The 72,089-nt window shown below is 38.8% G+C and overlaps 1 protein-coding gene, 1 long non-coding RNA gene and 1 pseudogene across 3 annotated transcripts; 1 reads left to right on the top strand and 2 right to left on the bottom strand.

Moving 5' to 3' along the window:
• Positions 1-2,200: 2,200 nt before the first annotated feature.
• On the bottom strand, positions 2,201-18,767 carry LOC311596057. Its single transcript, XR_014778687.1, has 3 exons — positions 18,473-18,767; positions 3,112-3,311; positions 2,201-2,375 (listed from the first exon to the last, which is right to left on the bottom strand). It is a non-coding gene; the product is annotated as an uncharacterized lncRNA (long non-coding RNA).
• A 7,709-nt stretch (positions 18,768-26,476) lies between these two features.
• SRFBP1 (serum response factor binding protein 1) lies at positions 26,477-51,470 on the bottom strand. The gene is made up of 8 exons (XM_084780169.1): positions 51,316-51,470; positions 43,185-43,273; positions 42,187-42,259; positions 34,168-34,239; positions 30,382-30,463; positions 29,014-29,713; positions 27,875-27,912; positions 26,477-27,275 (listed from the first exon to the last, which is right to left on the bottom strand). The coding sequence occupies exons 1-8, from the start codon at positions 51,379-51,381 to the stop codon at positions 27,091-27,093; spliced, it is 1,305 nt and encodes a 434-aa protein (XP_084636295.1). The 5' UTR covers positions 51,382-51,470; the 3' UTR covers positions 26,477-27,090.
• LOC311595748 (glyceraldehyde-3-phosphate dehydrogenase-like) lies at positions 44,471-51,040 on the top strand (annotated as a pseudogene). Its single transcript has 3 exons — positions 44,471-45,986; positions 46,024-46,061; positions 46,132-51,040. The product of its transcript is annotated as a glyceraldehyde-3-phosphate dehydrogenase-like (transcript).
• Positions 51,471-72,089: the final 20,619 nt, after the last annotated feature.

Consider the following 72,089-nt stretch of genomic DNA (forward strand, 5'->3'; position numbering starts at 1 on the left):
GGGAATGCAAAGCATGCAAATATGGAAATTCCAGTTTTACAAGATGCCAACTAAAAGAACTTAACCAAGTCTGGCAAATGCTACCTCTCCAGTGGAGGTTTTACTATATGGAAAATTCTGCAAAGCCCTGGAGTAAAGACACCACTTCATTCTTAGCATCATTTCTCAAATTCAGTTTTTTTTTTTATGTTTTGTATTTTATAACACATACCCTACTATACTGGTTTTGTTTAGAAGACTGTTGGAGTCTCCATGTTAAATAATTTTAATTTCATGTATAAAACCATTTGTAAATTACTTACAAAAATATAGTGATGTCATCATTTGAGCTGTGGGTATGGGTTTCTGCAGCTTGTCAATTTGTAACTCTATCCTACAGTTGTATAGATAGGTAGAATATCTCCAATAGGAACTGCATTGTGTAAACTACCTTCCTTCTTAAGAACTAGAAATTGTTTCTGTTTATTAGATGGCTTGACTGCTTTGGTACCTCCTATTAAAATTTCTTTCTCTTCAAATTGTAGCTGTGTGTAGCATACATAGTGAACCAATTATTTTCTTCACGGTTCCTTCATTTTGTGCATTCATTACTTTACCTTGTACTCAATTGTACAATTTAATTGAATTTCAAGTAAAATTTAGTAGTCAATGACAGGAGGCAAGGAAAAGAAAAAGATTGGAGTGAGTGACTTAGAAGGAAGGGTGTGTGCATTTATACCCACAGTTTTACTTTTTACAGTTTCAGCTACTTGTGGTCACTCATGGTCCAAAAACATTAAAAGGGAAATTCCGTAGATAGACAATTCATGTGTTTTAAATTATACACCATTTTAAGAAGCACAGTAAAATGCCATGCATTCCTCCAGCACACTCACACTATATATGCTTGTTGCTCCCTAGTCGCTTGAAAAGAGTGTTGATCACCAGCATTGGTTGCAGTATTTATGTTCAAGTAACCCTTGTTTTAATACTGGAAGGTGCTATGCAAGCTTCCCACGGAGAGAAGCAAATAGTCCTACCCAGCTGTGAGCCTATGATCCAGAGCAATGACTAGCATGGCAAGATAACCCTAAAGGTACAATATGGCACACATATCTTGGTGGTACCCCAACAGATATCTCATGGGACTTAAGACCCACGCAACAGGAAGGAAATCATACGTGGTATGAGAAACAGCTGACTACCCAGGGCTAGTGAGGTCATGGATCTCAGAGGAGCACCTACAACTGTCACTGTGCCAAACCAGCATACTTCCTAACCACATCCTAAATGCCCACCCTTATACTCAGGGATGAGTGTAGCTCTCAGCTCTCATCAAAGAAACCTCTCTTTGCAACTGAAGGAGACCATTACAGAAACCTGCAGCTGATCAAAATGGAGAGAATAATTGATCATGTGGTATCCAGCCCCAATTGGAAGGTTCATCCGTGATACCTCGATAATATGACTTGGAGAAATACAACACCATGGTAACATGGAAAAGGAGAAATCTTATGGGATTCCAACCCTCGTCAAAGAACTATAGGCAACCAAGGTGTACTGAGAATGGGAGGAATAGTCTTCCTCAGGAGTGAACCAATTGGTTATCCAATACCAGTCAGCCCTGAGATCATATACATACAAGTAACACTAAACAGACTAAACAAATTGTATTTGCATTTTATGTATATATGTATATATAAATATATACTTAACAATGAAAAAAAAAAAAAAGAAACAAACTGAGCCAAATAAATTTGGTGCCTGAAGGTCTTGGTATTGATCACCCAGCTTGTTAACCAGAAAGAAAATGCCATTAATCTGTGGCTTCAGTTCGAAAGGTCCAGGGAAGGCATTTAGTAGGTTTGGTCTGTTTCATGAAAATACCTGACATTCTGTGTACGGATTCTATGACTGTCCATATGGAGTCGTGTGCTCTAGCTTTTGTAACCACCAAAGCCAAGGGGCTGAGGTGTAGTAAGAGACTGATAGTTTCTACTCAAGTCACATGGCTGTAAAGGAAAAGGGACAAGAGGACAATTGTCATACAGAAGGGGGCAAATAAGATGCCAGCAAGCCCCTTTGACTCTGTTTAGTGAAAAGATGAACAAAACCCACATTTTATCACACAGATCAAAACCTTTTCCTATACTCTGCTCAATCAGATGGATTTGCTTAAGAGAAACCCATGTTCTCAGGTCTAAAATGTTGTATCCTCCATCTAGGTCCTTCTCGTACTGGCAGGTCTGCATTGTCTGCTTACTGCCGTCTCGTTCTCCATGTTCCACTGAGGCTTAGAGCATTGCAGGAAGTAAGTCCCTCCTTACACAAGAGAGAGGAGCCCAGCTCCTTCGCATTCAGCCATTCACACTGGAGTTCCAAAAACGAGCATCAATCTAAAGAGACGAGAAGGAAGATGAAGGAAGAAGAGCTTCTTTAGGCTTTTGCTCTTCTAACTGCTCACTGTCCCCCCTGGCCGCACTCTATCACCTCTTTCCTATTGTTTATCTGAAGGAATGCATCATCTATGCCTTATCTTTCCTTCTACGGATGACAACGTACCAACCTATTCACAGGTCATGTGGATTGGCTGTAATCCAGTTGTACAATAAGGAAGGAAAGAAATACGTGGAGACAACCAAAGCAAGATGACTGTGTTTTGATGAAACTGAAGGCTAACGGTAAGCTGGAGTGAGAGTAGGCGGTAGTCAGCTATATCTGTGTCTCCCCCATTGCACTGTGTGATGTTTTTACCATCCCTTTCAATTCTGGGTGCCAGGAATCTTACTCACAGCTGGTTCTGAGGTAGGGCAAGCAGTACACAGGTTTAACCATGCACACTGAATGTTTCTGAAACTGAGCCCAAGAGAATTTATGTCTGCATTAAACATGCCTTATAGTCCACAGCCCAGTGGAGAAAGATAAAGTGCAAAGAACACATGGTGTGGCTTCTTAACTAACTTAGGCAGCTTGCTCTCCACAGGAGGACTAACAAGCTAAGGTATGTCGAAGGCCCAAGCTGGCCCAAGAAGCTCTTTAGTCCACAGGGAGTTACTCTGCTGTTATTCTGAGTTTTGAGAAGGCTTGCCAGCAGCTAGACCCACATACCCTTACTCCCTCCAATGCCCTCACCGTTTTCTCAGAGGAATACTTCTAACAGAAGCATGGAAAAAGGACACATTCTCCGGTTCTCTCTCCTCACGTACAGAATTGCACAATGTAGCCACAGGAAATCCCATGGGACTTTCTCTTCTTTCTCCATGTTCTGGCAGCTACCATCCAGTGGCCAGTGGGAGTGCTTTAACCTCAAACACTCTTGTCATTTGAATTTTCTACAAAAAAAAAAAAAAAACAACCCAAGACTTAGATTGGTCCCATGAGAATATTCTCAATCCTCACCCAACATTGGTCTTTCATCTTGGCTCTGCCGAAATCACATTAGATGGTTGTGGTCAACAAGGTCATGTTGCTTCAGTGGAGTAGCCATGATGCCTCTGTACCTTACAGCTTCTTCTTTGAATTACATACTGCTGATTTGGAGTAACTTCAAAAGCACTAAGTCAAGCTCTCTCACAGTATAAGAAGCCTCTTGGTCAAAAGAAGTCTCACCTGGGTAGCAAAGGCCAATATTCTGAGGTGCTGGCTAAGAGGAATATGCTACCTTTGTGACAGAGATCAGGGGCACAGTGAATATTAAATATCTAAGTGTCTTTGTCACTATCTATTCATAGGATTATTGTCTTCTTACAACCATGAAGAAGAAGTTATTGTTTTTCTTGACTCTCCTGATTACTGAGAGGTTCCAAGATGCTAAGTCACTGCTGAGGTTCAAATGACAACTCAAAATAATGGGCTAACTAGACACAAGATTCAAAATTCTTTACTATGCTCATAAACTGAAGTTAGGAACCATAGCTAGTCTTTGCAGAGGATCACACTTATAATATACCTGGGAGTAATCTTAGAACAGGGCTCATATGAAGAACGCTTATCTGTTGAATGAAGAAACATACTAGTGAATCCAGGCATGGTGGTACATGCCTGTAATCCCAGCACTCAGGGAGGCAGAGGGTGTTGGATCGCTGTGAGTTCAAGGTCAGCCTGGCCTACAAATCGAGTCCAGAACAACCAAGTCTACAAAGAGAAACCCTGTCTCAAAACAAAAACAAAAACAAAACAAAACAAAAGAAATACGAATTGTATTAAATTATATGAAGATGTGCTGCACATAGTTATTTTAATAACATTACCTTTCAATGTAACTAATAAAGTAAAAATAACATGATACATTTCAAGAAATGCAAAAGCTCTTGTGCATTATTTACACTTGAGTGAGGGGGTCTCTGCGACCACCAAGCCCAATGGAATGTTGGTCCAGGAGAGCTAAGAAGACAAGTCTGTTCAACAGCACTCACTAGCCAGTGCTGGTTCAGACTTCAGGAGTCTGACAGCAATTGGTTTGTTTTAGGCATATTTCAGCATAGCACAATTTGGAAAATATTTCTGATGATAATTAATTTAATCACATGTGAACAACAAAGTTTAAGATATAACTACACCAAAACTCTTATTAAGTGCAAGTGATGTCCCTCCCAATCGGTTCTGTGAATTAACTTTGGAAACAGGCTCATGCTAAACGGGCTCACGGTAAGGGTCTGGGAGAATTAGTGTGGCCTCACTACACAGATGGTGCACAGGGCTATTAGCCACATCTGTTGCCAACTTTCTGGGTGAAAAACACTTTACACATAGCTCTCTTTGAAAAGACAATCTTATGTGCTTAACCTTCCTGGTTTCCCAGGTGCTTAGCAGCAAGCACAAGGACCTATATGTGTCCTACACTTGAGGATTGCATATAATAATCAAATTAAAAGTTAATACTCATGAAGCATTAACAGAGAGATGTAACCGTTAGACAGAATTCATGTAAATAATTGTTACTTTCTAATGTTATTATAACAAGAATTATGGTGAGTGCTCTAAAGATTCTATTTTAAATTTGGTCAGAAAATGACCTTTGATGATCTAAATATAGCAACACCATCAAGGCTCATACCATGAAAACGCTGAATGCATTTGCCTTGAATGAGACTCAGATATAATACAAAAGGTCTCCTAGTGCTTTACTATGACCTCTTGAAAAAATAAAAGTTAGATATTTCCCTTTAGAGCTTCCCCCCCCCACACACACACCAAGGTTTAGATTGCTCCTAGTGATAGCTTGCACTACTTTCTGTCAGATTATTTCAAACATAAAAGAAACCAGAAGGAACAATGAAGTCTCCATTATCAGTAGAGTCACCATTAGCAATCATCAGAAAAGGGTCAGAGGGGCTCCTGTTATTCCTTCCTTCTCAAATCGCTTGTTCATTCTATAACTTTACAATAATCTATAATACTGAATCGTTTTATCTAATTTCATCAGTGCATGGCTTTTCATGGTTAGGACGGTTAAAAACAGTATTTTATCTTTTCATCTAAAAAGGTTAACACTCTCCCTCCCCAAAAAATTAACCCTTCCTTAAGACTATCAAGTGCATAGTTACTATATAGTTTTCTCCCATTACCTCTTAAAACTATTACTTTAATTTGTCAAGTAATCCTGATGAATCATAATTAAATTATGTCTACATGTCAAAATTGTTTATTACATGTTTTATGCATATTCTCCATTATCATTATTTTTTATTGATAGTATCTCAGAAAATGTGCAATTTTGTCTTACAGAATTCTGTGTTATCAGCAATAGGCTGGTTGATCAATGGATTCGAATCGAAGACCCAGAAATGAATCCACACACATATAGTCACTTGATTTTTGACAAAGAAGCCAAATCTATTCAATGGAAAAAGGATAGCATATTCAATAAATGGTGCTGGTCTAACTGGATGTCTATATGTAGAAGAATGCAATTGGACCCATATTTGGCTCCATGAACAAAACTCAAGTCCAAGTGGATCAAAGACCTCAACATAAAACCAGAGACACTAAATTAGTTAGAAGAAAAAGTGGGGAAGAGTCTGGAACACATTGGCACAGGAGACAACTTCCTGAACAGAGCACTAACAGTCCAGGCCTTAAGGTCAACAATTAATAAATGGGACCTCATGAGGGTGAGAAGCTTCTGTAAGGCAGGGGACACTGTCAACAGAACAAAGCGACAGCCTACAGATTGAGAAAAGATCTTCACCAGCCCTACATCTGACAAAGGTCTAATATCCAAATTATATAAAGAACTCAAGAAATCAAACACCACCAAACCAAATAACCCAATTGAGAAATGGGGCTTGGAACTAAACAGAGAATTCTCAACAGAGGAATATCAAATGGCTGAGAAACACTTAAAGAAATGCTCAACATCTTAAATCAGGGAAATGCAAACCAAAACAACTCTGAGATTCCATCTTACACCCATCAGAATGGCTAAGATCAAAAATTGAAGTGATACCACATGCTGGTGAGGATGTGGAGAAAGAGGAACACTCCTTCATTGCTGGTTGGAATGCAAACTAGTACAGCCACTTTGGACATCTATCTGGCACTATCTCAGAAAACTTGGAATAAGGCTTCCTCAAGACCCAGCTATTCCACTCCTTGGAATATCCCCAGAAGATGTTCCAACACACAACAAAAACATTTGCTCAACCATGTTCATAGCAGCCTTATTCATAATAGCCGGAACATGGAAACAGCCTAAGTGTCCCTCAGTAAAAGAAACTGTGGTACATATATACTATGGATACTACTCAGCTATTAAAAACAAGGAATTTCCAAAATTGGTGGACAAATGGATTGAACTAGAAATGATCATAATGAGTGAGTTAACCCAGAAGCAGAAAGAGTCAAATGGTATATACTCACTTATGTCTTGACACTAGCCCAAGGGGCATGGCCCATGAAAGTCTTCACTTATCAGGAAAGTGGGACAGAGGGGAAGACTTCCTATTGGGATTTTAGGTGAGAGAAGCAAGGGAGAATTGGGAAATAGAAGGATCCAGAGGGGCCCTAGAAATCTACAAGTAGAACATTATGACAGGCAGATCTGGGCCCAGGGGTCCTGCTCAAACTATGGCCCCAGCCAAGGACAATATGTGCAGTAAACTTCGAACCCCTACCCAGATCTAGCCAATGGACAGGACATTCTCCACAGTTGAGTGGAGAGTGGGGACTGACTTTCACACGAACTCTGATGCCCCATATTTGACCATGTCCCCTGGATGGGGAGGCCTGGTGGCACTCAGAGGAAGGATAGCAGGCTACCAGGAAGAGATTTGATGCCCTATGAGCATATTATACAGGGGGAGGACGACCCCCTCAGTCACAGTCATAGGGGAGGGGAGTAGGGGGAAAGCGGGAGGGAGGGAGGAATGGGAGGATAGAAGGGATGGGATAACAATTCAGATGTAATATGAATAAATTAATAAAATATATTTATAAAATAAAACTATTCAGTTAAAAAAAAGAATTCTGTGTTATGTGGTTTGCTAATCACATCCCATGGTACTTTTGAATACAGCCTTCAGTTCTATACAGTTACTAACAAAGACCATATCTAAAGGTGTAAGCAGATGAAAGGCCTAAGACTTGGCTAAGGACATCCTGTCTTTTCACAGCTGTATCATACAAAGAAGCCCTATTTGACAATATTTGAAAGTTTTTCTATGATGTTAAGAGTAGTGGGTTCATTAAGTTTGACCCATCCATTATAAAGTTTCCCTCTTTTTGCTAGGTATTAATGAGCACTATTATTTTCAGTATTGTAATTAGTCTTGTTTTTAAAGAACTAAAAGTGTTGCATAATGCAATATTTGCTTTTTAATGTCAATTGCACTATTTATCTCTTTCATTAATGTGATTTATTAAATTAAACAATATTTAAAATGTAAACCTGATAATAAACTATTTTTCCCTTTTAGTAACTTGAGAGTGTTTTGGAAGCTCATGAAAGACCTTCAAGGTGCAGTGTTCTTTCCTAAGAAAAGCAAAAACATTGTTTTTGGAGCTGTTTTTGTCCTCTGTATGTGTATTTTCCCCCATGACAGTCAAGTGTAATTTCAACCTTCCACAAATGATCTGTTGATTTGAAATATCATGGGAAAATTTTGACCTAGAACATTTTAAGAAAGGTTGGTTACTTGAAAGACAGGAAAGCTGAGTACACTTGGCAAGGTAATTGTCTGACATGCTTGACATAGCATTCTTCTTCCTCAGATCTTCTGTTTTAAGTTCAGTTTCTCAGTGTCTCGTAAACTAATTTTCAAATATCCTGAACGAGACTCCAGGGCGTCTTTCATCCAGCCACATCAACCAGCTTCTGTGGGGGTTCACCATGCTCTCCATCAGTCAAACTATATTCATTGAAGAATACAGGTCCAGAGGCTGGACAGATGCCTCAGTGGCATTCCTGCTCTTCCAGAGGATCAGAGTTCTCTTGCCACATCAGGTGGCTCAAAATTGCCAGTGACTTGAGCTTGAGGGGATCTGACCACTCTTCTGACTCCATGGACATCTGACATATATCCATATGTATAACATATATTCATACAACATGTACATTGAAATGAAAATAAAAATCAATCTTTTTAAAAACACTTTGATAAAAAAAGAAGAAAAATCTTCATTCCTAAGTGGCCAAACAAGTTCTTGTAAAGCAAACTTTGGTCTTTTTTCTTTTTCCTTTATTATCCTCAAAAGTACAAATAAAATTAGATCTTGGAGGAAGGAAAGAGAGAAGAAGAGACAAAGAGAAGGAAAGAGAGAAAAAGAGGAGAGAATGGGAAGAGGAAAGGAAAAAGAGGAAAAAGTGATGGAGGGAGGGAGGGAGGGAGGGAGGGAGAGAGAGAGAGAGAGAGAGAGAGAGAGAGAGAGAGAGAGAGAGAGAGAGAGAGATTGGTTCTCCCATTCTTTCCATTCTTTACCTGTGGGTAGCTCGTCATTCAAAAGTCCTGAGGACAGGTTAAAAAGACAAGGACAGCTTTGTGATGCCAAGGCCATAAAAGAAACCTTAACTATACCAAACTGGAATAAACCAAGGAGCATCCTCCCTACAAGAAAGAAGTGGTCCATGGCAAGGTCTGTACTAATCTTATTTTCTTCTTTCTAGCTTTCTACAGCTACAGTGTTTCTTTTGCTGTACTGGCTTGAACTTTCAGAACACTGTTAACGGGAAATGATAACAGTTATTATAGGCATATTTTCAATTTCTAATATTAAGTTCATTATTGAATGTTACTTTAAGATACCTATTTTTATTTGAGGAAATCATTATTTTCCTATACTTTTAGGTGTTTTGTTTAGAAACTGTCTTTATTGTCTCAATGTTTATTTTGACCAAAAAAGATTTGCATTAATTTCCTTTCTTTCTTTCTTTCTTTCTTTCTTTCTTTCTTTCTTTCTTTCTTTCTTTCTTTTCCTCCCTCTTCCCCTTTCTTTCTTTCTTCCCTCCTTCCTTATTCCTTCCCCCGTCTTTCTTTCCTTAAATTTTTAAACATGTATTATAATTTATTCAGGTTACATCCTGAACGTTATCTCCTCGCTTGTATCTTCCTGTACTCGCCCTCCCTCCCACTTCCACCCTATTCTCTTCCCTGAGACTTCTGACAGAAGAGGACCTCCTCCCCCACCATATGGCCAGAGCATATCAGGTCTCATTCGAATAGCCTGCTTTCCCTTCCTCTGTGTGCTGCCGGGCTACCCCACCAAAGGGAATTGATAAAATCAGGGGCACCAGAGTTCATGTCAGAGGCAGCCCTTGCTCTCCGACAAGTGTGGAGAATGAGCTGTCTGTTAGCTAGATCTAAACAGGGACTCTAGGTTTGTTGCATACATTGTCCTTGGCTAGTGCAACAATTTGTGTAGGCCTCCCTGGGTCCAGATCTGCCGACCTTGATGGTCTCCTTCTGGGGCTCCTGAACACTCTGAGTCCTTCCATTTCCCCATTCTTCCATACCACTCTTCACCTGGAGTCCAGCAGCAAGTTCTAACATCTGTCCCAATTCCATGCTGAGTGGAGTCTCTCAGAGGACATCTATGTTGGGCTAACATCCATTTATAAGTGAGTATATACAATGAGTGTCTTTCTAGGTCTGGGCTGCCTTACTCAGGATGATCCTTTCTAGTTCCATCAATTTGCCTGCAAATGTCAAGATTTTCTTGTTTTTAATAGCTGAATAGGATCCCATTGTTTAAATGCACCAGTTTCATATCCATTCTTCAAATGAGGAATAGTTAGGTTGTTTCTAGACTTTGGCTACTATGGATGAAGATGCTATGAACATAGCTGAGAATATGTCCCTGTTGCTTGGTGGAGCATCTTTTGTGTATATGCCCAGGAGTGGTGTAGCTGGGTCTTGTGGTAGCACTATTCCCAGTTTTCTGAGAAAGGACCAGATTGAGTTCGAAAGTGGTTGTACAAGTTTGCACTCCCACCAGCGATGGAAGAGTGTTCTCCTTCCTCCACATCCTCACCAGCATGTGCTTTCTTCTTTTTCTTTCTTTCTTTCCCTTTCCTTCTTTCTTTCTTTTTCTTTCCTTCCTTTCCTTTTTCAAAGGGTGATGGTTTCAAGACAGTGTTTCTCTGTGGGTAACTATGACTGTCCTGGACTCACTATATAGATGAGGCTGGCCTCAAACTTATAGAAATCTGCTTGCCTCTGCCTCCTGAGTACTGGGATGCCCAACCACCGCCAGGCTTGCATTGATTTTCAACTATTTTTTCTAAAATAAACCCATGTTAATGTTGAACAATTGTGTCTACAAAGAATGTCACTTACTGTATTTGTCTTTTTTTTTTTTTTAACTGTAAAAGACCTCAGATCTTATCTTTTAACTGTAAAAGACCTCAGGTCTCCCTCCAAACCATGGTGGAAGTACCATTTGGGCCATAAAACTCAACACACAGACAGCACTAACTGCCAAGACAAAAACAAAGACCCAATCCACCAAAGCCCATAATTCTGGGAAATTTTCTAAATGGGCTAACCTTGCTTTTTGGCTTCTACAGTTCTGCTTTTGGCTAACAGTCCTTGTCAACTGAAGTATGTCAACCAGGATATGTTTTTTGACTTTAAAAGCTCACCTTGAGAAAGTCTTGGGACTACACTGGGATCTTAAACAACCCAGTGTTGTTGCCAGCTGGCTAGTAAAGATTTTTTATTGCCTTAAATCTCTGTCTACGTGGTCTTTTCTGGTGGATGCTCCTCAACATTATGGATACTGCTAAATGATTTGACTCATCCTACAATTTTCCCAAGAAGGTATTTTGTCTAAATTATTATGGTTTTGGAAAAATAGCCCTAGTGTAATCTAAATGTATGCCCCCAGCATACTCTGCCCATTTACATGTTGGAATCCTACCTTCAAATATTGTCCAAAAGGTGAGGTTTTTGGAAGGAGATTAGATTACGAAAGCAGAACCCAACATGGGGATTAATGCCCTCTAAAGAGAAAAAGGTAGATTGTTTGTCTCTTTCACCATGTAAAAACTTTACAAGAAGGATTGATCTATGGTACATAAATCCCACAAACTTTGAATCTTATGTGCATCTTGACTTTGGACTTCTTAGGTTTCCAGTGCTGTAAGGCAAATGTGTTATTTATATGCCATGTGATTTATTTTGCCTTAGTAGCTTGGACAAACTAAGACCACAATAACGCACTACAGTTAGTTGTTAGTAGCACAAGCTAGCCAAAGTCACATCTTAGCTTCATCACTTACCAGGTATGCCTCCTTCAGTAAGTCACATGAACCTCAAAGACTGAGGTGACAAAACAGTATAAAACCTATAAGATACATAAGGTTGAAATGCCACAAGAAAGGGAGGAAACGTTGATTTTGCTGTTTCTTAATAATACATAGTTGGAGTAAAATGCATAATCCAATGTGTCTAAGTACACTGTGCTGGCTACTTTTGTGTCAACTTGACACAGGCTAGAATTATCTGAGAGGAGGGCACTTCACATGAGAAAATGCCTTTATAAGATCGGACCATAATGCATTTTCTTAATTAATGATTGATGGGGGAGGGCCCAGACTATTGTGGGTGGTACCAATTCTTAGGTATTGGTCCTGGGTTCTATAGGAAAGCGGGCTGAGCAAGCCATGGGGAGCAAGCCAGGAACATAGAACCCACCATGGCCTCTGCATCAGCTCCTGCTTCCAGTTCTTGCCCTGTTTGATTTCCTGTCCTGATTTCCTTCAATGATGAATAATAATGTGGAAGTGTAAGCCGAATAAACCCTTTCTCCCAAATTTTTCTTTTAGTCATGGTGTTTCATCACAGCAATAGTAACCCTAACTTAAGACCTCAATGTATTGATACTTAGATTAACCAGAATCAAGACAAAATTCCAAGAAGAATAATAGCAACTAACATTTCTTATGGAGGAAATGGATTGATAAGAAGGAAAAACGATATTAATTTAATCCTTATTTAGCAAAGGCACTAAGGAGATATTGTCTAGAGAAGATCTTGATAGACATGACCTAAAGACAATGCAGGCCTTCACCTGTTTTTGTTGAGTTTACAGAAACTCACTGAAGTCCCATATCTACGTATTGTCTTTAGGCACTTTTGTGATCTGATGTCAACATTGAGGAGCTGCCAAGATCTCCATCTTGAAATGCCTATAATACTTACAGTCTCATCCCTCACAGAAAGCCTGATGATCTTTATGCTAGAGTGTAGTGTAGCATATAAAATCACAACTATAAATATAATCTCTATTAAGTGGCAAGATTACTTAATATTATGAAAGAATCACTTTTAGATGCAGAAGTTCTTGGTAGAAGGAGTCACAATGTGAGAGATAGAATAGTTCTCAGTGGAAAGAAAATCAGACAAAAGGAATTCTCATAGTGATGGATAAGATTGTTGTGTTGAGCGGTGTTAAAATAGAAGCAATGCTCAGAAAGACCAAAATAAAAGGATTTAGCATGAAGAGATTGTCACAATGTTTAAAGGCAAAGCTATAAAAAGAACTCTACAGAATGAAGCCTAAGAGACAAAGAAAAATTGAGACAAATTTAGCGGTCTATATGACTACATAAAGCAACAATGATAACATCACATTTACATATAAAATTAAAAACATATTTGGCACAAATGCATACAGGAGAGATTTCTGAGGCAAGTACACTGATGGATAGTTGAATGTGTATTTTAAGATAATAGTTTAAAACTTAAAGAATGATTTCCAAAAGCACTCATGATATAGAAGCAAAGGAACGTAGAAAGGCACTTAAACATGAATTAAAAAGAGAGTATGAAGTGAAAGAATTATTAGCTTAGAAATCATAATGAATCACAACTTATGGGATATTGCTAAAGGGGCCTAGAAAAAAAAAGAATGAATACCCCACTCAAGAAAACTGTTGAAGCCGGGTACGGTGGCAAATGCCTGTCTGTAATCCGAGCACTCAGGGAGGCAGAGGCAGGTGGATCTCTGTGACTTCAAGGCCATCTTGGTCTACTAAGTGAGTCCAGGGCAGCCAAGACTACACAGAGAAACCTTGTCTCAAAAAAACCAAAAACAAAACAAAACATCAAACAAAAACCCGTTGAATAAGTAATCTAGAAAAAGGTAAAGAATGTAGATGATAAATAAGAATTGTGTGAGACAGATGGGCCCAGGCATAGAGGAAAACCTACTATTATTATTCTGTGAAATGAACGTAACAATAAAACGACTCGTAGGACATATTGCTATACCCACAGAGCACAGCGTCATCCAACTCTCGTCACAGAAGCTGTTTCTTAGAATAAAACAGAGATTTACCAGTGAACCATGCCCAAAGAGTAAGAGGCTTTGGATCACTCACCCCTAAAAGGGCTACCTTCATCACACCCCTCCCTTCAATAGCTCAGAGATCTATTCAGGAGACTGAAAAGTTGTAATAGCCACAGACGATGGATAACTCCAAAGAAACAACATCTCACAGACACAACAGTGCTGATGCTACATGAATACATAGAAACTGTTGACAGCATGAATAAGACCTACACAGGTTCAAACCAGAGGAAACCCTAGCAATGAGAAGGGGAAGTGGACACAAAGTCCCACCCCTAGCCAAGAAGATATTTGCAATTGATATTTTCTGGGAAAGAGAAATTAGTTTTCCCCAATGGGGAACCACTGGGTATTCCAACCACATTCCAGGACAGGCTTCATGCCGAAGGAGTAGTTGACCTACATAAAATGAACTCTATGTATTTTGTGTGCTTTTTTTGGTTGTTGTTGTTATTATTATTATTATTACCATTATCATTATTACTATTATTATTTGGTTTCTTGAGACAGGGTTTCTCTGTGTAGCCTTGTCTGTCCTGAACTCACTTTGCAGACCAGGCTGGCCTTGAATTCATAGAGATCTGCCTGCCTCTTCCCTCCTGAGTGCTGGGATTACAAATGTACACCACCACATCTGACTGTACCTTTTGTCTTGTTTGGGTATTTTTTGGTTTTGTTTGTTTACTTGTTTTGATTTCATTTGTTGGCTGTTTTGATTTTTTTGAGAGAGACAGAACATGAAGTTGAGTAGGCAGGGAGCTGGGATGGACCTGGGGGAGTTAGACATTGGGAAGGATTATGATCAAAATATATTGTATGAAAAAAATTTAAAGCCAACAAATACCAAAAAAAAAAAAAATATTTGGAAACAAATAAAAGAAACAAGTTAAGAAATTGCATAGATAATTAAAATTTTTTCATTGTCTGCATTTAGATAAATAAAATACACACAATGAAGTGGTTGTACTTTAAGAAAATATTGATTTTATATAATAATCTAAACATAATAAAGAAAAATATACAGTGGTCCAAATATACTAAAATTAGATTTAGTAACATTAGAAAATTAGATTTTTCTTCAGTTTTTATACAAAAATATTTAAAAATTATATATACTTATAGATAATTATATAATAAATAAAACTTGGATCAGGCAATGGAAAGCATTTTTGAAATTAGAAATAGTCTTGTAATATTATTAATATTTTAGATGCTATAATTTTTAATCTTAAATATATAACAGTAAAACTGGATAAATATTAACAACTGAGAGTTTTGTAAAGTGGGTGAGAAAACTATGCTTCTGCAGAAGTCCAAAGCTTTTATATGCACCAAGAACAAACAGTTCAGAACTAAAAAAAAAAAAAAAATCAAACTCACTTATGACATGACAAAATAAAAAAAAAAATTAAAACAACAACCCCAAGAAGCAGGAGAGTCAGCAGTGGTTCATGGTAAACAAAGGATTAATTCTTCCAACACAAAAAAATTCCTACAGATTAACAATAAAAAAAGATCAAGAACACAAAATAAATAACTAAAACCACACAGCTTACAGAAGGGAAAACAAGTGGTCACCCTGACCGCTTTCATTTTATTGACACCAAACTTCAAATGGTTTCCTGATGTTGCTCAGTCATCAAGCCACCTTTTTCTTTCTGTTATTCAACTGAGTGTTCCCTGCAGGACTAAGTAACTTTCCCCCTGTAATCCTTCATGTCATCACTTCCTCTTCTGTTTTTATTTTCTACAGTTACTTTTTAGGTCCAATCCACTTTCTCTCTCATTGGATTATTTTAATAGCTCCTAATTTAGAACTGAAGTTATTCAATCATATCTGACATTTTTTAAAAAAGCAAGTGTTTAACTGAGTACATATCATATGCCAAACACTCTTCAAAGGTGGGATATAGCAAAAAGAACAAAAAGAAAGTACTCTCAAAGTTTCTATTCAGAGAAGGTGTTGGAAATACATAAGCAGGTGCTAAGTGGAATAGGAATAGCCAATTAACAAGTGAACAGAGGCCTTCAAGACTAGGGAACTCATAGCTATCAAATACAGAATATAAGGCCAGCCCTGAAAAAAATAAATTCTAAGCATCTTGATCGGGAGATGACAATGCTTAAGGTTTTAGGTTAACAGGTGTGAGCTAGCAAAGGGACCTTAAGGGAGAAAACACCCCCACCAGACTGGCCTATGGGTAAGCCTGTGGTACATTTTCTCGGTTGACCATTAATGTGAAAGGAGCCATTGTACAGTGGTCAGTGTCACCCCTGAATGGGTGGTTCAGGAAGCTATGAGAAAGCCACAGGGTACAAGCCAGCGAGCAGCTTTTGCTTCAGTTCCTGCCTTGAGTTCCTCCCTTGACTTCTCCAGATGGTGAACTGCAAACTGTAAGATGAAATACACTGCACTCCACCCCAACTTACTTTTGGTCAGGGTGTTTTGTCAACAACAGAAAACCTCAGAAAGGAACTGAGGACCGTTCCTTTAACATGGGTGATACCTATGATGAAATGAAAACAGAAGAAAGAAACGAGCTTCACCTCACAGTGGCTCTGTAGATGACCTGAGCTGGCTGTTGGCTAGCATGTGTGAGGACTGTGAACTTCTGACCATGACAGAGGGAGCTAGACTCGCTGTGGAATATTCATACCATGTTTGGTTTAAAAATAAACACAAATAACCTGCATCCCTTCATTGACCCTCTTAAATTTTGGCTGTCTTCACTGAAAAACATCCTTTTAATTTTATTCTGAAAACAGCATGGAGAATGACTTTCTTTCAAAAACAAGTTTACTCATGAAGAGAAACACATGTTCCAAGGACAAACAACATTCCAGTGTGCAGCTTAAGGCTACTTGATTTCTGCACGATGACATCATACTTCGGCTACTTAATGTGTCTTCACACACTTATTTGTTTTTTAATTCTATACTGTTTCACAGAAGGCCCAGTTTTTAGGCAATTAATTAGAGAATGTGCTCAAAATGCAGTTATTCCCTAGGTTATTAATAATGCCTAAGGATAACTAAGAGTTAATTACCAGCATAATTTTTAAAATAAAGCATAACAAGTGGATTTTAAAATCTACTCATCAAAAGGGCATATGACTACATAAGAAAATATATATGTAACAAGATTTATGGGGATAGTAGTTTAATTTTCCTTGCAAACCTGAAAGGATTTAGTCAACATGAGGATACACTTATGAGTGTGACTAGGAGGGTATTTTCACACAGATTTAACTGAGGAGGAAAGACCCACCCTTAGTGTGGGCAGCTCTTCCCATGACTGATACTGTAAGTGAAATATGAGGGAGGTAAGGAAGAATGGGGAAATAGAAGGATCCAGAGGGTCCTAGAAACCTCCAAGAAGACAATTAAGGCTGGTGGATCTGGACCCAGCCATGTCAGCTCAAACTACTGTACCAACCAAGGTCAATGCATGCAATCAACCTAGAACCCCTATCCATATCTAGACAATTGATAGCACATTCTCCACAATTGTGTGGAGAGCAGGGACTGATTCGGACATGAACTCTGGTGCCCCATATTTGACCACTTGGGGAGACCTGGTGACACTCAGAGGAAGAGTAAAGCTGGCTACCAGGAAAAGATCTGATAGACTGTGATCTTATGGTGGGACACAAGGTCCCCTTCTGTCACAGACCTAGGGGAGGGGAATAGGATGAAAGAGGGAGGGAGGGGCGATGGGAAGATACAAGTGAGAGGATATCAAATGAGATGTAAACTGGATAAATTACTTAAATAAAAATTTTTAAAAAAAGAAGTGAACAGAGAAAAGCCAACAGAGTGCTCGTGCGCCACCCTCTTCTGGCTCCAGGCAATGTCGTCAGCCACCCCACACTTGCTTTCATGGTTTCCTCACCATGATGGATTGTATGTTCAAATCATGTGTTGGAGTAAATCCTTCCTTCTTTAAGGTGCTTCTGTCAGACATCTCATGACATAAATGAGTAACTAATATCATGGATAGGTCAGGGTGCTGGCTTTCTAACTACAATGTAAAGCTGTGATTATTTCAGTGGCATATTTCATGGGATAAAGAGATGAGCATGTGCATGTGTGCACTTGCATATGCACACACACACACACACAGGGAGAGACAGAGACACACAGAGAGAGACATGGAGAGAAAGACAGAGAAATGGACATACAGAGAGTCAAAGAAAGAGAGAGAGAGAGAGACAGTCAGAAACCAACTAGAACATTACCATGACTATATGATGGATACCTCAATCATTAGTAATGACATTCTTTACAGTTATGTGGAGAGCAGGGATTGACTCTGACATGAATTCTGGTGCCCTATATTTGACCACTTCCCCTTTGTGGGGAGGTCTGAGGGCACTCAAAGAAAGAATAAGCAGGCTACCAAGATGAGACTTGATAGCCTATGACCATATAGACAGGGAGGACATCTCCCTCAGTCATAGACCTAGCGGAGGGGAATAGGGTGAAAGCGGGAGGGAGGGAGGAATGGGAGGATACAAATGATGGGAGAACAATTGAGTTGTAATCCGAATTAAAAAAAAAAAGAATGACCCAGTTACACAACAGCAGCATTAAAACAACATTCACATGTGAAAAAGGTCCTAACTACACACTGAACATGTGTTAAAACATAACTACAGTGACAGCTACTCCCAAGGACTTAACCAACCACTTCTTTCTTACTCACGTGAATGAAGTTTGGTAGGCTGCCGGACATGGTTGGGGGGACCTTTTCCATGTCATCAGAGAGATACCCCTCCGAACAGAACTTCACCACCTTTAAACTCTGTCATGCGAGATTGCCCATGACAGCAATACCTAATGGAGACAAAGAATTCCTCTACTGTTCTGTGAGACAGGTAAAAGCTACCTAACCATTTTTACCCATATTCCATTGGTCAACATTTGCCTTCCTTCAAGGAAGTTGGGGAATGCAATTCAAACAGATGCCAAAATGGGGTGAAAAGATTCAATGAGCATTTAGCAGGTGGACGCTCATCGTCCACTATAATACGTCTTGTTATTAAATATCCTACTGAACTTAGACTATAAGGAATCCTTCTTTATCATGGGAACCAATCCAAAGTCCCATTCTGTTACTGCACCAGCGTTAAATGGGAGACCTGTGAGTCACGAGTGATCCTCACCTGCTCTGGAGATGGTCCCTTGAGGTACAGTGACACTTGCCTAAACACAGCTCACAGAAACCTCTATCCTGCCACTAGCCACAACATACCAGAGTGACCACACAGAGAATGTTTTAAAAACACGAACAGCCATGTCCCTTGAGCAGGCCTTTTGAAGTCCTCTGCTCTGAAGTGAGTGCATGATTTTTTACTTCTATTTGCTTTTAGGAAAGAATTATTCTGGAGCCCTCTTGGACTACATTCTGTTACTGCATCCATCCTCTTGGGTCTTCATTGCTCACACCATCATCACCACTACCCTTGAAGGCTATGACGGGGATTGTACCCTTTCTTGGGGACTGCACAATGTTTTGTCACATACTTCTTCCTTACACAACAACAGTGGCCCTATGTACTTTTCACAACAGGCAATTCAAAAGCTGCTAAGGTTGACTCTTACAATGATTTTGGCATTGCAAATAATTCAGCACAAAGATATGTGGTTAATTATTAATGCAAGTAGTATCCTCCCAAGGTTCTATCCAAATTGCAGCCCTCAGTCTGCTAATTGTTTTTCTCCTGTGCCTCTATATTTCAAGGCTGTCATATTCAGCAGGTAATACTATACCTTTCTATTATCTATGCTGGGGCCTTGTAGTATCAATTTTTAACTTACTGTTTGGAACTAAAACCATTGAGTTTTCTTTCCTTTTTGCCTCTGGTCTATATGCAAACTAGGAAGTTGTTAACATAGCTCATCTCTTTGTATCTTTTAAAATCCATTTATTTGATTAAAAAAAAACAATAACAACATTCACTAAACATTCTAAGTTTCTACCCTCACCCCAAGACAAGTGGTCAGTCGGTATATGGTCCAAAGCCCAAGTAATCAGAAATGATCTCTTTAATAATTATCATTATCATATAAATCTTTTCTTTTTTATATTCTTTTATTTATTATGTTTCTTTTTTGACATATAATTTATATTATTACACATAAATAAAATAAACTATATTCAGCAGGAAGAACCACGAGACAATCATAAGTTATATAAATGTTACATTCATAGTGATTTGGCTATTTGTATTTGTCAAACTTGAAGCATCTTTCCTATCTTGTTGGGACTAAATTTCTGAATGAAAATCAACATCTATAAAATCTCATCTCTATTAACTTAAATCATTTATCTTGATCTAAAAACATCTTATCCCCTAACCAACTAAGCTTGATTGTAAGACTAAACTATTTGGTCTTCAACCTCATCAGAGATGTGAGAAGGATTAAAATTTAAATACCTGAGTGATCCAGAAGTGCAGGTTAGCAGCTTCCAAAATAAAAAATGACTGAAACAGTTTACTACCTGAACGATCACCCAACGCTCTCTATAACATTGGAGCATCATCTTCAGCCATCTAGCCCAATATTTCAGCAAGACATAGTTGTGAGGCAGGAACTATTGAGGACTTGCTTACTCTGTCTTGGCAGAGTTCAGCTGCCAACTCTGCCTGCATATAAGCTTGCCCATTTTTAGGCAGAATTCTGTCTGTGGCAGAAATGAGGACATTCTGCTCAGTGGTTGGTTTGCCACATTTGAAGCCAATTCCAAATAGTTCTTTGATGTTGCATATAAATCTTTCTTCAGAGCTGCATAGTAAATATCATCCTGACTGTGCTATGCATTTTGCAGTTTTCCCATCTTCTTCACATGAACGCCTTTCTTCTAGCACCAAAATACACTACATATACTGCTTAGTCCAACTTCTCTTTAGCTTAACACAACAGTATTTAAGAAACACTAAAGTCTGGGAGACTTACGTAGATGAAAGCCTCTTACAGTTCTTTCAGCCAATAGTTGTTCCTTTATCTTAAAGATGGGGAGGCATCATCCAGCTGTGGGATTAAAGAAGATAAAGAAATTTTGCAGGTAAGACTGAAGCAACTGACATAATTTTCTTCCTCATTCTGTTTATGGCTTACATAATTCTTAAGTTACAAGACTTGAACCTAATTCAAGAGAGGTTAGTTAGCCATAGGGAACCTGAGGCAGGTGAATTGGTGTGCTTTTGAGCATAACTTGAACTACAGAGTCAGATCATGTCTCAAAAAACAGAACAAAATCAATAAAAACAAATGAGATCTCTCTCATCCCCTGTCTCTCTCTCTCTCTCTCTCTCTCTCTCTCTCTCACACACACACACACACACACACACACACACACACACACACACACAATGGGAGAGAGGGAGAGAGAGAGAGAGAGAGAGAGAGAGAGAGAGAGGGAGAGAGGGAGGGAGGGAGGGAGGGAGGGAGGGAAGGAGGGAGGGAGGAAGGGAGGGAGGGACAGAGACAGACAGAAAGACAGACAGACAGAGACAGACAGAGAGACAGAGAGAACTAAGAGATGTAGATTAGTTGACTACTATAATAATTGGTTTGATTAAGTAGCTTGCTAACCTGCCAGAATGCAGAGGGACAAATTCCAGATGGAATAAGAATACACATTTCAACATGAAGCTATTAAAGTCCTGGAGGAATAGCAGGGTTATTTGGGGATATCATAAACTTTACAGGGCATGAGAATTTTCATGGCTTGGTGGAGGAATGAACTGCTGGATCAGAACCAAGTAATTTTATTACTCACAGTAAAAACAAGACACACAGCATGAATATGATGCTTATGCCAGCTCCCCAGGAGAATTTGGTCCCGAAGACTACCCCAAATCTCAGTGTTTCACTGGAAAGACTCAAAGGATTCAGAAAAAGTTGTTATGCTTGCTGAATGTTTTATGATTTATCATCATCACATCCTCCTCCTCCTCCTCCTCCTCCTTCTCCTCCTCCTCATCACAACAGTAGGACACAGGTTAAAATTAGCACAGAGAGAAGGAGCATGGCTTGACATTCAAGAGATGACAGGTGCAGGCTTCTAGGCATCCTCTCTCAATGGAGCCATGAACATATGCTCTACATAATGACATCACAAGTACGAAGTGTCAGTCTGAGAAGTCCCTCTGAGTCTCAGTGACCAGGGCTTGCTTACTTTCTTCCTTTTTTAATGGAGAATCTGTCACATAGGTACAAGCTGCCAACCTGACTATCCTCAGGAATTCATGCTTCAGGCTCCAAGAGCAAAGAAAAGTTAAACACAACTCATATTTCTAGCAACAACTCATTGATCACATTGTCAACTTGTAGTACAAGTTAATCCACTAGGAACCAGATACAAGGCAGGTCCTACACAGAGGGTTTTCTCAGGCTGTGCCTGCCTGGCCTTGAAATGATATATTACAACCCATAGGATGTGCTTCCAACCAGGCATACTCACCTGAACCTTGGTACTTTTGCTATTTGGGTTTTTGTTTTGTTTCTCTGTTGTAGTCCTGGCTGTCCTGGACGTGCTCTGTAGACCAGGCTCTGTCTGCTTCTGCCTCCCCGAGTGCTCGGATTACAGGTGTGGGACACCAAGGCTGGCTGGTATCTTGGGTTTTTATTGAGTCATTCATTTTCATGATTGTCCTTTCTTTCTCCAGGGTCCACAGATACACATAAATCGCTTTGCAAGATACAACATCTGACCAAATTCGATGGCCCAAGCTCTTACATACACAAACAGTTCTGTTCAGGCAGGAATGTTAGTTCAGAGTGTGTTTCCATAAAGGACCAGTCCTGAAGATAGGCAAATCTTGGGAATGTGCAAAGTTGGGTTAGTCAACCCAAGCTTAATGGTTGACCTTTCTTATACGCCTATATTGTCCAAAGTCCTCAGAGGAAACACAATGGACCATTGTAGACTCTTGCACATGCAGTGAATTGTACCAAAGGATGGAAACAGTTTGTGCTGGGGGTGGGGTGGGTGGATGTTATTACCCATCTCCTGTGATTGCCCAGCATAAAAACAGCTTGAGAAGTAAACATGATGAACAGTTGGCAGGGATGCTCAAAGCTTATGACAAAATTTCTTCCCACATTGGGTGGGCCTTCTTAAGCAAGGCATAAAGCACAGGTGCTGTGGTTGTAATGACCTGATTATATAAAACATCTATAACACAAATGATACTACAACAATGGAACTGGGACACTAAACATGGGAAGCTGAGAAAATCATTAGAAAAATATGAATTGGATACATTGAAAAGTTAACTTTTCTTGACTCCATCAGAGAAGTGAGGTAGGTGGTGGGAAAAACAGATGTAGTAACGTACAGCCATCTCCTAGGACCAACGGGCCATGCTCTGGCTTAATTGTAACAGCACAGATGATGGTGATGCGGATGGGGATGGGGAGTACTCTAGAGCAGCAGTCCTCAACCTGTGGGGCACGACCCCTCTGGCAAACCTCTATCTCCAAAAACTATATTCACATTGCGATTCATTAAGGTAGCAACAAAAGACATTTTACGGTTGGGGTCGCCACAGCATGAGGAACTGCATTAAAGGGCTGCAGCATTAGGAAGGCTGAGAACCGCTGCTTTGGAGGTATTCAGCACAACTTCCTCATAATTTGCCACAGCTGAATGTGGACTAACTCAAGAGCGTGTAGTCCAAGGTCCACCAGATTAAAAAGAGCTCACTGCACAGGTGAGCCTACACTGCACATGCATGAGAAGAGACACAGAAGAGATGAGGCAGTGTCCTGGTTGAATTTCTACTGAAGGCTTTGTTCATGGATATTTATGTTACAATTAGAGCATCGTATTGGTTGACAAGTGGCTTTGATATGGGTGGTAAAATTGACTTGGTTATAGTTTTCCAAATTACACAAAACTTCATCTAGATGAAGAGCCCTACATATGTCAAACTCCTTTCATGTTCTTGCAGTTTGTCTTACAACCTGGCATTTTGGCTATGCAGGCCAAGAGGTGACATAAAACAGAAAATGGAACACTTGTGACTAACTGCAGAATGCTGAAAACCAAAGACTGAATGAACTATGCATGCACTGCAAAACTGGTACCAAATGTTGGGTAGACTGGCTGCCCATCATTTCCAAATAGCCAAGAGCTGTTTGATGGTTATTATCTACTACACTGAGGCTCAGACTGTGACAGACAATGACAAATAACTTGAACCACGAGTTTTCTTTCAGTTAGTATGTTAAGGTTTACCCATGCTGTAACTGCAATGCTCCTTTCTATGTGTAGATAACATTTTGTTTGGATATTTTGATTATGTAGCTATTATTTGTACTATGAACATGCATGTAGAAGTTTGTTTATTGAGAGAGAGTTTGTGTAATAGCCATGGCTGTCCTGGAACTTTGTAGACCAGGCTGGCCTAGAACTCAGATATGACTGCCTTTGCCTCCCGAATGCTGGGATAAAAGGTGCGTGCCACCATACCTGCCTTCATGTTGAAGTTTTAATGTGAACATGTTTTCCTAGTCTTTGGGAAATATAGCTAGTTGACTGTATCCTTTGGTTAGCTAAAAAAACCCATTATTCCTAAATTGGTACATTCAGTGGTGCTCTATAGGTCTACAAGAATGTTATTTTTCTTTTTCAAATGTGTGTATAATATATGAATGTGTACTTGACTGTATGTACACATGCAGACATCAAAAGAGGGTGTCAGACTCCCTGGAACTGGAGTTACAGGCCTTTTGCAGGATGCCCAGCTTCTCTTGAGTGTTGGGGTCTGCGCTCTGATCCTCATATTCACACAGCACGTGCTCTTAACCTGAGCCAGCTCTTAAGCCCCTCATTCTTTCGTTGTTGCTGTTACTTAAATATTGTATCATGTTAAAAATTTTTAATTTATTCAGATTACATCCCCATTGTTATCCCCTCACTTGTATCTTCCTGTTCCTCCCTCCCTATTTGCTGTTCCTCAAACTGCATGGTCTCAATTGACATGACTCAAATTTTTTAACTTGGTAATTGCACTTTCTAATGTCATTTTGATTCTTGACTTAGGTTACCCTCACTTTCAACCATAGTACTTCAGTCTTGAGGCATGTGCACCATGTATTTATCTTTTTTTTTTTTTTTTTGTCAGACAGTATGCTTTCTGTTGTCTCTTTAAATGGTACCCTACGTTTAGCTTAGTCATGTGCCCTATAGGCTGGAACATATTTAGTTTATCTTAGTCAGTGACTTTGTTGAGTTAAGCCCAAAGTTTAGCCTTCCTATTTCTATTTACTGCTGCCTCCAGGGCCCTTTGTGTACTGGGCCACACCTCGCACATACCTCATTTGAAAATCAGACACATCGGTCCCCTATGCCTGTTTAAGGCTGAAGATGGTTTCTGAATTTTTGTGAAATTGAGCTCTTTCGTTGTATAAGGCCATCACAGTCTGCTTCTTGTAGCTCAGTGCTGTGCTAACTTAATAGTCTCCCCTAAAAGCCTGGAATTAGTTACTTCTTTGTTGAGGGGACACCTATAGACATGCTTTTCTTACTTGTCCACCAGGATGTGAACTCCCCCTGGTGAGTGTTGAGGATGTTCCAGCTGGGTCCTGAGCAGGTGCCCACAGCCTGGGCTTATGTTTATTATCTGACTTCAAGAAAATGTTAGAAGTTTCCAAAGTCCCAATGAACAGCCACTAACTTCTTCAGATTTCTCTCTAAGCTTTTTGATTAATGTACTGTTTACCTCAAGTTTTCTACCACTAATGGCAGTCTTAATGGCAAACTGCCTGTGTTTTAGAAAAGCTAGAATAGGGGAAAATGTTATCAAGCTAAGCAAGCTCTCATTCACACCAAATAAAGGCAGCTTTGCAAGAGAGTGACTGTAAACAGTAAAGCAGAAGCATTTGGAACTGAGTCCCTACCCTATCCTAGCAGCTGTTCCATATGAAGCCACTGCAGCAAAGCAGAAGAAAGTCTGGTTCTAAGGCAGGTCCACTGCCACTCTACGACCACCTCCCTGTAAAAGAACAGAGCAGGAAATGTGAGTCAGCCTGTGGACACGCTGACTCCCAGCTGGAGGATCTCTCTTAGGCACACTAGCAAATCTGCTAACAGCACCTTCAACTTTAGTTTGGAGAAGTCTGAGGTACTCAAAGACATTTTTCTCTTTTTTGGGGGGTGGGGTGGGAGCAGGGCAGTTTGCTTGGAATGATGAAAAAATTCAAGAAAAAAACAATATGCGCCACAATCTGAATCCCTCCGCTCCAGTTACTGACATTTCTAAGCTCGTAAAACCTAGACTTGGTAACTCGGTGCTTACAAGCTGAGTGAAAGGCCCTTATTGTTCTAACTGCACTGGGGAGAACACAAACCCAGGCCTGCCTAAGCTTCACAGCAAGACCCTGGGCAGCAGAGTATGCACAAGACCTAATGTGCACAAAGCCCTCGGTTCAACACCCAGTGCTGTGCCCCTACAACCAGTATGGAGCCATATAACTAGACACCATGCATTTCTTTCTTTCTGTACCACGAGCAGTTTGTTATCCAGTACTTGCTCCATGGTTAACATATACAAAGAGGACAGAAAAAACCAGAGCTCTAGCTACCTCTCCATTTAATGGAAATAATTATTGCAGAAATACAGAACTTAATTTTTGGTTGTGTTGCTATGCATAAGCAAGTTGCTTAAACACTGCAAAGATCACAAGTAACTCCAGCCATGGCAAATTAATATTTATTTATATATTATATCTATATCAACAATGAAAACTACATTTTTGTTTTGCTTATAAAAATGTCATTATTTCTTTTTCCACTACTATTTTAAATATGTCTTAACATTTTTTATGATATTTATTGTGTGTGTTAGAGAGCATGTGTACACATGTATATGCCACATTGTGCATGTGTGCACATATAGGCCACACAGAGCACGTATAGTCAGAGAACATTTTTTTTGTGGGTTGGTTCTGTTCTTCTACCATGGGAATCTCAGGTCACTTGGCCTTGCAGGAAGTGAGCCATCTCATCAGCCCCGATTTGCCTTATTTTCAAGACAAAGTGTAGCTAGTGAAATATATTTTGTAATAAAGGAGAAAACCTACAATTCTGTAATATCTAATTGTTTTATATAAGAAATAATTTGGGGCAAGCACTCATGAAACAAATTTAGAGATTTGTAGAAAGATTATATAAACTTTCCCTGAACACATAAAAATATATTTTAGAATTCTTTCAAAGAGACTTATTTAAACACAAGTTTAAATAATAAAGTAGTTAAAATAAAAAACAAGAAAAATTTTGATAGAAAGCTCAGAAGGAGCTAGCATCAATCAATCATCAAATGTTATTTTTTTGCCCTGGAACACAGTGATTTTGGACTGTTGTTCTTTTCGCCTCCTGCTCGCTTCCCATGAAGGATGCAGAGGTGCGTGCAACTGCTGCTTCATTCTCTGAAATCCTCTTTGTACATTCTTTGGAAACTGATTCTTGATTGGAGGTTCATTTTCTGGAAAATCTTCGAAAAGAACAGGATAGATTTCATTTTTTTTATACAATTATTAAGGAAAAATTTCATTTTACTTAGACATAATATCTCACAATTTAAATCTGAAGCCCAGTAAGAGACAGCTTCAAGTTAAGAACTTACACGAGGAGGAGTTAATTTTCTAATCCTTGTATACAGATTCTTTTCTTTCTTTCTTTCTTTTTTCTTTTTTTTTTTTTTGAGATAGGGTTTCTCTGTGTAGCCTTGGCTATCCTGGACTCCCTCTGTAGACCAGGCTGGCCTTGAACTCACGGAGATCCACCTGTCTCTGGCTCTCAAAGTGCTGGGGTTACAGGCGTGCACTACCATGTCTTTGTACGCAGATTCTTACTGACTGACTTCTGACAGGATGTACTATGTTATCTTTCTCACAATAACATCAAGAGAGCAGGCAGCTCTGATAACATGGGGAGACAAAGGCAGAGGGAAGCAATAATGATATGACATCCCATTTCCATTTCTACGGGTATACAATTCAGTAATACTGTTAGGAAATGACCGTTTTCATCCTCTCAGTGTGACAAAGTACTGCTGGTTGGTGGCGCACAGGTGGAGCAGTGAGTACATACCTGGGGCTATAGTCTTTGGGGCCTGTTCTCTGGGATCCCTAAAAGAAAAGGGAAACAACATTAGGACCTAAAAGATGAAACAAATTCTCTGATGATGATGGAATGAATGATAACGCTCACCCACAAGATGCATCCACTAGCTCATTCTACAAGAGCCAATACAATAAGCTAGGACTCAGCTAATCAGATAGTCCTTCACTTTCAATATGAACACACACACACACACACACACACACACACACACACACACACACACACACTCTTTCCTTTCCACCCACATAGGAACTTCTGTTCAATGGAAAACATTTTGGCTCTCTTCCCCTTGCTCTCGGAGATTGTCTAGATGAAGAACTTCAGACATTTCCTTAAGGGGAGAATGATTTACACACAATGAAAATTAACATCTACATTTTTGGTGCAGAACCAAGAAAAACCTAGAAACCTTTTGGGCATGACTGTGTCAGATAGGTAAATATTTTAACTACTCTTAAGACTCCATACTCCAGATTTAGGAAAAATATTTACTGAATCTTATTTTATTAATGACTATCTTTGACCAAAAATACACAGAAATAAGGTCTTTCTAATGACCATTATTATATTATTTTTTATTAACTGTTCAGATTAGCTTTATAAACAAAGGTCATCACAGTCTCTACGTTAGAACACACCAGTATTCTCTATCAGATAAGAGAAATGAAACGAAATCTTATGGCAGAACAGTTGTGAAAGTGGCTGTCAGCATGAACAAAGAGCAACACCCCAATATGAAGCCACCTGGGGAAACGCAGCTCATGCCCTGAAAGCTGGAATGGCGGTGTCTGCACGGTAGTAGGTTATCACACACCTATCAGACAATTCCGTTCACCAAGACAGATGTGAAAAAAGTTTAAGTTTTTCATTAAAAAAGATTGCAAAATTTGAAACTCTGACAAAGGAAGAACAAAGCCTAAAACTGGCCAGGCTGTCACTGGGCTATAATGTACCTTTTCATGTGAAGGTGGGCAACGTGCCACTGCTGGATGTGTGTCTCTACATGCTACCCAATTTTAGAGACAAAGACAGAACAACAGGCCAAAACCCAGCATGGCTCATGCAAAGCAGGTCCACGAGGAGTTTCTCTCCTATTGTACCCTTACCTTCTGCAGCTTTTAGGTCCAGATAACGAGTGGAAAAACACGGATTCTAATTTCCTGGCTCCGGGAATGACCTTGTGTTTATCACTTCGGACATCCCAATGGGTTTCAAGTGTACTTGTTTTGGATGACACTTTTGGGAGGGGCTTTTGTTCCTTAGCTGAGGAGCGGAAACCACATTCCTTCTTTCGTGTCCGTTTGACTTTTCCAATGAAGAAGTCATCACCACTGTCACTGTCCTCAGACGCAGAAGACTGTTTGTAGAACCGTTCTTCAGTGCTGTCATCAAAATACTCCTTTTCTTCCTCACTTGACTCTTCATCACTGCCACTGTCACCACTCTCGTTCACTGTGGCTTCAGCTAAGGCTTTCTGTTTGGGCTCAGCAGGTGCCTTCTGGTGTCCAGAGGTGACCACAGCACCCTTTCCTAAAGGCTTCCCTGGAGAATGTGTAGTGGCCACTGTTTTGGGTCCATGTTCTGTCTTGGTCAATTTTTTCTTTGAATCACTTCCTGCTTTCTTTGCTACTGTTTTGGTGTCTTTTCCTTTCTGCTCACTGACAACAGCTCTCTCACAATGCTGTAGCTCGTCTGCATCGTCGTTTGAACACGGAGCATCCTTATCCTGGCTTGCTTCTGAAGTATTCTTAGATGACTTGGCCTCAGGAGCATTCTGCCTTGCATCTTTGAAGGCTTGGACAGCAGCTTCAAGGAAGATCGTGCAAGACTTGTTTTAGCATTGGTACATACATACAAAGTGTCACTTTGTCAGTGTCACATACAAAGTGTCAGTGTCACAGCACTGCATTGGCTATGTGGAAACATTCCACAGTACCTTTGTAACGGGAGTCTGAAGTCATAAAGAAATCTTTTCATTACTTAAACACCAAGTTTATGTATGACATACTCAGAAATATACATCTTAAATTGCAAAATAAAAAAAATGACTTCATGTTTTTGATTTATGAACAGTAAAAATAACACTAAAACAGTAAAATAGAAACATTAATTTTTGTGTTAATGAACTGAATTAGTTTTCAGATATAAAAAGTGCTAATTAATCTTTGACAAAGTACTTAATTTCATAAACTTATTTTATAAAAGATATATAAAAATTATGTGACACACTATGAGCTGTATCACTACTTTAAACATCACCTGTTCAACATGATTATGTATATCATATATGATAAACATTAAAAGTTAGAAGAAATTCAGTTAGTACCTTTTTATGATATCAAACATATTTCAGGCTTACGGGCATGTGCACAGTTCTATTTAATAAAGATGAATATTTAAAATAAATCAAATCATCTATCTAGAATCATAGGCCTAAATGCATTAAGCATATTGACTTGTCATTTGATTCATACCTTTTAGCATATCAATTTTTTTCTTCAGAAGAGGGTGAACTGCTAATCTGGCAATTGCTCTTTCAGTTGCAGTAGAATCTGGCTGCAAAGGGAAAGCAATAAACACACAGCATCAAAATTAACCTGGCACTAATGGAAAGAATTACGTTGGAATTTACCAATCTTCTGTGCGTATTAGTTAGGGCACAGAGTTCACAAATATTCTCTCTAGATGAGTTTCCCACGCAACCTACTCTAAAGACATTCTTACTGACTGACTTCAGTCACTAACAAACGTGTAAGTAGTCTTGAATAATTAAATTATATAAATAAATTAAATAATTAAAATGTCACCATTGAACAGTCTATAAAAACCTAGAATTATGCTAGACGTCACAGGCTATAAACTTGAAGAAAAAAAAAAGAATCATATCTACTTTCAAAGAGCATAAATGGTCTAAGGAAACAAAGCTAATAAGAAAGAATCAATTACTGTGTTAGTGCTAAGTTACGATGAGAAAAATATTTGAATTCTTATTTAATGGAAACCTAGAATAATATAGTTTCTCTCTTTATATTTTGAGTTTTCTATCCCTGATGCATTCTGACAACCCAACACAGAACCTAGCTCATAACCAACACATCACAAATATTTGACTGTTGTGGCTGTAGTTAAAAGGCTAAAGTATCTCCACAAATGATTAATCCAAAACCAAATGTGAGACAATGTTATAGAGATACATAGAAGGAACAGACACTGGGATACATCTTAAATTTAAATGCATCCACTGTGCAGCTACTGGGCTCTGTAGTGTCTGGAGAGTGTTGACACCTGCATGCAGAAGTTTAGACTGGTTGGAAGAGACCACAGCTTTCCTTATTTAAAACTGACACAATGTTTGCCATGGAAAACTCTCAGGAAACTGTGGTTTTTCACACACCTCCAGTTTCTTCCATTTCAAATAAATTAAACAAAAAAAAAAGTAGAAAACACCTTCATCTTTTAGTGGAAAAATTTTAGTTTGGCATTTGGGTATTTATTCTCAACACAAAGGCATTTATTATTCAATTTTGAAAATAATTCTTCAACTACACTCTGGATAAAAGTAAGTGTCAAAAAGGAAAGATTACTTACATGCAGCTCTAATTCTTTGAAATGTTACCTAAACAAACTGTAAATCCACTGGTATAACAGTAATATGAGTATTAATAACACTTGTCGTAATAAACTGGGCTTAAGTTTTATCTAGTGAAACTAATCAACAAATTACCACAGTTGGCACACATAACAGTTGGCACATCTTAAGAAAGTAAGAGAACTTATTCTGGAGCTGCTTGGACTGACCTCAAGAGCACAGATTTAGGTTACCCCAAATTCCATACTCCCAACATGGAAGCAGTTTAAGGAAGCTCACACACAGATTTTGGTTTTTGGAAATTAACTACTAAGTTAATAGGCTCCAAAGGTTTTACCTATTAGTCAAAGGATGTTAGTTCTGACTCAGGTGGGAAAGGAATCCAGGGGCTCCAGCTAGCCAGGGGTGAGGTAATCAGTGTCCAGATCGGACACTCCAACCTCGCCACAGCACTGCAATCTAAGTCTCTGCAGACAGACCTTCTTTCTTACTATCTGTAAAGCTTTTAGGAAGATGATCCAAAATAGCTCACTGGGCTGATTATTGTAATGAAACCTTGCATAATACTCTGCAGATACCAAAGCATTTTAAAGTATCAGGCATATTACATATGAACACAACTAGATTTTAATTTAAATGTTGAAAACAGACAAAAGAAGTATTTTCCACACAACTTTATACACTACAAGTCAGGTGTATATGAAGAGTTGTGCAGAAGCTGAATAAAGTTCACCACTAACTATTTAATCCATCCAGAAGGGGCTGAGGGAGATGGAGTCACCAAGCTGGGAAACAGACCCCAGAGACCAGTGCGGAGAGCAGATCTACTTTTATTGCGCAGCAGCATTTCTATACAGTCTTTGGAATAATGGGGGATTGACACAAGCTCTGGGGCAGCCAACCATCCTAGTGTTGCTATAGGGAGGTGCCAGGCCTGCCAGCACCCAAGGGAACTTCTGTGCAGACCAAGAAAGCAGCCACCACTCTGTTCCAGGCCCAAGCTGAAGCTCTACCAGTTTCCTGAGACTCTCCTTTTGTGTCACATGGCATGCCAGCAGACATGGGCACGTACACTATGGAGCAATATGGAAGCTTTCCTCACTATCGACAGGGCCCCGCCCTGGAGCCACAGCACCCAGAAATATACACATGTAAAATGCACTAAATTGATGGGCAATAATGATAAAAATAGGCATACATCTACAATAAAACCAGTCATTTAAATATTAATACATTGAATTATTCATGCTACTTAAAAAAAAAATGTAGGATAGCACTTACAGATACTGGCATTTTTTTCCTGCTTGAAAGGGAGGAGCTCATCAATACCTGGAGGATGTGCACTGAAGGTCGGTGTTAATCTTCAGTTAGCTTACACTCCATCCCAGTCACATCTTTCTCAGGTCCTACTTTCAGACCAATCTCTACATTTACTGGTCCTATGCTATACCTCGAAATAGAAATTCCTTCCCATATCTGGTACTTGCTTGGTCCCTGATAGAAGCTGTTTTGGGAGGTTAAGGATCCCTTGGGAAGTAAGGCCTACCGGTACCTTTAAGTGAGGGCTTGGAGGAATAGTTCGGGCGCATTCATCTTGTCTCTGCTTCTGGATCCATCAGAACATAAGCAAGCCTCACAGGAAGTTCCTGCCACAGACGGAGCAACCTCAGCCACCACACCTTCTATACCATGATGGTGGATAGTATAATGTAATGGTAGAGTCGGGCTGCAGCAGCCTTTTCCCTTTTGGATACTGAAGTGCTACTGAGGCAGTGTCTGTGAGTCTCAGGCTAAGAGGATCTCTTTCCTGGGAAAGTCTATATCAAAGGAGGTATTAGTGAGCAGACCTCCAGCTCCCCACGCCCACCCCTGATTCTGGCCTGGGAATCACCTGAGCTTGTGCTGTGAAACCTCAGAATCCTCAGAAAATATAAGAGACTCCCACTTCTCTTAAGAGACCCTGCTGTCTGCCTCTGCTAGGGTCTACACTCAGACCCTCATGACTCCATCATGCTGTTGTTTATCTGCCTATCTGTCTGTCCATGGTATTAATAACACTAGTAAACTGTATCCCCAACAATCCATCTCAGCTCCTTAATTTTTTGAGCTGAAATACATTCTCTTTGCTTCTATTAAGTTTTGTTTGTTTGTTTGTTTTTAATGGAAAAAAAAAAGAAACAGGTATATTCAAAACACAGAAAGTTTTTATGTCTTTGGTCAACATACAATAACATATGAGGAACAATCATTAAAAAGTAGAATAACTAAAAGAAGAAATTGATGCATATATCACATACTTGACATGAATTTTAAGTAGGTGGAGGGCAAGATGACTCTTTTCTTTATTAAGGAAACAATTTAAAAAATACTTTTAAATTATGCAATTGGGCAAGTGACAGGAAAAGATAAATCCCAGGGAAAACATCGAGTACCAAAAACCAAGTAACTAACTAAACAAACAAACAAATGACAAATAAATAAATCCAAACCTTCAGTAGTGATGTAAGTCAATTTCTTCTAATAGTTACCACCACTTTATGTATTTAGCTACTAAAATCTGGTAATGGAGATAGGAAAAGAGGAGTGGTGTGCCAGGAAATAATTATAGAGGCAAGACAGAGTGTTCCACATCTCGGGGAAGCCTCGTACCTTGTCTCTACCACAGACATACCTTTTTGCAAGTTTTTTCAAAGCTGATGTCATCACCAAGAGCTGATTTAGTTATTACATCAGGTTTCAATTCCTGTGAAATAAAACAACATTTCTAGTTAATCTATGAGCATCATGAGCTAAATTTCTTCTGTGTCTTTCTTTAGGAAACAATAAAAAACTGTAGAGTTTTAGGAAAGAATATTTACTATAGTTAGGAAATTACCACGATAACTAGAAAAGCTATAACAAATGCTTTTAAGTGTAAGTTTCCCTTACAAGAGCCCACAACACCAAGTTCAAGGACTATAATCTGTAATCCAAAGATTTATATGCTGTCAATGTTGTTTAATATCAAGCCTACAAAACAAACAAACAAATAAATAAATGCAGCTTGAACTTGAAAGAACACCGTATACATGTGCTCTGCAGAGGGTTATCCTAAAAGACGAACTTTAGTCTGGGAGAAATCACTTTACTAGCAAGATTTGAGGGAAGTATGAATTTGCAGGTAAGAACTAACTAGTGATTCAGCATAAAAGCACAAGAGATAAACCCCATTATTTTGACTATAAAGAATAACTGAAACTGGAAAAAAGCAGAGGAACAGAAGAAGGCTGTAGAGATTATTATTTTATACATTTGGTGAACAAACAGGAGCCCAAAGGATGTCATTTAAAATGGGCAGACTATAAAAAGTGCCTTTATAAAGAGGCCCCCGGTTCTGTTCCCAGATCTACAGGGCAGCTCACAACCATCTGTTACTCCAATTCCAGGGTTATAGTGCCCTCTTCTGTCCTCCATATGATATCAGGACAGAAGTACATGTGCACATGTACACACACACACACACACACACACACACACACACACACACACACACACACACACACGACAGAAGTACATACACTCAAGCATGCACGCATCCAAAATACCCATATTCAAATACCCATCAAAGATGCCTTCGTGGTTAAGGGGACCAGAGTTTGATTCCGAGCACCAATATGAGGCGGCTCCCAACTGCCTACACCTCTAAGTCCAGAGCGATCTGAAACTTCCGGCCTCTTCAAGAAGCTACACTCACACACATACCACTCCATGATTAAAATTAATAAACCATGAAGCAGGATCAGAGGCCCTCAAGAGAGACAAGGAGACACTGTTGGTCAACAGTGCAGCTCAGCTGTAGCAAATGACCCCAGCAGTTTAGGGATGCCAATTGGCAAGATCAGCAGCAGCAGCAGCAGCAGCAGCAGCAGCTGTGGAGTAGAACTGGCCTGAGCCTAGGAGACAGGATGTGTGTGCTGCAGAGGGCAGGGCTGGAGAAATGGCCCAAGGCCTTTGAAGGAGCCCAAAAGACTGTGAGTGACTCCCAAACATCGGTACCTGAGGCATTTACGCTGTTAAGAATTTGATTTTGCTTTGCTCAGAGCAAAATCTGTGTCCTGGGGTCCCCCCTCCCCTTGAAATAAGAAAGCACTTAACCTATTGTTGATTTTAAAGGAGCCCACAGTTAAAGAGACTTTTGAAAACTATGGGACTTTTAAAGATATTAAGTTTTATATTTTATTAACTTATCATCTTCCGGATAAATGAGAAAGGAAACATTCTACTTGAACAGTGATTTAAGTGTGAAGTTGACAAGGGGTCAATCGTACTGGTTAATTTTTATATTAGCATCATTTTGGAAGAACGTCAATTGGGAAAATGCCCCCACCAGATTGGCCGTGGGCTGTACCACACTTGGGCTGGTGTGGTCCTGGGTGCTGTAAGGCAGGCTGAGCAATCCCTAAGGAACACACCTGTAGGCAGTGGTCCTCCACGGCTTCTTCACCAGTCCCTATCTCCAGGTTCCTGCCCTGACTTCCGTTCAGGAGACTGACATGGAAGTGAAGATAATCCCTTTCTTCCCAAGGTGCTTCAGGTCAGTATGTTCTAGACCTTTTCATCCCCATTCATCCCATGATCCACAGAGCAGTGCACTCTGGCAGCAAACAGTGAAACTATCAATCTGCTCTACACACCAGCTAAATTTTAAACTACAATGTACAAAACCTGCAACCTGCATACATAATATGGAATTTGAGTAACTTTTAGAGACATCAACTTTCATTCATTTTCAGTTATCAATTGTATGATTAACCAGATATGAATTTTAAAGTAGGTTTTAATAATGATTATTAAAAAATGGGGCTGTGGCCGGCAGAAGGACAAGTGCTCCCCAACCTGCAACTTCTATCATAGCTTATTTCAACAGTTATAAGGATTTAAAAGAACAAGTTTTCTCTCCCGAATTCACCCCCCCCCCCAACACACACACACAAAAAGATTGAGTCTAGATTTGGCTGCCTTTAAAAAAGGAAAAGGGGGAGAATGTAAAGGAGATGCAATTTACTAGAGGTTGCCAAGAATTAATTCCCCCTTGGAATTGTTTTTATTTTATTCCTTTAAAGATACATTTATTTTTATGTGTAAGGGTGTTTGCCTATATGAAAGTTTTTTATATTAACAGTTGACAATGCTTTGGAGGCTGGGCGTGGAGGCACACACCTTTAATCCCAGCACACAGGAGGCAGAGGCAGGAGGATCTCTGTGAGTTCCAGGCCAGCCTGGTCTACAACGTAAATCCAGGACATCCAGGGCTGGTACACAGAGAAACCCTGTCTCAAAAAACCAAAAAAGAAAAAAAGAAAGTGCTTTGGAGAATTTCATAGTTATCAGGAAGCATCCTTACAGGGTGGAAAATTCTGGTTTCCAGATTTAGAAAACTTGAAATCACCAGCATCATGGAGACCAGTAGAGGGCGATGGCGCTCCTAGAACTGGAATTATAGACAGCTGTATATTACAGCTGCCATGTGTGAGCTGGGAACTGACCTCAGGTCCTTGAACAGCCAGTGTTTTTAACCACGGAGCTATCTTCTCACACATATAAATTTTCATTTTTAAGGAAAATATGTATTATTGAGATTCTCTTGCTACCACAAATATTAATTTAATGAGCAAAGCGCTAATATTTCTAACATACAGAAAAAACAAAAGTACATGATTTTCATAATAATAATTCAACATATGCTCATTGGTGAATTTAAATATTTGAAACCAATTTGTCTCAATATTGCATGCCTTTTCTCAGCTGTGAGTACTATAATATATGGATACATAAAATAACATATGTCCTGATGACTTGAGAGCAGAGCAGAATAGTCCAATTAAAAAGGGGAGCGGTGAAAAGACTGATGTTAAGAGACTCAGGGGATGATATATACAAAGTATATTGTGTGTATTATGAGAAAGGTCTTATGTTATAATATATACATTTAAAACATCAGTTTAGGAAAATGGAGAGAGGGCTCAGCAGTCAGCAACACTTACTGCTCTTGTAGAGGACCTGGGTTTGGTTCCCTGCTCTCACATGACAACTCGCAGCTCAAGTTCCTAGGGATCTGATGCCCTCTCCTAGCCTCCGTGAGTACCAGGCATGTACATACATGCATGCCAAACACTCACACAGAGAAAAATAAAAGTAAACAAATCTTTACAAATCAATTTAACATGTACAAAAACAAACAACTAAGAATCTGTTTCTATTTTAACCCCAGACTGAATTTATACCCATCTTATAAGATGACCTTGTTATTTCCTAAGAAATGCTGGTAATATTTTCATGTACCTGTTACATCTTATGATAGTTCTAATAGTACTACTGCTTGTCCACATTTTTTACTTTAATGGTTGAAAGTGCCTTGGACACTTTCATGGTTATTAGGAAACATCTGAACAGGGTGAAAAGTTCACATTTCCAGAATTACAAAACTTGAAAAATCAAATAAAAATAGCAGCCTTTCCCAGTTGCCACGTAGCATTTTCTACTCCTAAATCTTTTGAATCTCCTCAGTTGCCGTTGAAGGAGGCTTATCTGGATGGATCAATTCCAGAATTGATTCTTTCCTCAAAATCTTGGTGTGCACTGTAACCTAGCCAGTAAGAGCATTTCTTGCCAACATGTCATGCAGCCTGGCCTGCTTCCCCAGAGGTAGCAAGTTTCAGAGAAACAGATGTCACTTACATTTGGGACATCTGCTTGTGTTTAGAAGAGTAAGGTAAGGCCATCACATGCTTGACATAATGTCTCTATTACAGGACCTACAATAAAACAATATTAAGGGATCAGGAATGTGGCCTATTCAAAACTCAGACTTTTAGCTAAAGAAATTACATTCTAGGAAGCAATGTGGCTTTTCAATTTAAAGACTGTAGTTTTCAAATGGTGTTTCCTCAGTGAGCGGTGGGCAGTGTATACTGATCTATGCACATACCACCAACATCTCCTGTAGACCATTTCAAAGGTCACAAGAACTAGGATATCTCGTACCGATTTAAGAAGCTAGAGGACTTCTGCCGTTTAATAAATGAAATAGGGAGCAGGTGAGATGGTTCAGTGGGTAAAGACAGCACCAAGCCTGAAGACTACAAGTTGTGCCCCCAATCTCCAGACATCTGCCACGTACTCACACATGGAAAACCACACCAATAAACAACATTGTAAAAACGAAGTGTTATATAATATATATGTATATATAAAAATGAGCAGCCTTAGAATACCGACTAAAGTGACTTTCTATGATGAAGAGCTAGCTTTATTATCTTTATTTTTAAAATTAATTTATTTTTATTTTATGAGCATTCATTGATATTTTGCCTGCATATATGTCTGTGTGACGGTGTCCCCTGGAATATAAGTTACAGATAGTTCTGAGCTGCCATATGGGTGCTGGGAACTAAACCCGGATCCTCTGGTAGAGCAGCCAGTGTTCTTAACTGCTGAGCCATCATCTCTCTAGACCCTGCTTTATTATCTTTAGGTTTCTGAGACTTAACACTAATAAATAATAAAGCAAAACTTGATTTCATAGTCCTTTTACTAACAGTTTAGCAGCATTTTACATATGTCTAAGAATTCAGAATAATCCTAGCATTATCAATACAGCAATAAAAAAAAAGAAAGAAAAAAATCAATGTTACTCAATCATCCATGTGCCAAACACATTACTACAGATTGGGAAAATTAACTGGAAAAGCTGACTCATTATCTTAAAACACCCTCCCTATGTATTAGTAGGAACGCCATGAAAACAGATAGCTGCGAAAACATGACAGCAGAAACACAATGGGCTGTATTGAGAGAGGGTAGACAGTTCTGGAATCAGAATGGTAGTGCTGGGAAAAGTTTTTTAGAATTAATAACAAACATGTTAGGCACTGGGGAGATGGTTTAGTCGATAATACTGTTGCCATGTTTTGAATTCAACCCCCAGCATTCACATAAAAAGCAAAGTGTGTTGCCCTCACTTGCTTCAGTTTTGTCCTTTTGTCTTCAGATAAATAAGGCGGAGATCTTTAATTCATAAGCTACTTTTCAGTGAGGAAGAGCTTGTGGAGGAATTTTAATCCAGCCACATGGCTGCTCTGATGGAAAAGTATTCTACATCTGTGTGATCAGGCTGGAATGCTGGAATGCCACACACCTTTAACCCTTCTGCCTGGAATATAAGCCTTTAGCCCCTCTGACTGGAATACACACCTTTAACTGCTCTAGCTGGATTACAGACATGCCCTTAGTACAAACCTTTAATCCCAATGACCTCTAATTGAGAGAAAGACCAAGTGATCAATTAGAGAAAGATTTGGCAGAATGAGTCAGAGGTAGGATATGCCCAACTCTTAGAACAGACAAGGCAGACAGCTACTTAAGGGGACAGCAGAGTTGGATACAGAACAGAGAGAGTAGACAATACAGTAGAGTACAGTAGTACAGTACAAGCAGGTTGGTGCAGTTCAGTTTGTGGTGCTAAGAAGCAGAGCAAGCCAGTGAAAAGCTGAAAGAAGCCAGACTGAGTCAGTCAGCTTGAAGAAGAGATTGAGTCAGAATAGCTGATTGAACCAGGCAGCCAGACTTCAGAAAGAGCTAGAACAGGGCCAGTTATTCAGAAGTAAGCTTCTGAGATGACAATTACATCAGGAGAAAAGTTACTACTATAAGAACGTGTTTCAGAAGCCAATGTATACGTTAAGACTTTAAAGAGTCTGAATACTATTAGACATAGCATCGGAGGTGGGGCTTATACTCATAGTATATAACACTGGAGCCTATTATTTTATAGAATCATAAAGATTTGGTCTTCCTGCTACCCCCCCACCCCCTCCTCTGTCACGGTTAAAAAGAAACTACTCCCATTTCTAAAAATATATTGGGTTTTCCTCACGAGGATGACATCTTGCAACAAAATACCCTATAATCATACCAAGCAAGGAGAAGACTGTCATGAGCACAACTATAAAAGTCTAGTGGTGTCAGGCCAAAGAGAAGCCCTCTGGGAAGACAGAGAGCAGAGGTTCTCCTTTGAACTTAATTGTTAACTGTGAATCTGCTGTTTTGTGGCTATTTCTTTGATACTCCCAAATGTATGAGCAATACCTTTCAAAATTATGGAAGACTTTTCAATTGAAGCAATGATAAATGTATTTATTTCTTTCAGAATACTTCTATAAAAGTATGAGTCAGAAATGAAATTAAACATGTTAACAAAATAAACATGCAGGTGAACTACTATTAATATTTTGAATTCTTACATTTAAATGTAATGGCATGTTTGAGTCAATACAAAAAGAGAAACAATAACAAACCAACCAACCAAACAAACAAAACAAACCAGGAAAGAAGCAACAAGATAAAATCAGACTAGTAAAGCCAGAATACCCTAACCTCCACCAGGAATTTGAATACATATACTATACAGTGTATGAATTCAATACACAGCCAGTGAACCATGGCTTTGCAAACTTTTCTAGCACTAGGTCTGACTTCCCTGCTGATGAAGCAGAAGGCAAGCTTCACATATAGATCAGAGAACTCCCTAACAGAATGGTATTACTGAGAGTTATAAAATGGAAGTATCCTAGTGACGAAGGAGCTATTTATTATCACACTCCTTACAGACTGCATATAGGTCTCTTGTATGCACTGACCTCTTCTTAAAGAAAAACCAGCAATAACTTAGTGGTTCAAAGTCTGTGAATAACTAAAATTACAAAGATGACAATTTAGGAGAAATCACAGGAAAAGGTCTATCAAATAGATTTCATGTGTCTGATCGGCTTATAGGATGAGTGACAAATACAAATAAATATACTTCATACTGAACAATCATTTGCCATAGCTGTTTATAGATTAATTAGGATAACTGTATCCCACTCAACACTTTTCTATCCCTTAAAAAGGAAGAGTAAAAAGGACTGATGATTTTACTCAATTAAAATATTATTAAAGAATTCTCTTGCTCTTTTATCTAACTCAAACTTGGAAGTTATACCAAATTATAAAAGTCAAACATACAGAAAATTACCCTACAATTAAGATAACTGCTGGTACCAAATGTTGTCTTTTAAGTTCTGCAATAAAAAAGTCTTCCAGACATTTAATGGTATGTCATTTGGTAAATGAAAGTTTCCACAAAGAAAGTTCACTGAGAAGAACTAAAAATTATAATAGTGAAGAGTCTGGCTGAAAAGACAAAATATGGCCCCTGTTAGTCCAACACTACATTTATTTTAAGTTCTACAGAACCTAATAAAATGCTGACACCACTACATAAAAATTTATTGAGTTGGCAACAAGAGAAAGATGACGTCAGCCACCAGCATCACCATCCACAGTCCCAAATAACTCGGACACTCAACTATTGACCTTACTTTAGAATACATGCCTAAGGAATAGTAAAAATAAAGACTAAGGCACGAGGCACCATAAAACACAAGAGTTTAGTTTGGCGATTTTGACTCAAATTAGTCTAGCACTTCAAAAACTGGGAAATATGCACACTTACACATACTGCAGCTTTGCAAATGTGCCACTCATCACCAAGCTCAGCAACACACGTAAGCCTTGAACAACTCAGGAGACCTTAAAGAGGCATCACCCACACAGCACAAGGGTTGCCTGTAGACACGCAAGCACCCAATGTACACGCACATGCCCTTACCTTCATGGCCTGGATTTCTTCAAGCAACCTTTGGACTCGTCTTTGGTTTTTCAATAGTGCATCTTCCGTGCCCCTACAATATATCACCAAGGGAGGCACCTAGTTTAAAGCCGTGTCATAATAAACAGTATTTTAAGCGATTAGGAGAAACCTATGTGAAAAACACTCCACCCTGTACTGCTGTTTTCAACCCACTGCACCACACACCTGACACTGTGTTGGAAACTGGACAAGGCACACACTATCCTGGAGTCATTTCACTGATTAGCAGTTTTCTGTAGTTCTTTAATGACAAGGTCAGTTATACATTGTGATCAAAACTCTTTATTTAATGTAACATAAGCCTCCTAAGGTATAAAGGCTAGACATGCTTTTATTAATTGAAAAAACTGTTTTCTGCAATTAAAGAAAAATAAAGATATTCAACATCTGATTTGGAAGAAAGGAGGGTTATCTTCTGGAACATTTATAAAGGAACAGAAAACCAGAAACCATACATTAGAAGGTTTTCTAAATCCTTGTGTTTAAACCATAAGAGCTGGAAATAAGAAATATTCTTTTATTCAAAAGCATCACATGGTACATAAAAAACTGACAAATACATCCACAAGATACTGAAAATTTCAAAACATTAAGCCAAAGAAAGTATTTTATTTATGATGAAATAAAATCATTGCTGACTCAAGGTGGGCATCATAGACTTATTAACATCCTGGAGTAACTTCCAGTTACATAAAATACACAAAGGACCCTGAAGGCAATTTCATTTTGGAAAGAGGAAAGAGAGAATTTTTTTAAAATGAAAGAAATCATTCTGTATCTTAAGCAAAAATGGTTTGAAGCATTCAAGAGCATGCTGATACAGCATATTCTTTCCCACCCAGGTCACATCTACACAGACAACCCAAGCGATGAGGCACTCATCCCTCTAATTTGACAAATCTTAAAAATGTTTTGACATTCTGTTAGTTGCAGGGTTATTTCTTCACATGACTTACTTTTTGGACTTGAGTCGGCTAACACTCCTGACAAGTTTTCGGATGACCAAAACTCGGATTCGCTTCACTTCTTTTCTCATCTTCACAACCTTTGAAGACAAAATTAAAAAGATTCTTAATGGAAACAAAGACGTTAGGTCTATAGTTTAACTAAAATGTTGATTAATCATGCAGATGTAAACAGTGTAGGACTATGACAAGGCTGAACATGTATGTGCCAGGGATGGAAGGAAAAACAAGTTAGGATTCTGTTTTTAAAGCCAGAGTATTTCCAGTAACTACGGTATTTTTTGGACGATAAGATGCACTTTTTTCTCCCCAAAAGTGTGTGTGCTGGTGGTGGTGGTTAGGGTGTGCCTTTCAATCTGATTGCTGGGTTTTTTTTTGTTTTGTTTTTTGTTTTTTTACTGGTTTTCTTGTTTTACTGCTCAAAAAACTGAGTGTGTTTTATGGTCAGGTGTGTCTTATAGTTCAAAAAATAGGGTAGCATTTTGCTGTTACAGTCTGTTGCAATTGGAACAAGAAAGTGCCTCCCCATGAGCTTGTAAACATTTATTCTTCATGATTGGCTCAACATCTTTTCTGAAGGTCACAGATTTCTTATTACTGCAATTAAAGGGTATATAACTTATCACAAGATCCTTAATATTTTACTTTTAAGCCAATTATGTTTGGATTAAGACAATAATTAATGAGCCCCTCCCCAAGATAAATTCCACAAAAGTTAAGAATCTTACTTTACTCAACATTAGTTCTAAACATTTAAAATAGCACATGGCATATAGAACATGTTCAACAGATACTTCCTGAACAGCCAAGCACAGCCACAGCACCACCTTTGTGCATTCGCTGCTTCAGATACATATTAAAAGAACACAATCACTTTCACTACACTACAGCAACATGTTTGTAATTTGTGGGTTTTTGCTATAAAACCTTTTTTTGAGGAGGGGAAAATAATCCACTATCCATAAATACCAAGTCTTCTACTGTCTGACCTTATGAGCAGAAGGTAGGCATGGGGCTCATATCATTAATCCCAGTGCTTGGGATGAAGTGAATGGAAAAGTGACATCTCTGAGGAGCCTGTTGAGGTACAACTGGGTAAGTCTGAAGCAAGCCTAGGCTACAGGGTGTGACTATTTAAAAAAACAAAACAAAACAAACTAAAAACAGAGAAGTAGAATCATGATAGGAGGTTATGCTATACTGTAAAATTAGGTCGTTTATAAAACAAAGTACTACCAAGTGACAATGTATACATTCAAGCATTAACTCCTATTCCTCCGTGCTTAGCCTTGCAGGCTTATGACATGATAGCGTATCACTTACTAGTTAAGCATAACTAGTAAGTCACAGCAGGCAGAGCTGGCCTCTAGCTACACTCTAGTCACAGAAAAGCTAGACTCCAACTTGAAAACTCCAATTTAAGAAGCAGTATGCTCGACATTACTTGATAAGGAATTATAAAAGCAAAGGAATGCATCATACACTCTGCTTCACACCAATGCAAAACATGCTTTCTTTTCTGTTTCTTTCTCAGTATCTGTGTACAGACAACAGACAAATTTGAGCATAAATATTCTCTCTATATAAAAACAAAATGTTAATATTTCTCACGACCTCTCACTCTAAATGCTCAGCTGTATTTTTGTAAAACATTACTAGTGGCCTTTTTGTGAGGCCATTAAAGGTTACCAATCCATTTGCCATCCGGGAATTTTGAACTAGTTGGCAAAAAGCCACAAGCTGGCACATACTGTACACATGTGGCAAAGGCCAGTATACTACGTGCATCACAGTTTGGCAAATTCTCCGACAAAAAGCAAGCCGAAGTAGCTGGCTATGGTGGCATATATTTATGGCCCTAGCACTCAGACACTAAGGCCAGGGAAGGTGGACTCTGGGAGCTAGACTGGACCTGCAGAGCAAGCAAGACCCTTTCTTAGCCACTCAAATACACACACACACACACACACACACACACACACACACACACACATAGAGTATGGGGGTGGGTGTAGGTGTTCTGTTCCTCTCCACTCCAGAAACAGCAGCTTCTTTTTGTGTAGTGCCAGCCTCCTCCCTGAGACATGATAGTGGGAATGAGAGCATTTGGCTGCATTGGGTGCCTGGTTACCAGGGCTTTCTTCAAGTCTGGCAAAGTGGATATTGTTGCCATCAATGACCCCTTCATTGACCTCAACTACATAGTCTACATGTTCCACTATGAGTCTAGCCATGGCAACACAACAGCACAGTTAAGGCGGAGAATGGGAAGCTTGCCGTCAATGGGAAGGACATCACCATCTTCCAGGATTGAGATCCTGCTAACACCAAATGGGGTGAGGCTGGTACTGAGTATGTTATGGAGTCTATTGGTGTCTTCATCACCATGGAGAAGGCTGGACCTACTTGAAGGGAGAGGCCAAAAGGGTCATCATCTCTGCCAATGACTCAATGTTTTTGATGGGTGTCAACCACGAGAGACATGACGAATCACACAAGACTGTCAGCAATGCTTCCTGCACCACCAACTGCTTAGCCCCCCTGGCCAAGGTCATCCATGACAACTTTGGCATCACGGAAGGACTCATGACCACCATCCATGCCATCACTGCTACCCAGAAGACTGTGGATGGCCCCTCTGGAAAGCTGTGACGTGATGGCCGCCAGGCTGCCCAGAACATCATCCCTGCATCCACTGTCGCTGCCCAGGCTGTGGGCAAGGTCATACCACAGCAGAACAAGAAGCTCATCGTCATGGCTGTCTATGTTCCTACCTGCATGTGTTCATCATGGGTCTGACAGGCTGCCTGGAGAAGGCTGGCACCCAAAGGCTCACAAAACGGCGTCCTGGGCTGTATCAAGACCCAGGTTGTCTCCTGCGACTTTAACAGTGACTCTCACTCTTCCACCTTTGATGCTGGGCTGGCACTGCTTTCAGTGACAACTTTGTGAAGCTCATTTTCTGGTATGACAATGAATATGGCTACAGGAACAGGGTGGTTGACCTCATGGTTTCTATGGTCTCCAAGGATTAAGAAGCCCTGGACCACCCATATAGTTTGCAACAAGCCACTTTACTCATTTATACTACCTTTTATAAGCTGATGTATATTGATAATTCACTTTTGAGAAAGCTGTATTTTGGAATTAACAGTGAAAAGCTTCTGATACTATGGTCTGTAGACAAAATTAAGTGCTGTGAATGGACGCTTGCTGACTATCTGCTCTCTAGTCAACTAGCTAAAACCCAAGTAATACATTACCTTCCCATGTACCTGGACTAGACTAACCGTTAACAAAAGGATGGTTAGTAGGCAAAGCTGAGCACATCTGTGCTTTTGTTAGAACACATTTTAACTTCCACTTATTCACTCCTTGATATACAAAAATCATAAAACACTGACTGTGAGGCTGTGGGAAACTAGGCATGCTCACACACGGCTGGTAGAAAAGGCAACTTCTATAGTCCTTTCAGAGGAAATGTTAGCAATCTTTAATAAAAATCCTACTTCCGAGAGTCTACTTAGAAGGCATACTTGCAATAACAAAGGATCACACACAACGCTCTCCATGACCCACTGATTAGAACATGCTTCATAAGACACAAAGTATATAAAGAGCACACAGAAAGTACATACACGTTTCTGCAGTATTGTATCTCTTCTGCTAAGTTTTAAAATATACACCAATACTAGGCACTAGGTATAGAAATGGTACAAAATAATGAGACAAATAGGTGAGAAAAAAAGTGATAATTATCTGTAAGGCAGGGGAAAAAAGCTGTTGTATTAAGTATTATACTGCAAAATACTAAGAACTCTTCAATAAAAGTAGGCTACAAGGACATATATTCTATCACTTTCCATGTGTTTCAAGTATATCAGCTATAAACATCAGTATGCCTTTCCAAGGAAATTTCAGGTTGGTCATTAGATTATAGCGTACTGTTAGAGATACACTGTTGAATTTTTTTTGGTTAACAAGAATTTCTAAAAAAAAAAAAAAAAGTCTAAAATGGTAGTGACTGCCTGTAACTTAACTGCCACCAAGCTTATGCTGCCACCTAGCAAAACTTATCAGAACAGTTAACAAGCAAACAAGCTGGCTGTTGTTTTGAGGATGAGCAGACTTATAATTTCAATAACTTTCCAAAATACTATGTGACTATGATATAACAGCTTTACATGTTCATATATGTAAACAAATGTTTTTGATATTATCATTTATGATACATAAAAGAAAATAAATTTGTTCTCAGGCATTTTAGCTTCTACTTTATACTGTTTCCCCCCTTGGAGGGGAATGTTTTCTGATGCCCAAAGTAGTTGTCTGAAATCACAGGTAGTTCAAAATCCTGCTAGTGTAAGTTTCTTCCCCTATACAGACCTAAGAAAATTTGTATTACTTTTTATTTATAAAGTAGACCCAAAATCTTCAAAGCACTAAAATAAAAGTGATCAATAGTAACACACCAAAGTGAACATTTCTATTTCACAGCCATTATTAAATATGGGTTACTTGTTATGTGACACCTTGACAGCCAATCTGAAGATGGAGAGCTTAGGGACCACAGCATGTATAATGTAGCTGCCTAGACTAAGGAGTACCTGGCAACACACGACTTCACATGTTGCTCTTAGCAACATGCAACTCAAACCTTACCAACTGCTTGTTATCTCAGATAACCAAAACTACAGACAGAACTCACATTATAGTACTAGCTTAAATGTTTTTTTCCTAATTGACTTATTTTCTATCAGATCAAAAAATTACATCGTTTTCCCCCAGAAAGTTCTACTGGGCTGCTGTACGCTCAACCCCAACCTTACATATACTTTCCTAAGTTACGGGATAAATAGAACTAACATAGTTGTCATTCTCCAAAGTCTTTACTCACTAAATGCCACAGCGTAGACACTCTCTACTGCACGCCCCTGCTGCTCTAGTTCTAATGAGATGGTAAAACGCCAACACTTACGAGATTCGCCCCTCTCATCTCAACAGTAGCTAACACAACTCTTTGGAAGGCATACTTTCATCCTTTCAACATATACTTACATATCACCTATAGTCAAGGACCTATGCTAGAGCTTAGGAAAGTGGTGATAGCAAGCCAACAGAATATTCTCTCCAAAAATCCTATAAACCAATAAAGAAAAGCGCATGTGATGATAAGATAAAGTAAAAAGCAATGGCTTACTATTTTAAAGTAAAGGTAAAAATTGAATATACTTTGTAATAATAAATGTATTTCAAGGAATGTGAAAGATGTCGCAGCAGTTGAGAGCACTTGTAACTTTTGCAGAGGACCTTGCTTCAGTTCCTGGTATCTACATTAGCTATGTGCTAGGATATTAGATCCAATGGCCTCTTCTGTCCTCTGGGAACCAGGCACATGCGTGCTGCACATAAATACAGGCAGGCAAAACATTCATATACACAAAATAAATATACTTAAAAATATTTAAATGTATTTTAAGAATGAAGAGTTAGGAAATGCTTTATAAATTTGGGTCTTTATTCTTGGAAATCTATTTTATGGGAATATAATTACCAAAGCCAGGGACACTGAAGTTTTTCCTAGTGAGTATTACCACAAATAGGCTTCACTTTTCCTAAGACATTATGTAAATCAACTATAAAACTCACTTAAATTAAATAAAATATATTAATATAAGACCCTATTATTTTATTTTGGCAGTATTTGGTACTCAACCAGGGCCTTGTGCATGCTAGGCAAGCACTCTACCACATATCTTAAAAAAAAAAATTATAAAACAGGGGTTACTAATCAAATCACAGCTACGATTATCTTAATGACAAAACTAGAGATTTGCAAATCTTTGCAGATTTGATAAAGTATGCCAATCAAGCAACCACTCTTTACCCTAGAGTCACTACCACACCACACGGGCACATGTCTGACAGATACTGAGCATCAGAACTCTTCCCTGAACCACGTTGAGAAGAGCTAGGGGCCCAAGCCTGACAACTGAGTTGTATCCCCACAACCCACATGCTGGAGGGAGAAAGCTGACTCCCAGGAGCTATCTCCGAGTTCTACAGGTGAACCGTGGCAAAGACGGGCCATCCTCTCGTTCCTATACAAAATAAAGAAATAAATGTAAGGAAAGGGAATGTTTATAAAATACGTACTGAGAATATAAGCAACAAGGGAAAGACAGGTAGGAAGGACATAGAATCTCTCTCACACACAAACTCCCATGTAAATGCTGCTACGAATGCTGACAGGGAGACTTACATGGTGCTTCCAGAACGTATACAAAGGGGATAGCTGGCAGTGGGTTCCTTAAGGAAGTGGTAAGTACAAGTAACGAGGAAATTCCAGATCCAGGAATAGGATGTGCGAAGAACTGTAGTGGGCCTAGAAGGAAGCCAGGGCAGCTGGAACGCATGGCTTGACAGGGACAGGATAACACACGCACGGGCTGCCCTTAAGTTGCTCAATTTTACCCAAAAGCAAGCCAATGGGTTTCCAACAAGGAAATGAGCTGATTAGATCTGTGCTGAAGAGCTCAGTAGCAGTTAAGATGATCAAGTTGAGGGACAAGTGCCGCTCTAAGTAGCTGAAGAGCTACTTTATATGGGGCAGCGCTTTATATGGGGCAGAATCCGGACTACTAACGCACCAGCCACAGGAAGGCAGAACAGATGTGAGGCAGTGTCTGAACCGCTTCAGACATGCTTCCTTTCTGGGTAAGATATTAATCCATCTCTTTTGCCAACTTTCTAGGGGGGGGGGGAATGCCATTTTGATGAACTTTTCTTAGGTAGTCATCTTTATTCCTTATTCTGGGGGCAGGGGATATGCTTCTCAACTTTGATGTAGACCAGTCTATACAGTCATGTGCCACATGAATTTTGAAGGGACATACACAAGTCAGTGATCCCATAATAACTTATGACCAAATGATAGTGATGTCACAGCCACTCGGTTTGTGTGTTTCCAAGGACAAAGTCACCTAATGCCACGTTTCTTAGAACCTGTTGCCATTAAGTGATTCATGACTATATTTGTATTCTTCTATTTTTCCTCATTGACCTTAATGATAACATCAACATTTCCACTATTTTCTGCCCTCTTTATTCTCTACTTATGAGGACATATTAAATTTAAATTTGAGTTATGTATGATTTGTGATTTGATAACTTCATCTAGTCACCTAGATGTTCCAGGAGACAACCCAGACACACGCGTGACAGAAACTGGAGCTCACAGCATGGGAAGTAACTCTGATTAAAGCCAATTACTGAAAAGCATATACGGCCTTCAAATGGCTTAGAGAATTATTGTCTGCAATTCCTGTATATCCTTAAAAGAAGATTAGGAACTATACCTCACCTCTGACTGTGCCTCCTTCAAACTGTTCTGCACTACTTTTTGGAGAGGTGGAAAAAACCTAAACAACATCGTACCCAGCTCTGTAAACTGGAACAGCGACCTGCGTATGAACGACAGGCAAGGTCAGGAACTCTGACTGAATGTAGCTGTGTCCGCTCCATCTTTGCTCTTCAAAACTTACTTCTTAGGATTCCAGCTAGCACGCTACAGTGGAGGTGGCGGTGAAGGTCAAAGCGCGAAACCAGGGAAGAGAAACTGGGGCTAATAGTGCAAAAAGCCGAAACGGAAACATAAATTGGACCCACAGTACCTGGAGAAAGAAATTAGGTCGGGCGTGCGTACTCGGCTATTAAAGATCTGCAACCTGTTAGGGCAAACTGCCTCAGTTAGAATTTTCCTCTCTTCGTTTCTGACAATTAAGAAAAAGCAGGTTTACAGAAAGCTTACTCAGGGCCCCAGGCACTACGAAAACACCTTAGAAAACTTAAATCTCACAACCTTAAGAGGAAGGCATCATCCTGAGCTTCATATTACACAAAACAATTAAAAGTGACCATACAGTACGTGACCTCCCCCACCGTCGCAAAGACAAGGGGGCTCGACCCGCGCAAGTGACTCCCTCCTTCCCAGCGTGACGGGTCTTTGGCGGCCGCGCTCCGCCTTCCTGGAGCCTGGCGTTCCACCCGGTGCCCGCGCGGCGGGAGATGCCCGAGGCTGAGAGGGCGCCCCACACCCCACAGACTCGGCTCGCGCGCTCACCTCGTTATTGAGGTTCAGAGTTCCCGGCTGAGCCATTGCAGACGGAGGAAGAGGGTCGGCAGCCATCCCCAGCACGTGAACGCAGGCGGCTACAGCGCGGCTGCGCAGACACGCCCCCTGACAGAGGCCTCTTCCGCCCAAACTTCGCCGTCCCGTGCGTTAAATTAGAGTCGGGATCTTCCGGCAATGACGGAAGTGGGGACGGTGACTTCCGGCGCGGAGGCTACCGGCCGGAATTGAGCGTTTCCTTGGAAACCAGGCGCGTGGGGGCGCCAGTGGGCGTTGCTTTAACTAGTGTTAGCTGAATAGAGTAGTTTATCTCTACGTTTGTTCTTCCTCTGTGTTGCATTAGAGCTGGAAGGACTGGAGGAGAGGTGAATGCGTTCTTGAACAGATCAAGCACTTGACTTGCAGATGTTGCTCAATTCTAAAATCTAGCGCCTGTGACGATTTTTGCTCTTTCAAGAACATCTTTATAAGAGCCTCAAAGCTTTTTGTTTCCTACTGGCCAAAGCGTGAATATGTGTGGAAAGATACGAGTTTTGGTAAACGGGATATTTGAAGTCAAAGAGGAGCATTTGCCATTACCTGTAAGAACTCTTTTGAAGAACTGGATTTGTGGGCATAAGAAATGTAAATGAGCCGAGCGTGGTGGCGCAAGGTGGTGCACGCCTTTAACCCCAGCATTCGGGAGGCAGAGGCAGGCAGATCACTGTGAATTCGAGTCCAGGGCAGCCAAGGCTAACATAGAGAGACCCTGTCTTAAAAAAGAAAAAGGAAAAAAAATGTAAACAAGAGGTCTGAATTAGATGAATTATTAATTACACATTCTAGTTGTCCTGGGCCAAACGCTTTACATGATTTAATCCTAAATGCTGTCTTCATAAAAAAATATATATGACAGCGAAATAAACTGGCTTGTTCAAACTCCCCAAGCTGGGGCTGGTTACAGACAAGACTACAGGTACAACTGCATAGATTAAGGGGTCCAGTACAAAATAGAAATGCAAGACTCAGGTCACTTTTAAACCCACCTGCTTTCACTTCATAAACAAATATCTGAGTTGAAGATATCTCATAGTTAAAACAAAGTTAAGAGGAAGCAGTCAAGCCAGCATGTTTCAACAACTATAAACTAGAATTATAAAGGTATTTAGTAAACTCCCAACTTATAGTGACACTAACTCCACGATCCGAAGATAAATCCATTACATACTGTTCAATAGTTTACACCCACGAAAGGGAAGATCGCCATCACAGGCTATGAACCACCAGCTCATGAATCCTCAGAACCAAGACTCCTGGGAAGACTTCATCCTTGCTAAAATTTTCAGGTATTAGAGGAACGAAAACTTTCACTTGGACATTCAACTTTCATCTAAAAATTTCAACTTTTGGCTGAACTTACTGAGGTCCATTGGCAGGTTTCCATACCATGCTCACCTGTCTGGATTTTAATTGCACACATATTAAGATTAAGATTAAGAAGGAATACTGGCAGTAAGAAGGCATATTTCATTCAGTGGCCAGACCAGGTCTGCTTGAGCAAGTTCAGAAAGAGACTGACTACACATAGAAGGAATTACTGAACTGAGTGTTCAACAGAGAGAAAAGAATTAGATACAGTTTCTGTGGAGAAGAGAAAATTTATTATAAAACCTCCATAAGTTGTCAAAAGGAAACTCCGCAGCGTATGGGACAAAATGGTTACCTATAACCCAATAGACACATGAAAAAGGTGGGCCCTGCTTTGTCAACTGATAGATTTATTAACTAAAATATTTACAAACTAAATTTATTAACTGAAATAAATGACCATCCATTTCCAGGCTCCTTCTAGTTAGTAACTCTGATATCAGCCCTCAAAGGGCCTTTGGACCTCCTTATCCTGCTAATTACAGTTGGCTTTTGCATCATTAATATTATAACCAAATAATGATCCCTATCTGGGTACCATTAAGCTGATGGTTATTAGATCCAAAAAGAAACAAGTACTCATCATGGAGTCAAAGATTTAATCCAGGACACAATTCCAGGTTGGGAAATGTAATGCTCAAAATTAACTTGTAAACTTTACCTGCCTAAGGACCAGATAACTTCTTGGCATGCTGGAAGTTGTAGTTCTTGGAAAATAACAAAGCTTCATGGGAAGTTACTGTGGCCTATAGGTTTGTTTTTATAAACTGCTATAATATGTGTCTCTGTGCCTCTTAGCTGAGAAATTTCAGGGAATGGTCCTGACCAAAGTTCATCCCTTGGTCAGTATTTAATATTTAATAAAGACTGCTTTAAATTTGGCTAAAAAAAGTGTAATTAGTTTTTCTCTGGTGAATCTCAGGATTAGCAAAGTCATTTTACAGATATATGTAAACTATTATATCATCACTCAAAACCTCTTACACGTGTTTTTATTGGAAGAATTGGATACACGTATGTCTACAGATGGTAATAGCCAACTTGTAATTAAAAGATGATCCCAATAGAAACAGAACTAAAGGTCTGAGCCGTGGTGGCGCACGCCTTTAATCCCACCAATTGGGAGGCAGAGGCAGGTAGATCTCCATGAGTTCGAGGCCAGCCTGAACTACAGAGGGAGTTCCAAAATAGGCAGAGCTGTTATACAGAGAAACCTGTTCTCAAAAACAAAAACAACAAAACAAACCAAAACAAAACCAGAAAATGTCTTGAGAAGATGTAACTAATATGTCACTTGTCAAGCATGCCAACTACCAAACCCAGTTCTGAAGTTCTTGATGCACTGTTGCCAGTATCAAAGCTGGCTTCCAGACTGTCAAGGGCAAGTGTTCCCAGCTCAGTGCCAAAGCTAACTAATTTGTTAATCCCCACTGATTTTCCCAATGTATGGTAGTGATTTGATGGATGGGTTTACTGTCAGAGTGGACATACCATTCTGTTAAAAACAAGACAGAAGAGATGGCTCAGAGGTTAAGAGCACTAGCTGTTCTTCCAGAGGTCCTGAGTTCAATTCCCAGCAATCACATGGTGGCTCACAACCATCTATAGTGATACCTGGTCCCCTCTTTTGGTGTGTAGGCACATGAAGACAGAACACTATATAAATAATAAATAAATAAATCTTAAAAAACAAAACAAGCTTGGCGGTCGTGGCGCTCACGAGGCAGAGGCAGGCGGATCTCTGTGAATTCGAGGCCAGCCTGATCTACAAAGCAAATCCAGGACAGCTAAGATAACATAGGGAAACTCTGTCTCGAAAAACGAAAATAAAAAACAAACAAACAAACAAAACCCCCCAAAACAACACAAAACAGAAAAACCAAAACCAAAAACAACAAAAACAAGACAGAAAAGCTGCCAAGCTCTTAGACATTGACCTGAAATCCTTGCAAAATACCAATTATTAGATTGCTGACATACTCATGTTATGCCTGTTTCTTGAGTATCCCAAAAATCTCCAGGAGGCAAAACCAATATAATAGCACAAAGAATTTTTATTATGAACCAGGCCAGGATGTCACCAGTGCAGTGGGATTTGGAGGCAACCCAGTACTCTGGTTTGGGATCCCCCCTTTCCCTCCCATGTTCCCAAAGCCGGGGGGTGGGTCTCAGCTTGGCAAGTACTTATTGGTTAAGATACATGAAGGGGTCTTCTGTTTTAAAATGATAGGTTACAAAGAGGGCACTGACAGCCTTCAATTTTCTTTGATCTTCTTTGTTCACCTCCAAAGTGAGGGGAGCTTCTGGTTCGAGTTTCAGCTAAATGTCCTGTCCTGTGCTAATTGGCTGTTGCTAGGGGAGTGAAGGGAAGAGGTCTGGTTTCCTAGTGGGCATATTTCAGGCTGGCCAGGAGGGAATGTGGCAAGGTTGGCCCTCTCTACAGGTGTTCCCCCGCCTTTAAGCCTATATTTCTTGAAACCTTGCCTCAGTGACCCCAGATATGGATTTTAATTCTTTTTGGTGTCTCATTCGATAGCACTTTGCCAGAGAAAATGAGGTAAGGAGGTGCTTTTAAGAATTGTTCATACATGTCTCTGTAAAATGCAAGATAAAGTCGTGGCAGTGAGGAATTTAAGTTCGGAACACAACTTCTCTGGCAGGAATACAGACATGCCTTTAATCCCAGGAAGCAGAGGCAAGCAGATCTCTGAGTTCAAGGCCAGAACATTGGAGTTGAACCAGCCTGCTAGAATTCAGAAAGAACTAGAAGGGTGAGTTAATTCAGCAGTACTCTCAGGGCCTTAAAAAATTATAGGCCTAGATTAGATATGGAAGCTAGCAATGTCCAGCCTTGCAGGACTAGGCTGAGGTTAGCAGACAGAGGCAGTAAACCTCCAAGACAATTAATTAAGTAGAATAAAAGTTATGTTTATAGACAGAAAAGTAAATAAAACAACTTGTCAGCTCACATGGAATCTTAAAGCATGGATAGGGGAGACAGTAAGCTCTGAATTCAGGGAGAGACCTTGTCTCAAAAAATATGGTAGAGAGTGATGGAAGAAGACACCTGAGAACTCTGGGAGTCCACATGCACACATGTGCATGTACACCTCCACACACATGTGCATATGCACCCCCACACACATGTGCATGTACACCCCCACACATGTGCATGTACACCCCCCACACACATGTGCATGTGCACCTCCACACACATGTGCATGTATACACCCACACACATGTGCATGTATACCCCCACACATGTGCATACACCTCTACACACATGTGCATGTACACCCCTACACATCTGTGCATGTATACCTCCACACACATGTGCATGTACACCCCCCACAGGTGTGCATGTACACCTCCACACACATGTGCAGCTCTACAAGTTTTGTAGAGATACACAATCCTTTGATCCCTCTGCTGGAATATTAAAATCAGGTCTCAAATGATGCCCTTTACATTGTCTCCTCTACTGTATCATACTTGTGTGAATATAAAATACCTTGAACCTGGCTTATGATTTGTCATTCTGATCATACTTTATTAGAAATTGCAGAAACTAGAAGGAAAAAATGAACACATGCTACATTCATTGGTTTGCTCATTAGAGAGGAAATCAAGGCTAGAGCACTGTGTAAAGTCTTTGTATTGTGTTTTCTTGTGTGCTTTTAAACTTTCTTCCAAGAGCATTAACTTCTAAAATACAATTTAAGACATTCTTAGCCGGGCATGGTAGTGCATGCCTTTAATCCCAGCACTCAGGTGGCAGAGGTAGGCGGATCTCTGTGAGTTCGAGACTAGCCTGGTCTACAAAGAGAGTCCTGACCAAAAAAAGCACCAAAAAACAAAACAAAACAAAACAAAAAAACCAAACAGACAAACCAAAACCAAAAAGCCAAAACCAAACCAAAAGCATTCTTTTGTTTTGTTCCAATGTGAACTAAATATTTTTTCTCATTTTTTTCATTAAATAAATTCACATTAAAATCAAGATTAGGGTAGATATGCACACTACCACTGTTATTAACACTGCCTTGGGAGTTCTAGGGAAAATAGCAATATAGAAGATGAAAATGCTATAAAGACTAAAAAAGAATAAGTAATTATCTTCCTGGTAATATGTTTGCCTATGTGGAGAATCCTTCCCTCTGGAAAATACAATGACTAGAAAATAAATATATCCCAAATTCATTGTTTGTGTTGATACTGACAATACTAGATACATGACAGCAGTGAAATTTGCTAAAATTAACAAATTAGTCAAATAGATAGTTTATTTTCTAGAAGTTATTTTCTTGCTTATTTTATAAGTCTGGGTGTTTGTTTTGACTGCATGCATGTATGTGTACCCTGCGATCCAGAAGAGGGAATTGATCTCCTGTTACTGGAGTCACAGACAGCTGTGAGCCACCACGTGGGTACTGGGGAGGGCAGCCGTGCTCTTAATCACTGAGCCATCTCTCCAGTCCCTGTTCTGTTTTGTTTTCGGTGGGGGCTAGACCTGTTTGCCAGATGTTCTCATTATTCTTGTCAATGGACCTAGGATATTTTCTATATACTTCTGTATCCCATTGCGTCTGCTTGCAAGTTACAGACGTTTGCCAACAAGATGGTTGAATCTGTGCAACTTTATGTTTTAGACGCATCGAGGATGAAAAATATAAGATATCAAAATTGTCTTTTTTTCCCCACACATGCCTTTGGTAGTATTTTAATTGCCCAGGTAGCATTCCAACACAGCTGTTTCTGTAATCCAGAAGCAAGCAAGTGACTTAGTTTTCCTCCTTTTGACTGTGTTTTTCAACCTCTTATCCACAGGGTGGCAGCATTGTTTTCTAAATTGCAGGCTGAACCTGAAGTTAAAAAGCTGAAGAAAGCTAGGCTAATGATTGGTGTGTGAGAGCCTTTCCCAAATTAAAAGGAAACTCAAAGAATCATCAGAGTTTATATTTCACAAAAGCTTCAGGTTTTGATATTTGTTTTAAATGAATTACAAAACTACAGTAAACCATCTAGATTTATTGAAGACTCAATAATTTTACTAAAGGATGCACTAATGGTAGGAGATAGGGAATATTCAAGTTACAAATTTAGCATCTTTACAAATGTAACGTCTTCCTAAAGTTTTGTTTTGCTTGAGTTTCATTTTAATTTTAATGGGATTATTTGATTAAATTTATGACTTTATGCTTGCTGGCAATCTTTAAAAAGCCTTGTTGGAATTGCATATTGCAATATTTTGAAAAGGCTAATTAATATTTTAGAAAACCCAGTTTTACAATATATAAAGTAAGGATGACAACACTTACTTAGCAACTTGTAATTGTAGCTAAGGGATTTAGCTTTGGAGTCAGATTATAAGATGCCAACCTCCAGATACCTTTGGTATCTTCTTTTCAGAAATCATGTATGCCAAGATTTCTACCTGCAAAAAATGGGAATAATAATCTGCCAGATTGTAGTGATTAAGTGAAAATACAGCATACACCTGAAAAATACTTCCTTTGTTTAAATGGATATTATTTCATCATTACATTTTATCTTAACATTATATATGAAGGATCATGTCTCATGAAAGACAAATATACCAAAGGTCATGGTGCTAAAAGGGTAGGTCAAAGCTCCTGTCATGAAGTCATTGGTGGCAGTTTTGTAACAGCTGTGTGAGGTGAATATAAAGTATTTTAATAATGTGTGAACACCATGCTGTTCTTTCTCATACACCTAATTACTGATTGTTCAACAATTAGTGATGTGATATATTTAATAACTATAAATCCCTTCATATATGTGGCCTGTAGTTTTTAAATATTTACACATTGGCTCACTAAAAGCTCAAGATTATTGCAATGAAAGCCTATAGTAATTGAAAGTAATGCTCAGAAAATATTTAAGCTCATTTTAAATACAGTGGTGAGCTTTGATTCAATTTAATAAGCATTTCCAGTATTTATTTGCAAAAAGACTTGCTACATTCAATAGATTAAAAACTGATAAAGATGTTGTTTAATAATTGTCGTATTGAGACAGATTTTATCCTGTGTAAGAATAGTATAAATATCTAATAATGAAGCTGTTTGTTCTGTGTTGAAATAAAGGAGTTACAGTCACCCGAAGGAGATCTCATAGAAACCAAGCCTATTAACAGTCCCTCTTTCGGAGGGAGGGAGGAGGATCACGTGACTCAGAAGGCTCCTGATATCCTCACAAGTCCCTTTTCATTCCTGACGGTGTGTGAAGTAAGCAATTACATACCTGCCATGACTCTCTTCAGAGGTGCCCGTGCCACGTGCTTGGAACGGGCCTTTTCTAGTGATGTAGCTGCCCTCAAGTTTCTCCTGCTTCCGGACGTAACAGCAATGAACGCAGCTGGATGGGCGGAGTGCTTTCCTTTGGTCTGTTGGTGCTGGTTCTATCTGGAGTGAACAGACATTCCTTTACATTACCTCCAGGAAAAGTCATGCAACAAACACCATCGGGGAGCGAGTGTGATTTGAATAGAAGCCTTCTAAAGTAGGTTGTATTTGGGGTGAGACTTGAAAGAAGGGCTAGTATTTCTATAAAAAGCCTAAATAAGAAACTCAGAGGAAGATAGTTTAAAAAAGCAAGAGTAGAAGACAATATTTCATCCTTAGAACAAATTTTATAAAGAATTTTTAGTAAATTCTTAAAAATTGCCTCAAACACTGTTAGATATAAAAATTTTAAAAGTTTAAATTTCTTAACTATATTTCTCACATTCCTAAAAAAATTACAGTAATGTTTTGTTTTGTTTTGTTTTGTTTTTTGAGGCAGGGTTTCTCTGTGTAACTCTGGACTTGCTTTGTAGACTAGGAAGGCCTCGAACTCAAAGCAATCCACCTGCCTCTGCCTCCTGAGTGCTAGGATTAAGGGCGTGAGCCACTACTCCTGGCTCTGTTTTTTGAAAATTTTTATTCAAAACAAAGCAAGGTTTTCTGAGGAAAAAAACAAATTGTGATTCTTACTAAACTGGTAGAAGCATGTTTAAAAACACCTGTGAAGACGGATGTGTAAATCAATAGCCAGTTGTTAGTACAATTGTTCCTGCATTTTATCCAATCCTAAGAATGAAAATTTCAGAGAGACTAAGTTGAATGTTGTTAAAACCAGCTCAGAAAAAAAAAAAGATCTAAAATTTGTTATCATTAAGAAAGAGGATTTTGTTGCAGATATGTTCACTTGTCCATCAAAATCAGGATAGACTCCCCTGTCAGAATGTCTGCCATCAAGTAAGTAACAGTAAATGTGGTGAGGATGTTGAGTTTGGAGATAGGCGCACTTGAGCATTTTGGTGGTGTTATACATTTGTCCAGACAGGATTGGAGTAGGTATGGAAGTTAATGAGCCCTCAAAACCAAACCTTAAAAATACAATTAACATATGATCCACTTCACCATTTCTTATCTATCCCCAAAGGAATCAACATTGACATACCGTAAAGACGCTTGTACATCTATGTTCCCCATGGAAGTATTAACACCAAAGTATGCAGTCAGCCTACATGGCTGTCAGTGAGCGACTGGCTAAGGAGCACAGGGTTTATCTAGCCATAAACATGAGGGGAGCTGTATTACTTTTAGGAAACTAGATGGATCCAGAGATAATTTTATGAAATAACATGGACATAGAAAGACAACTATTGCTTTTTTCTCATGTTACAAGAAAGAAAGGGAGATAGATAAGGAGATTTTTGGGAAGCGGAGATGGTGCCAACCATAGTGGGTCCAAACATATGTAAGTGGGAAGTGGTGAAGATGATTTTTTAATATATGTATGAAAATGTAATAGTTAAGCCCATTATGTTATAAAATTAATATGCACTCATTAAAATAATTTTATTATTAAGAAAGATAAAATAACCTAAAAAGAAATTCTGAACAAAATAGATGAGTCACAATGGCTTGCTGAAGGAGTTAGTGAGCTTGTCACTTTCCCCTCTTTGAGGTACTGAATGCTATTTCTCTACTAAGGAGTAGATGTGGAGAGAGATGGTTGTTGTTAATTTGTGAAGTCAAGCACTGTTTCTGCTTCATCTTTTTTGAACTCAGTGCCGCATCAATTTCTTCACATGTTAACTCCATGTTAACACCCTCTAGTCAAGATCACCAGTGAACTAGATACTAAACTGTGATACAATAGTCTAGGTAAAGATTACCAGTCCATTCATTTGCAAGATTAGGTCATTTGAGAATACGGAATGAGCCAACGATTTCCTTTCTTGTCTCCCAAGTGTATCACTGTCTAATTCAGAATTGCTGCTGAACAGTGTGATCTTTTATAGCATGTTTTTCACATCTATCCCTAACCACATGACTGTTATTGATTCCACAAAGAATTACATGGCCCAACTGTCAATGGTGCTGAGGTTGGAACATACTCATTCATGATCATGTCTGAAACAACAGACTGTAGATGGTGTGACAAAGTACCAAGGACTGGGCTGTGTAGAGGCTAGATATGGGTGTGAGAACAAGACAGGGGAAAGGCTTCTGTGGAGAATATAAAATCAACAAGAATACTAAATGCCAATCGGATCTTATTATTACTATGTATTATATGCTTCTGACAATGTCATTGATAAAAATTCATCTTCCTGAAAAATTATATAGCTTGACAGATGCGATAGCTGGTGAAGCTATAAGATACCTTTGCAGTCTATGTTCTAAACGGTTACTTTAGTTTTCCTGTCGAATTTTAGTAATACCCTTGTACACTTGAAAAATATCAGCTCTTGTCTTTGATAAACATACCTTGTATGAAAGCCAGTTCAGAGAAATGCTCCCAATCATTTGACATGGAATCTGTCCGTTATGCACTTATCTGTGTCCATTTGGTGGTAAGTTTGTTGTGAGCTCATGTTGACTCAGCCCCTTTCCAATACCTGGGAAGGGACAGCCTATATTACCTTTATTGCTTCCCAAAGGCAGTGATATGTCTTTCACAGCCATTCCTTTTCTCTGTGTTTTACCAATACTCATATCTCACCTGCGTGGCAGAAAGTACTAGAAAACTTATGATCTTCCTAAATCTGGTTTTATATGCTGCCAGGACATTCTCTCAAAAGGAGATTATGTTGCTTATTCAATTTATAACTTTTAATATCTCCATTTACATTTTATATCATATGATGCCTGACATGTTACCCTGACATTGAAGGCTCTTGGTCATTCAGTTCATTTTACCATATCATCGCTTTCCAGTCCTAAATGTCCCTATGTATGACCTATACTCAATAATATAAAATATTTGTTTAAAGTACTTATTGTGGCTTTTATTAGACCATAGCTTTTTCTTAAGTCTTAAAATTTTATAACATTAATAGTCATGTAAAGTGCTTGTACTGTCATTAAATTCTTAAGTTCATTGTCAGGGGAAATTATGTCTGAATTTTTACCATTTTATTGTAAGTGTCTTGCAGAATATCCAGGGTATTAACATAGATACCATGCCATGCAAGTTTTGATTTCTAAAGTTATATAATAGGTGCAAAATGGACCGAGTATCTGTTAAATTAAGAATATTATGAATAAGAAATAGCAAAGCCAAACATTAATATTCAGGACTGTAAGAGTCAGAAAATGAATCAAATTATATCAATATGATCATAAAGGCAGGTTAAGAAATAGGTTGAAGGAACCGGAATAATAACTCTGAAATCAATTAATTATAAAATAACTTGGCCTTTTGACTTCCATGTTATTTTCAGACTACATCTGAAAATAAGAATTTCAAATTTATGTGCTGATAACTTTCCAAAAGTTTGAAAGCTAAAATTTGATGAACAGTTAGATCCTGCCAAGAGAATTGTGAAGATTTAAGAGCCACAGAACTATGAGTCATAATGCTTCCATATCTAATAAAAATATTAAAAGTTATTAAGCCTGAACCCATGGGAAAGTCATTCCACCATCTAGAACCTCAGCATTGTCAACTGTCAAAAAAGATTGTAGATGACTACTAGATACAGTCATAATTCTGAAAGATAAAAGAGCCAACAGCCCCACCTTCCAAACACTTCAGATTTTGCTTTCACAGACTAAAGACAGTAGCCACACAGCCTCTCTCTTTATAGTAATAGTTTTCCACATCATCATTATTGCCCTCTTTATTTAAAAGAAATATCCTTCTGCTTAGTATTATTTGCTATATTTGAATTCTGCTCATTTTATTTAAAAGACCAAATATGGTCCAATGAAACATCAATGTAGGACCTAGATGCTTCAACGTGAAATTGTCTAATGGGCCACCAAGCTCTTCTTAAGTATCATAATCTTCCTCCATACCTGATTTCCACTGGTTTCCTTTTTTAAGCTTCTAAATACAATTTTCTCAGTCTATAATATCATAGGAAAAAAAAGACTATTTAATAACATACAGAACTGAGTTTCCCTCATCATTTGTTTTTATGAGATATATAAGGGAATCCATTAAAAAAAAACTGGTGAGATGGCTATCTTGGTTGTCAACTTGACTACATCTGATATTAACTAAAACTCAAGCAACTGGCTACACCTGAGGATTTTCTTAATTAAATCATTTAATGTGAGAAAACCCACCTCTAATCCAGATCTATTTAGGTGCGGAGACTCACCTTTAATCTGGGTCATATCTTCTGGTGGCCTCTTAACGAAGGGCATATAAGAAGGAAGCTTTTGCTCCTTGCCTGCTTGCTCTTGTTCTCACTAGCAAGTTTATTCCTTGACTGGCAGGAGAGCCTACTTTTTCAGGATTTCAGTGTAGACTGAACACCAGCTGAGACCATAAGCCCTGTGAATGGAACAACTACTTTGTTCTAGGACTTTCCACTGGTAGACAGCCATTGCTTGACTCGCTTGGCCACGGCCTATAAACTATTGTAATAAGTCCCATATACATTAATTATATCAGTTCTGTTCTAGAGAAGCCTGACTGACATAGCTGGGGCAGCTAAAAACCATGTAGGTGCCCAGAACACAGAGCAAAGGCCTCTTCCTGTAGCGTGGCCTGCCGTACAGATAGCTTGGCTTCCTTACCATTTAGGAAAAAGCTTCTCCAGTAGTAGATTTCCATCCCTCCACAGATCATTGGTGTTGTTTATCCTTTCGTCTACTCCCTCTTGTGCCCTATCCCCTGCTCCATCAAACTAGTTTAGCCCTTCCTGATCTTTTATCTCTTTAATCTCTTTATACCAGTTCATTCTATCTATTTTCTCTGAATGCATGTCCCATGGCTCTTTAACAATTACCCGACCTTTGTGGGTATTCCAGATAAAACACAGGTGTCTGAAGACTTAATGCTAACCTTCACAGATGAGAGAAGACAGACTTGTCTTTCTGGTTCTGTGTTATCTCACTCTGAAAGATTGTTTCCAGCTCTATCCACTCATCAGTAACTATGGATTAATTTTTTTAAATAATAAAAGGCATATCCTTATTTTTATGTGATCTGATTCTATACATAAGAGGCTGCAAAGACTCTACCAGAAAACTGGAAATTTTTTTCTTTTAGCAAAACGGCAATATATAAAATTAGCATACAAAAGCCAGCACCTTTTACATATACATCAATGGAATAGAATAGAAGACCTTTAGATAGAAACTGACACAACTATAGCCTCCTGATTTTTACAAATATGGCAGAAAATGCACTGGAGAAAAGGTAATGCCTTTAGCAATGGCTCTGGTAAAATTGAGTATCCAAATATAGAAGAATGAAACTAGAATCCTATTTCTCAACCTGTACAAAAATTCACTTTTAAATTAATCAAAGATTTTAGTGAATATCAGAAACTAATTGGAGAAAAAAATTACAGAAATCATGTCAAGATAACTCATAGGCATAACTTTTCAGAATAAGACTTGGGCTGTCTGAGAAATAATGCCAGCAATAGACAAACAGGACATTATGAAATAAAAAGGCTTTTAGATAACAAAGAAAACAGGTTAAACAGTAAAAATACAACTTAAAGAATGAGATAAAGCCTTTTTAGTTGTATACTGGACAGAGGAGTAATCTATAGAATACATAGGAATGCAAAAACCAAGGCCAGGTGGTTGTGGCGCATCCCTTTAATCCCAACATGCACAAAGCAGAGGCAGGAAGAGCTCTGTGAGTTTGAGACCAGTCTGGTCTACACAGTGAATTCTAGGATGACCACAGCTCCACAGAGAAACCCTGTCTTGGAAAACCCCAAAAGAAAGAAACAAACAAAACTTAAGGAATAAAAAAGTCAGCAACCCAAATAAAGCAATGGGCCAGGTAATTGTACTGTCAACTTTTATAAGGTGAAATATAAAAGCCAATAAATATATGATAAAAGTTCAACTTAATTAGCTAACAGAGAAATGCAAATCCATTTTCCTCCAATCAGAATGGCAGCCATTAATGAAATGACAAATGTTGTTGAAGAAGTGGACCTAAGTGAACTCAACACTCTGCTAGTGAGAATGTAAACTAGTTTGGTCACTATGAAAGTTTCTCAAAAACTAAAATTCAAGTGGTGATATCATCTAATTATATCACTGCTGGGTTTTTAACCTGGAGAATTCTGAGTTAATCTATCTCAGAGATACTTGTGCATCTGTGATTGTTCCAGCACTGGCCATAATAGTTACCTTCTAGAAAAAACTTAAATGTCCAGCAACAAGGGATTGGTACAGAAAATGCCATATATTTGCACAGTGGAATTTTTCTTCTACTACCTAAAGAAAAAAGCTAGATTGTTTGCAGAAAAGTAGATTTGGCTGGAGGTAGTCACAGTATACAAATTAAGACAATATAACAAAGACAACTACTTTATCACATTTATGACTCCTAGATTTTATAGATACACATAAGATGATGTATGTATTTATGCTGTAAGAGTAAAAATGAAGCTGTCTAGGGGAAAGGAGGGTGAGTTATATGAGAAAAAAGAGGGAGATAGGAAGGAAGAAATATCTAACTCTACACACACACACACACACACACACACACACACACACACACACACACAAACCACACACACGCACACACACCCCATTTATATGGTCTGTGTGTGCACGTACATTTTCTTCAGTATAAACAATGAAAAGTTTGGCAAAAAGGGAATTATAAAACCATGTTATTTTCTTAATTTATTCTTCGGGTGACCTAATTTATATTATATTTTGTAAGTGGTGGCTGATTATGCATGTTTGGTTATATGACAAATTGAATATTTTATATGTCTTTATTAGAATAGAAATCAGTTTTAAATAAGATTGGTACAGTCTTGCTATTAGAATGAAACCAGATACATAAATTTAATGGTGCTGAAATTAAGTAGTCATGAAAGTCTTGTCTTTATCTTGGAAAGATAAACACTGCTTCAATAGCAACATAGGCCGTCATGCTCTAGGGCCTCTATTGGAGAGCCTCGGTACAGGGCTATAGATGGAGGGCAAGCAAAAGAAGCTGGTGAATTCTGAGTTACAGTTGTCTCTAATTACCAATTCTAATTGTATGTGTCCAAACATAATTATACCTCACTTGGTCAACACCCACTTACTAATATTAGGAATATTAACAACTAATACATTGAAAACCAAATTATAATAAAACTCTTCAATATTCTATAGAGGCTAAAAGATGGATAGAATAAATGAATATTCTCTGAAGTAAAGATAGACAAGGTTGAGCATGTGAAATGAAACTTACCTAACACTGTGAAAATTGTTTCAAAAGTTATTTTATAAGAGGATGCTAACTATATACTGACAGTAGTTTAGCAAATGCCAGTCTTCATTATAAATTAATTATATTTTAATATTAAATGAGTGTATGTACTTTCTAGATTTTTGTAAACAATAGTGGGAAAAATGGACTCATGAAATCAGCAGAGTAATAAATTACTCATATAACTGCTAAACAATGAAAACCAGAGCTGGAATTTTTGTATTTTGATATTACTTTGCAGTTAAGATTTCTGATATCTTCTGCAATAGTGTAAAATTAAAAGTCTTTGTAATGAATGTGACATTATTTTCTAACCCTTGGGCAATATACCTTTTAATTCCCCTACTGTATCTAACACAAGAAAGCTTTATAAGGGCTGCTACTTTTTTTTACTTTTACTTTTATTGAATGTCTATAATTTACATGTCATGCACCAAACTCTCTCTCCTCTCCCTATCCCCTCATATCTTCCCTCTGCCCTTGCAACCTCCCCCCCCCCAGTAAAATAAAACAAAAATCTTGTCACAGAAGCTGTAGTGTATCATTCAGTGTAGCCTTCTGTCCACATATGTTTACTTTCTAATGTTCATTGCTGGGTCGTGGGTCTGGTTGGAGGCCTACACTGTCATTACCGGATCCTCACTGGGACTGCGGTCAGATATCCTGTTGTTGCCGTGTGTCAAGGAGATTCTGAATCGTTGAATCTGCAGGTCTGGCCCCTTCATGTGTCCAGGAGGTCATACATTGGGTAGACGTTGGGGTGAGGTTGATTCAGAGCCCTGGATCAGGGTCCTCTCCTTGTCCTCAGGGCAGGGCCCACTCTCCTCCTCCCATGTCATCAAGGCAGGGCCAGCTCTCCCGCTCCTGTGTCCTTAGAGCAGGGCCAGGGTTACTACTTTTAAATGTATTGTTTACACCAGTGGTGTTTCACATCACATTCTCACCCTCCACACAGACTTAAGAGTATTTGAATATAATCCCAAGTATAAATATCCATTCATGATTCTTAATTGTGTAAAAGAGTTTTCCACTGTTAAAATGTTTGAATTTCCATGTACAAGAGATCAAACAGCAACATGTCTAGATAGCAACAGAACAAAGAAATAATTCCATCAAGTCTACATTTGAGAAAATTTATTGGAATTTATTGGAGTTACTGACAAGAGGGTAACTGAGACAGCTTCTTGATTCCTGTAAAATTCATGAATTTCCTGAGTGTCTGATCCTCTTTTTTTCCAACCAAGCACACACATGCAGTAGACTTAGAACCCCTATCCATATCTAGCTAATGGACTCCACATTCTCCACAATTGTGTGGAGAGCAGGGACTGACTCGGACACGAACTTTGGTGCCCCCTATTTAACCACTTCCTTTTTGTGGGGAGACCTGGTGACCCTCAGAGGAAGAGAGTAAAAGTTACAGAGACTAAGTTATCTGTGGAAAACTTGCAATTACCTTTGCTATTTTTATTATACTATATAATTGCCATTTTGCACTTTGATGGTGGTGGACGGGTAGAGAGTACCAAGTTCAAGCTGTTGATTAGACTTTCTGATGCTACTGAGTTTTTGCATTGCCGAAAGGAAACACGATTGAAAAAAAAAAGAGGATATGCTCATCCACATGCAAATAAATATTTTCCTTTGGCCACAAACAAACAAACAAAACCAGAAAAAAAAACACCCCCCTTTCTTCCGGCTTTTAAAAATAGACATTACCTCATTATCAGCTGTAGTCACATATTCCAGCAGCCTTGGAGCACCTCTCTCCTGTCTAACTGTAGCTAAGTAAGAGTAATGCCAGGGCCTTTTTGGAGCCTTCCTTGTGCCTTGGGCTGTGTATTCCAGTTCTCGGGAATGACTTGTAATCGCCAGGATGCCCTAGCAGTCCAAAGCGCCTTGACTTTGCTGAGGCTCTTCTTACAGTGTAGCTTTTCTTCTTGATACATATTTAGTCTTCAGGCATGCTTCTGGTAAGATACTTATTTCCTTCCGTCATTCAAAGCATTATCACTCCAGCTGGTCTAAGAGACCCCCTAGGGCTGTTTCTCCTGAACCTTCTGTTTAATCTTGTGAGGAGCCCAAGATGCCCATACTCCTGTAACTTGTATACCATCTCACCTGACTGATTTCATTTTCCACCCTTACACAGCTTAATCTTCTCAATTCTTCCAGTACTCTCTGCAACTTGTGATTTGTCCATCATCTCCTGTGTCTTCAGCTTTTTATTAAACTACATTTAAATATTTGTTTATAGCAAAATAAAAAATTTTAATATATGTAATAATGTTTGTAATTTTATTTTATAGTATATCGTTACAAGTTTGTAATTATATGTAATATTTATAGGCATATATATATAAAACATACTTGATGTGTAATTCTCTCTGAGACACACATATATGCACCCATAATCACATACAATTATTATCTTTTTAGTGCAATGATAAATGATTTTATTTTATACTTAATAGAACTTGACACTTATTTGCAGAACTAAAAATTGGTCTCAAGGCAACTATTGAATCACAAACTATCAAAAGTTACTGTTACTAATGAGTTTTAGGAACTCTTAATAAACTTTACTTTGTAATAAATCTCATTAAATTTATGAAATTGTTTCAACCTGTTTGATTATCAGGCATATATTTCTTTATTTATTTTAGACATAAGCCTCATTTAATTATTTATTTTTAATTAAAATTTTAGAACTCTTTTTGAGAATTTCAGACATTAATACTATATTCACTTTATTTCCACTCCTCCCTCTACCCTTCTGACTCCTCCTATGTATGTACCCCATGCCCTCTCAAATTCATGACCTTTTCTTGTTACATATATAAAACATACACATAATTTTATGTACACACACACATATGCAAACACAGCCTGATAAGTTAATTTGGTGTTGCTCATATCTGTATGTATTTAGGGCTGACCACTTGAGATTGGGTAAGCTGTCAGGAGATCATTTCTAGAGAAGACTGATTCTCCCTCTTTCAGCAGCCATTAATTGCCGGTAGCTCTTTATCTAGGGGTAGGGCCTTGTATGATTTCCCCACCCCCACTGGTATGTCAACCAGTGATGTCATTGTGTAGGTCTTGTATAGGTGTCTATGGTTTTGATATTTTAAGTGTATAACTTCCCTTTTATATTCTTAGAAGACACTATCATACAACAAATATCCTGGTCCTACGGGTGTTGCAATCTTTCAGCCCTCTTCAATTTTTTTCTGAGCCATAGGTGTAGGAGTTGTGTTGTGGGTATGTCAATTATGGCTGTACACTCCATAGTCTGCTGATCAGTGTGGTTTTCTCTAATGGTCTTCATCTACTGCAAAAAGAGGCTTCTTTGATGAAGGGTGGGAGCTATACTTACCTGTTTATATAGGGACAATATGGACAAGTATTTAGGACGCGTTTAGGAATTATATTAGTTTAGGCAGTATATAGGCAGCAATAAGTTGTCCTTTATCATCCATGACTTCATCGACTATGAGTATTGTTTAGGTTTACAGTTCCAGTTATAAATTTACTCCTAATGAGTGACTCTTAAGTCCCATTAGATGATTATTGGTTACTTTTAAGATAATAGTGCCACTATTGTACCGTTGGGAATATCTTGCTGAGCTGTAGTAAGAGTCCCTTGAAGGCAAATACAAGATCCACTTAAAATTTTCTCCCCAAATGGCTGGATATTCCAGGAGCACTTGTAGGTAGTTAAGAAATACTAATTAAATGAATAGGTTCTTCTCACAGTAGCACCAATTAGGTAAATTCAGGCTGTAAGATTATTCCCACTGGGCCACTGAAATCTGAAATTAATTTACTTCCATAGATTAGGCAAGGGAAAGTGCCAGGTTATGAAGACACCTATGCCTGAGTTTATAGAAAAGGCAAGGTTGTGTTAACAGTTTTATTGCATCTGAAAATAGTAAAAAATTAAAAACTATTGTACAAACAAAACGCACAGCTACTTAATTGGTTTCTTCAGAAAGGTATACCTATTTTGATGGAAACACTTGGTTTCTATTATTAAGGCAGATGTTATCTATTACTTAGGATTCTCAGAATAATAATCTTGATTTATAGTTCTTAATACAGATTTACCTCTAGATTGTGGTGTAGCTTGAGTTTAAACACTCCTGTAGTGTTTACTGCACAAAGAACAAAATGGCCATATCGAACCATACTAGGTTGCAGGGAAATAAAGATTTTTTTTGTGAAATGGATACGTTCCAGCTTGGTTTTTAAACATCTGTGTTGATTTTTCCATCATTGCCTATACTGTAAATTGCACTGATGTTGTCATGTCAGTATGAAAATCAGGGCTATGTATACGACATCCTTTCAACAATGTAATGGGGAAATTTATGCCTCCTCCTAAGAGAATCAATCTGTACACTTACTGAACAGATGTGAACAAAGAAGTGCAAGAGATGCTCCGATGGGAGGACTGTGCTAAACAAGGAGCACGTGTCATGAATGTGAGTCTTCTGTAACAGAATGGCACCTTTTACAACACAAATGTGATCATAAAACCATCTGCTTCATAATCAGCTAGAAAGTGCATCTGGTACTGCTCTATCAGCTCTCCAAATTGTTCCTAGATGCACTTTAAAAACATAACATGAACACAGGCATTATGGGTGGAGAGACTGAATTCCAGATGGCTTCCTTTAGTATCTTTACTAATTTCATTATTGTGTTTCTTAATTAAGCTTTCTCAGTGAGCTTGTAACTGTTACCACTAAAATCATATTAATTAAACAAGTGTGTGAAGGACCAGGTAAGTGGTGCTTTCCAATTTAGTTTCGTAAGTTGCTTATGATTTTATGCTTTTTCAATCACTCCTTTCTGTTAAAGAAACTGAAACAGCATTAGTATCTTTACTTCAACTGTGATAAATGCAACATGACTGGTTTAAGAGAAGATGGCAACTTAAAATGGAAAGTTAATGCAGTCATTGGACTCTTGAGATATAAGTTAGTCTATACTGAGAAAATGAAGTGATGTTTCTTATCAGTGATACCATGTTGTACTATTAACAATATTGATATTGGAATTGGAAATAGCTATCTTCTGGGTGGCAACAATTTTTCTAGACAGTGAGGAAATCTTCCTTTTAAGGTTAAGAGGACAAAAGTACATTTTGTTTATGCATTTCAGGTTATATTAGCTGCTATATGGACTACAATTCCCAATGTAACTGGGTTACATGAATTACATGAGTTTTGGCACTTTTTTTCTCAGGGTCTTCTGGGTTGATGGGCAGGCCCTACACAACTGGCCTTTGATTGACTTTTGATACTGTGATTTTGACTTAAACTCAGCACAAATGGAGTCTTTATAAAAATACCTGACCTTTCATTCAAACTCATGATCCAGTCTTAAATTATTTATTTTAAAAATGGAGTTCTCATTGTATTCTTGTTCTTGGAAATTTTTAAGGGAAATAATGTTATTATGATCAAAGAACTAATCAACTAACTAAGTCCTATCATGATAATCTCAGAAGGATCAGTTAAGCAGGGGACTTTTGAATTGGTCTCAAGGAGTAAGATAAAAATATTTGGCTGTTGGAGAAGAACCAAATATAAATCACAAAAAGACACAAAAGTGAGATTCTTTTCAAGAAAGAGGAAATAGATTAA

The sequence above is a fragment of the Acomys minous genome, assembly GCF_964271855.1.
Source record: "Acomys minous genome assembly, chromosome: 4".
NCBI classification, from domain to species: Eukaryota; Metazoa; Chordata; class Mammalia; order Rodentia; family Muridae; genus Acomys; species Acomys minous.

What these genes read in the sequence shown, in the direction of transcription:
- SRFBP1 (XM_084780169.1), bottom strand. Translation starts at nt 51,381, where the DNA reads ATGGCTGCCGACCCTCTTCCTCCGTCTGCAATGGCTCAGCCGGGAACT. An exon ending in AAGAAATCCAGGCCATGAAG is followed by an intron (nt 34,240 to 42,186) that starts GTAAGGGCATGT and finishes TTTATTTCACAG; the next exon opens with GAATTGAAACCTGATGTAAT. An exon ending in AAAAATTGATATGCTAAAAG is followed by an intron (nt 29,714 to 30,381) that starts GTATGAATCAAA and finishes TCTTCCTTGAAG; the next exon opens with CTGCTGTCCAAGCCTTCAAA.